The sequence below is a fragment of the Schistocerca americana genome, chromosome 1, assembly GCF_021461395.2.
Source record: "Schistocerca americana isolate TAMUIC-IGC-003095 chromosome 1, iqSchAmer2.1, whole genome shotgun sequence".
NCBI classification, from domain to species: domain Eukaryota; kingdom Metazoa; phylum Arthropoda; class Insecta; order Orthoptera; family Acrididae; genus Schistocerca; species Schistocerca americana.
In genome coordinates, this window is record NC_060119.1 from 1,143,768,160 (window position 1) to 1,143,838,911 (window position 70,752).

General features: G+C 43.2%; 1 protein-coding gene across 1 annotated transcript; it reads right to left on the reverse strand.

The window, feature by feature from the left end:
* Window positions 1–18,026: 18,026 nt before the first annotated feature.
* On the reverse strand, window positions 18,027–48,692 carry LOC124551355 (prostaglandin reductase 1-like). Its single transcript, XM_047126393.1, has 3 exons — window positions 48,403–48,692; window positions 30,052–30,399; window positions 18,027–18,588 (listed from the first exon to the last, which is right to left on the reverse strand). The coding sequence occupies exons 1-3, from the start codon at window positions 48,601–48,603 to the stop codon at window positions 18,136–18,138; spliced, it is 1,002 nt and encodes a 333-aa protein (XP_046982349.1). The 5' UTR covers window positions 48,604–48,692; the 3' UTR covers window positions 18,027–18,135.
* Window positions 48,693–70,752: the final 22,060 nt, after the last annotated feature.

Genomic DNA, 70,752 nt, shown 5'->3' on the forward strand with positions numbered 1-70,752 from the left:
TCCCTGAAGAATTGATATAGTGTTGGAGTTAGAAGATAGTGCTATCAAAGAGCCGCCATAGGAATAACTGTTTACTCCAAGACCACCAGCCAGGACACGCACTTCTCAGAACAGTAAAGTCGTTGCGAGTGTAATTTGTGTCTATTCTCATGTGAAATGGGTGTATTGGATTATGATTCGATCAATAAGTGACCTGGAATAGCTAGGTTCAAATGGCACTGAGAACTATGGGACGTAACTCCTGAGATCATCAGTCCCCTAGGACTTAGAACCACTTAAACCTAAATAACCTAAGGACATCACACACATCCGTGCCCGAGGCAGGATTCGAACCTGCGACCGTAGTGGTCGCGCGGGTCCAGACTGTAGCGCCTTGAACCGCTCGGCCATCCCGGCCAGCGGAATAGCTAGGGTCTCTGGTTGATCTTACTGAAAATGGGTTTTCCTTGTTTCGCGTATACATGCTTCCATTGCCTACGAGACATTTATGATTAAGAGTATCCAGTCACTTTGTTATCGTCATGTATGTAGTGGTATATTTTCCCACCACATCCTTTTAACGATTTATTCTTAGTTGTACTCTCTCTCAGTTTATGTTGCCCATTCCTTTGTATGTGTATCTGTCTCTTTATCTGTCACCTTTGTTTTCTCCCTTATGCCTCTAAAGTCGATTCCGTAAACGTGTATGTACCGTGTTTTTTCACTAACGTTCTTACAATTGAGTTTAGTCTTTAGTTGTAATCGTTTGGTATTCGACTTCACATGTAGTTAGACGCTGTTTGGTATTGTAAGTCCATGTTTTATTCAAGGTAACTTGTATCTGGTAATTTGTTTTGAACGTTTCACTGTTTTCATGATGATTGTCTACAACTGTTTTGATACAATTTACCTACACATTCATTAATGCAGCTCCTCACATTGAGCATAATATAGCTTTAATAATAATCTGCACTCTTTTAATTGCTGGATGTCACACTGTTTACACTTGTTATTCTTAATAAATGACTTATCTTAGCTTCATCTTTGTTGTCAGAGACACGTGATCTTTTGATATATCATTGATCGTGCGCTTTTTAAGAGTCATTATCTTTTGATATACACTCCTGGAAATTGAAATAAGAACACCGTGAATTCATTGTCCCAGGAAGGGGAAACTTTATTGACACATTCCTGGGGTCAGATACATCACATGATCACACTGACAGAACCACAGGCACATAGACACAGGCAACAGAGCATGCACAATGTCGGCACTAGTACAGTGTATATCCACCTTTCGCAGCAATGCAGGCTGCTATTCTCCCATGGAGACGATCGTAGAGATGCTGGATGTAGTCCTGTGGAACGGCTTGCCATGCCATTTTCACCTGGCGCCTCAGTTGGACCAGCGTTCGTTCTGGACGTGCAGACCGCGTGAGACGACGCTTTATCCAGTCCCAAACATGCTCAATGGGGGACAGATCCGGAAATCTTGCTGGCCGGGGTAGTTGACTTACACCTTCTAGAGCACGTTGGGTGGCACGGGATACATGCGGACGTGCATTGTCCTGTTGGAAGTTCCCTTGCCGGTCTAGGAATGGTAGAACGATGGGTTCGATGACGGTTTGGATGTACCGTGCACTATTCAGTGTCCCCTCGACGATCACCAGTGGTGTACGGCCAGTGTAGGAGATCGCTCCCCACACCATGATGCCGGGTGTTGGCCCTGTGTGCCTCGGTCGTATGCAGTCCTGATTGTGGCGCTCACCTGCACGGCGCCAAACACGCATACGACCATCATTGGCACCAAGGCAGAAGCGACTCTCATCGCTGAAGACGACACGTCTCCATTCGTCCCTCCATTCACGCCTGTCGCGACACCACTGGAGGCGGGCTGCACGATGTTGGGGCGTGAGCGGAAGACGGCCTAACGGTGTGCGGGACCGTAGCCCAGCTTCATGGAGACGGTTGCGAATGGTCCTCGCCGATACCCCAGGAGCAACAGTGTACCTAATTTGCTGGGAAGTGGCGGTGCGGTCCCCTACGGCACTGCGTAGGATCCTACGGTCTTGGCGTGCATCCGTGCGTCGATGCGGTCCGGTCCCAGGTCGACGAGCACGTGCACCTTCCGCCGACCACTGGCGACAACATCGATGTACTGTGGAGACCTCACGCCCCACGTGTTGAGCAATTCGGCGGTACGTCCACCCGGCCTCCCGCATGCCCACTATACGCCCTCGCTCAAAGTCCGTCAACTGCACATACGGTTCACGTCCACGTTGTCGCGGCATGCTACCAGTGTTAAAGACTGCGATGGAGCTCCGTATGCCACGGCAAACTGGCTGACACTGACGGCGGCGGTGCACAAATGCTGCGCAGCTAGCGCCATTCGACGGCCAACACCGCGGTTCCTGGTGTGTCCGCTGTGCCGTGCGTGTGATCATTGCTTGTACAGCCCTCTCGCAGTGTCCGGAGCAAGTATGGTGGGTCTGACACACCGGTGTCAATGTGTTCTTTTTTCCATTTCCAGGAGTGTATAATTGATCTCATGTGTCTAGTTTCTGCCTTTTGGTGCTTTTTAAGAGTCATTCGTTGCCTTTAGCAACTCTCGTGTGATATTAGTTATGGGAAAATTCCTTCAAATTGTTCAGTCTTAATAGCAGTAATTTGATAAATACAACAAATATACGGTCATAACTATTTTTCTCCAGATTCTTAGTAGGGTATAATTTGGATAACTTAGGTTATACAGAACTTTTGGCTTGGAGTCAGTCTCCCCTTCATTGTATTTAATATTGCTTTGTCTCTTGAGATATACTTTCCTACGTCCTCGTCCTTGCATGGAAAACATAATTTCCTGTAGAAATTTTCTCTGCGCAAAAGGTCTACGTAAGACATACGCTGTATTTTTGTACCTCTCTAATTCGATCGATTAATTTAGCTTCGGATCATATGTTTGCCCGTTTTCAATTTGGTTGTGTAATACCGATGCCAAGAGGAAGTGTTCACGTAACATGCATTTAATTTTAATTTTTATGTGACCTCTCAAATCAACAAATTCCAGCTCTGTTCCAGTTCACTGTAGTAAGTTTAGCGTGTTGCTCTGCCTTGGAGAAGGGGGCCAGAAATGTTCCTTCAGCTTTAGTGGCCCAATAGCGGGACGGACACGCTAAATGAAGCTGTTAGAGTGCCGAACGGCACATTCCAGTACGAATTACGTGACTCGGTCGGCATGCACCGATGCATAAACGGAGGTACCCGCCAAATTTTTAGCAGAGACGATTTAGATGCCTCGGGTAGGCCTCTAGAAGCATCTAGTAGCTTGTTCTCGACACAAAGGCGCCAATTAAGGTGTATTTCTAAGCACTCTTCTAGGAGTCTGATCGTTCTGTACCATTGCGTAGGAAAGCATGACAGTGAATTGGTCGGTGAGAACGGCGAAAAAAGGCAGGCAAGGTGTGGTCTTGGTCGATGGAGTGAGGGCATGTAGCTTTGGAGACGCGAGATGAACAGTCGTGTTAGCTTTTGGGGCGCGAAGGGTAGAGTCGGGACGGCTTTGGGGTTGCTGAAGATGCAGTCAGTTATTCGTGTCATTGTATAAAGTTAAATGAGATTGCGTTGGTAAGTTATAGAGAGTATGAAGAATAATCTCGATGCCAGGCATGGTCAGATAACAGATGGGAGCAACTGGGAGTAAATTTAAGGCTGAGGGTCTCAGATAAACTTCGATCGCTGCCCAAGTCAAAGTCTCGTCAGGTGGAAGTGATGGATGAATGCAGTAACTGCTCCCATACAGAACCGCTTCAGGCTGCACGCTGAAATGGTAAGAAACATGGAATTGTAAGCGAAGTTAGCGATGAGTTATTGACCCCGGAGTTATTGATAGCTTCATCAGTATTACATCTTGCCTCTTTCGATGAAATGTTAAATACTGAAACAATTTAGAACCATTGTTTCAGTTGGCGTGAATTTCCGGTACAATCTTTCAGAAAGACTTGGTTCCGCAGTGGTACATCCTGTTACAAAAAACTATCGTTGCTTTAATTAGTGGATCTCTAACTTGTCTCCCTCAGTTTGCGTCGTGCATGCTCTAGCATTCTTTGCTAAAGTGCCAGTGGTCGCTTCCGATTACCACAGTTCCTTCAATGGAGCCTGTCTCACGCTTGCGTGACTGTCGTCCCCTCCAACACAGTATTCGTTTTATCAGTGCATAGAGCACGCCCCACTCTGGTCTTTCTCCCATTTAGTTTTCATTCAGTTGTCAATGCGTACCGGACAATTAGACGAAGTAAGTACGTTAGTAAATGTTGTAGTTTGCAATGCATCTTTAAATTTAGCAATTCCCCTCCCCCCTCCCCTTCCCCCCTCCCCCATTCCCCTTCCCCCTCCTCCCCGGTGTAGCTATAATAGGTAGTAGAAATCAGGAAGGTACCAACTGAATGCAAAGATCTTGTAATCGTAATTGTAACACTGTACCCAACTAGCGTAGATCTTTCTTTTAAATTCAGGTTTTAATTGATTCATTTTTGTGCGGACGGAACCCAGAACGGCCATTGCAACAAACAATGCTATAAAAGTTCGATAAAATTTCGGGCGTGCAGCAGCATAAATTTCAATTCTTTTAATATATCAGCTGTTTACCGAGCCGAGGTAATTTACGCTCGTGCACTTACTCCTTTAAACCCGCGGACCGCGCCACTGCGCATGAAGCCACAGATACCCAAGGCGCCAGAGACGTTGATCGGCGGCGAACAGGTACAGCATATGCATGAAATTAGATGTATGGCTGCATGGTCGATCCACTCGGTGAAATCGATGTATCACTACGAGCTGAAACATGGCGAAGTCTGAGAGCTGGGTTCTCAGTATGGGGCAGGATAAGATTACGATTGTGGACGGGGCCGTAATCAGTTACTCCCGATTGCACAACAAATACGTAAACTTCATTTAAAGAAATTGAAATTTTAAAACAATCTCAGAAAAGAATGACAATCGACAGTGTGACGGCTGAAAGCCCTATCGCAGGGAAGAAAAAAATTCCATAATTTTGGGGTCGAAGGCCACGAACAATACCTTAAACAACAAACAGTTGAAACGCCTGAATTAGAAGTCAGAAGAACAATTGGAAATAGCACATATTAAGATAAATCGTTTTACAGCCAACTTGAACACTGCTGAAAGCCTCATTATAAAAGAAGTGAAATTATTACTCAGCTGAAGGCCACAAACAATTTCAAATAACAAACAGCTGGAGGCCTGAATTAGAAGTCAGGAAAACAATTCCAACTGCACCTTTTAAAATAATACCTTCCCTTTAAAACAAGTTTGCTTAAATAACTTACTGTAACACGGCTGAAGTCCTTATCATGAAAGAAGTGAAACTATTGCTCAGCTGAAGGCCACACCAACAATAATTAGAAAACTACAAATATCCCTAAAACATACATCGCAATCTAAGACATCCGGACAAGCGGTTCTCAGCAAATCTTCTAAGGATCGGCCTGGGAAGGTAACTCAAGCATAAGGTGAGGTGAGACAGGCAGCCAAGAGTTGTACTCACGTAACAGGATGGCGACTCAAACTAGGGGCCGCTTAAGCGCCGACCGACCTACTAACCAATGCGCCTAACGTCCTATCACCGGTACAACGATGGAATATTTTTAGGCAAGGGCGAAGAAACAGATAGCACTACGTCTTCAGAAAACACAAAGCCGAAAGAAACACTAGAACCAAGGTAGACCTCCCAAAATATGTGCACAGTACAATACAAGAGGCTGTCGAACTACACTCCTGGAAATGGAAAAAAGAACACATTGACACCGGTGTGTCAGACCCACCATACTTGCTCCGGACACTGCGAGAGGGCTGTACAAGCAATGATCACACGCACGGCACAGCGGACACACCAGGAACCGCGGTGTTGGCCGTCGAATGGCGCTAGCTGCGCAGCATTTGTGCACCGACGCCGTCAGTGTCAGCCAGTTTGCCGTGGCATACGGAGCTCCATCGCAGTCTTTAACACTGGTAGCATGCCGCGACAGCGTGGACGTGAACCGTATGTGCAGTTGACGGACTTTGAGCGAGGGTGTATAGTGGGCATGCGGGAGGCCGGGTGGACGTACCGCCGAATTGCTCAACACGTGGTGCGTGAGGTCTCCACAGTACATCGATGTTGTCGCCAGTGGTCGGCGGAAGGTGCACGTGCTCGTCGACCTGGGACCGGACCGCATCGACGCACGGATGCACGCCAAGACCGTAGGATCCTACGCAGTGCCGTAGGGGACCGCACCGCCACTTCCCAGCAAATTAGGAACACTGTTGCTCCTGGGGTATCGGCGAGGACCATTCGCAACCGTCTCCATGAAGCTGGGCTACGGTCCCACACACCGTTAGGCCGTCTTCCGCTCACGCCCCAACATCGTGCAGCCCGCCTCCAGTGGTGTCGCGACAGGCGTGAATGGAGGGACGAATGGAGACGTGTCGTCTTCAGCGATGAGAGTCGCTTCTGCCTTGGTGCCAATGATGGTCGTATGCGTGTTTGGCGCTGTGCAGGTGAGCGCCACAATCAGGACTGCATATGACCGAGGCACACAGGGCCAACACCCGGCATCATGGTGTGGGGAGCGATCTCCTACACTGGACGTACACCACTGGTGATCGTCGAGGGGACACTGAATAGTGCACGGTACATCCAAACCGTCATCGAACCCATCGTTCTACCATTCCTAGACCGGCAAGGGAACTTGCTGTTCCAACAGGACAATGCACGTCCGCATGTATCCCGTGCCACCCAACGTGCTCTAGAAGGTGTAAGTCAACTACCCTGGCCAGCAAGATCTCCGGATCTGTCCCCCATTGAGCATGTTTGGGACTGGATAAAGCGTCGTCTCACGCGGTCTGCACGTCCAGAACGAACGCTGGTCCAACTGAGGCGCCAGGTGGAAATGGCATGGCAAGCCGTTCCACAGGACTACATCCAGCATCTCTACGATCGTCTCCATGGGAGAATAGCAGCCTGCATTGCTGCGAAAGGTGGATATACACTGTACTAGTGCCGACATTGTGCATGCTCTGTTGCCTGTGTCTATGTGCCTGTGGTTCTGTCAGTGTGATCATGTGATGTATCTGACCCCAGGAATGTGTCAATAAAGTTTCCCCTTCCTGGGACAATGAATTCACGGTGTTCTTATTTCAATTTCCAGGAGTGTATATGCGCTGTCGGACAGCATCAACACGACAAGGAAAGGTACATGTTGGAAGAGTACGCTAACCTCCATGGCAGGTAACTTGGGCGTTAGTGGCCACAAAGCAGAAAATACCGCTGGTTTGCACTTCACTAATGAGAATAATACTAATTTCAACGATGAATAACATATAGAGAAACGGCTGCAATATTTCACCGCCTCGAAACACTTCACTCGTTGCTGCCAGGCTCAGCGGCCCTGGCAGCAACAACCCGCCGACCAAAGGCGAGATCTCAGAATAGTCGAGTTTGCATTAGCAGTTAACTCTTCACCCAGCTTAAACGTCTAGGATTCTGTGTGTAATGAAGTCGCCCTCGCAGATAGCTCTCTTCGATCCAGCAGTGGCAGCACTCCGCCAGTGGCCCCGGCTTGCCCGCGTGCTGCCGCGCGGGATTAGCCGAGAGGTCTTAGGCGCTGCAGTCATGGACTGTGCGGATGGTCCCGACGGAAGTTCGAGTCCTCCCTCGGTCATGAGTGTGCGTGTTTGTCCTTAGGATAATTTAGGTTAAGTAGTGTGTAAGCTTAGGGACTGACGACCTTAACAGTTAAGTCCCATAAGATTTCACACACATTTGATTTTTTGCCCTCGTGCTGCACTGACCTGCTCGCTGCTGGGCCCCAAGTCCGTTCGCAACTCCCTGCTCCACACAACGAGACCCAGAAATAATAGCGGTCGCTCCAAAGATAGTACAACAGTAACGTATCGATAAGCGCTGCTGCTGCCACTCGCAGGCAGGCAAGCCAGCAACTTAGTGACGCCAGTAAATCGAATAACAAACGAGATGCCGTAACCGCAATGACAAGATGCCAAGCAGTAAACGGCATTAACACGTGCCGTGCATGGCTCAACGTCTTTGTGACTTTATTACAGAATGTGCCGGATTCCATGATTTCCAAACTAAAGCGGCTGACTCTGTTAATTAAATTCGTCGCCAACCGAATTTCAGTTGCTTCTTTCACTACCGAGTCCCAGAAATATGAAGTCGAGGCTAAAATTCCGTGGTTATGACACACCATAGGGTGCCCAGTGTCAATATAGTGCTCTTCCACCGACGATTTATTAAGTTGTAAGAGCTGAGTGGGCATGTCGTTCTCTATGCATGTCATAGACTATAGGTGTCGTCTGTCCAATATTAGACGAATAAGTGAAATGTATGCTGCTACACGCCCGAAATTTTTTGGAACAATCATTGCTCTGCTAAAATATGAGGATGCACAGTAATATAAAAGTTTGGGTTGTCTGATGAGCGGAAATGCTGATATATAGGCCAGGAGCGACCAGCTGTTAACTATTCACAAGTCCGGTCAATTAGAACACCCAAACATCTTCAACGACTTGTACTCCGTCTACAGGCCTTGGCTGGACCATCGTTACTGACCGATCGGCGTCTCGCCCTCTGTCAATGGCGTCATCGGATACGGTACGGAGGGGTGTGGCGATAGCACACTCTTGTCCTGGCCGCTTCCGGCTTTCTGCTCGGTCGAGTAGATCCTCAGTTTCCATAACGGAGCTGAGTGTGCCCCGTTCCAGTCCTCCCACCAACGAAATACGCTGGACAGCTCCAGGAACCGAACCCGGGTCCTTCACATGGCAGTAAACCACACTGGCCACTTAGCTTTCTTATCCTCCCCCCTACCCTTGGAACTATCGTTTCACTCGATAAGATCAGCTTCTTTGCTGTGGTTTCTCCGTGATTGGTATGGAAAATGCTGGGTGCTTGTAATTAAATCACAGCTACTTACAGAGGTCCAGTGAGGGCTATATTTATCGCATCACAGCGCAACTTGGTAAAGATTCTAATGCGATAATGTGGAAGCGATTTACGCTGGAAAAATTTGTTCCAATTTTTGCCTCGAGGTGCCGATCTGACACTGTGAATGCAAGAAAGACGAATAGAAATATGTGTCCATATGCAATGTGTTAGGAGTATCTGGGAAGAAAAGATCAGACAAGTGAGAGAGGTGTAATGTTGATTTCATTCGTAACTACCGTTTGTTCAGTATGAGCATCGGATACATCGACGAGATACTGCATGAGTAAAGCGACGTGACGAACAGTTGCTGGCAGAAGTTCCGGTGGTAGCTGAGCAACGTGCTCCTGTATACTGGCCTTCAGATCACGTAGAGACCGAAACTGATCCTAGTAAATGCCTTCTGTTAGATATCCCCAAAGCCAGAGATCTTGCAGGCTATACATCTGGAAAACCTCTAGAGGTGACACGTTCGTGTAAGTTTACATTATGCAGATCTTTCACGGGTTATGCAGTGTCGCCCAATTTTGCATGAAAACAGTGCTCCCCACACAGTTGCCCTCTTCCAAAGTTGGAATCACGTTCTGTACAAGGAGGAATCGCTAAAGCGCAGGCATCACGGTACACCTGACACTGCCTATGTGTGTATTCTCTTCGAAGAATAACACACCAAGAATAAAAGTTCTTGTGAAACCACACATACAGCGAATACAGTGGCTCTTCGTGCACAAACGCGGTAGCAACACTCCAGATTCGGCAGTTCTGTGTATTCATTATGCACTGTAGTGTAAAATGTGAATAATCACATCATAGGATGCAAGGAGGGCCACAATTCATCATCTTCGATCAGTGCTAGAAAAAACAAGAAATTCAGAACGTCGCTGCGGATCATGTGTTTTCAGTCGCTGCACCATCTAGACCAACATGCCACTGTGCCAGGGTACCAGAGTAAAACGAACAGCAAAACTTTCCGTAATGTTGATCGTAGGTTAAATTCTCGTGACACTGCATGAGAACTAGCACTTCCCATCAACCTCCTCAGTAACGTGAACCGGATGGGACGCCTTCATATTCTAGGTGCCATACCAAGCTCAATTGTGTTTTCGAATTCATTATGATCTTCTTTAAACCATTTAATAACCTTGGACCTCTTTTCCGGCCTTTCAGTCACCTATACTCCATTGCTTCCAACGACATAAAACAGCGTAGGGTCTCTCTTCTCGATAGCCGTACTGTTCACTCTCGTTACAACGTGTCAAATGACAGCTCGAAAGTCACACAGCTATATAAAGAGTGTACAGCGCCAGATTTCATCCTGGTGACCAAAATTCGATCTAATTTTTTTCAGTATGAATCGGTTAAACTTTAACGCATAAGCGTATCTACCAATTTTCACAGTCACACTAAAATTATAGCCCACATTGGAACTCTACAAGTAGCTGCAGTTTAATTACGACCACCCAATTCTAGTCTTGTTATAAGCGTTGACAGCGAAACAAATCCTTATTTCTGCATAAAAATCCTTTGTCAAATAAAATCGTTCAACTTCTTATGAAGTCCCCTTCAGGACCAACTTAATGTTCAGAGCTAAATTATAGAGAAACAGTATTTTCCTGCAACTTAAAAAAAAGAAAAACTTTGGCACTCGCTGTTATTCAGGAAACTATAACAATTATCAGTTTTGTTGGAGAAAAACGAAAAAAAAAGAAACCAATCACACTGGGAACAAAGTGTCTTGTCATCAAAGTGACTAAAATAAAGCACACTTTTTAAGTAAATAAATAAAAAAAACTTCCTATTTTGCCCAGCATGAGAAAGATTCTCCTGAGAATGAGATTTGTTGAAATGCTGCAATTGAGTCCTCTTCCATTCCATGCTGGCCTCAGACGATTTAATGAGCAAGATCCAGCACATATTTAGCCTTAGCTCCTCCACTCTTAATTTGGCATGTTATACTCCGAAGTAGATTGTGTGGTATGACATAGAACCACCTTGCCACACTAAAGTTAACAATACGAATCAATACCACAAATATTACCGAGAGTTCAATGCAATCTACGATGACATGTGGGAGGGGATATTCCAAGACCACGCCACCCCTGTAAACTTTACAGCTCCCTCACACTGAGGTAAATATATTGTTGAGCACGTAAGAGCTCAGCCCCAGTTTGTGACGTCATCTAAAGGAGTCAGCATCATAGTACAAGATTAACGTGGTTGTTAAAGTTTTGAAGGACTTGTTTATTTAAATGTGGAACATTGTACTGCAGGAGAACAGTTTGTTAATCTGTCAATCAAGTGATTTTTTTTAATAACCAGTAACATGTGTAGCTTACCATGCAATGCACTGGAAAAGATCTGTGTCAAGGTAAGTAAATTTTTTATTCCGTTATGTAATAAAATGAACTAATATTTCACTTATTCTAGTTTCATGTGCCACCACACCAAGCAGTCGAAGAACTCACAGTTGTGGCGTGACTGTGGTAGTTTCGTCGGGACACATCAGATTGCGCGCTTCACGAAACTTTAATGACGGAGGTTTTTGCTGAGGCAATCCCGTATGCACTCTCTGCGTCTGGAATTTGATGTGGCTTCCAACATTCGGTGATTAAAAATTGCTTCTAGTTCAAGTAAGAGGGAGGTTTATTTTCTCGTATCTAAGGCACGAAGTGTCCTAGCAACCACGCCACTGGCCATTGAGCGCAGGTATGAGTCCGGTTTGGTGATATTATCTGTTGTAATTATAGAAAGATTCGTTCCGATGATGCTGGATAGCTTTTCTCTGATCCATTTTCATGATTAGAGTTGTTCCTTGCGTACAGATCTGTGGGATTCGGAGTCAATGATTTGGCATTCGTCGCATAAAGCTGTTTTCGAGAGGCCATGCGGGCTGACTGTGAATTGTAGCACAATATAAAAAGGTACCGGGTGAGCCGGCCGGTGTGGCCGTGCGGTTCTAGACGCTTCAGTCTGGAACCGCGTGACCGCTACGGTCGCAGGTTCGAATTCTGCCTCGGGCATGGATGTGTGTGATGTCTTTAGGTTAGTTAGGTTTAATTAGTTCTAAGTTCTAGGTGACTGATGACCTCAGAAGTTAAGTCGCATAGTGCTCAGAGCCATTGAACTATTGGTACAGAGTGGCGCACGGAAAACGGGCCCCGAGTACTTCACTGCTCGTTGTTGCCCACCTATTGTCATCTACTGTTTCAAAGCTATTGCGACTAAATTTGTATTGTCAACGCGAAAGCAGTTGCGACTGGGTTAAGGCGTTTGAAGAAAAATGTAATCTCTTCAACAATGAGTCTCAATAGTGGAGGCTTATGTGTCTACTGTTTCGTTTAAGGAAACTAGGGACATTTTTGCAAAGAAATTTCCTGGTGTTTCCATACCAAAAGAAAACAATACAATATACACGTTTTGGTGACAAAGTGGTGTTGGAGAACTACAGGGTCAGTTGGAAACGGCTCGAAAACGAAACGAAACCCGTCCATTCGTATACTTGCTGGAGTCGAGGATATTCGAGCTCGAATGATTCAGAGACGTAGATTGTCACAACAAGTGAACCTTTCGTGCAAGTCTTGTCAACCTGTATTACACCATACATGGATGAAACCGCTTTATGGAAAGGGAGAAAGGGATAATGCAGAAAATTTTGGACCTGTTTCTATGCCAACAGTTAGTTAAAGTTATTGAAAAGGCTCTGTATGTAAGTGCAATTGATCATTTTATATCACATAATTTGCTATCAAGTGTACAGTTCGGCCTAGGAAGTGATTTAAGTACTGAAAATGCTATATTCGATTTTCTCAGTGAGGTATGGATAGATTAAACAAAAGGTATCGAACGCTAGGCATCGTTTTTGATTTAACTATGGCGTTTGAGTGTGTTAATCACAAAATATCCAGAAGTTGGATCATTATGTAATACGGGGAGTACTTCACAATTGCTTCTCCTCTTACTTTAACAACAGACAGCAAAAGGTCATTATTCACAGCGTTAACAGTGGCTGTGAACGTGGGGCTGAGTGGGGAAAAATCAAATGGGTGGTACCCCAGGGTTCAGTGCTGGGGCCACATCTGTTACTTATGTATGTAAATGATATGTCCTCTAGCATTAGAGGTAATTCTAAAATATTTCTCTTTCCTGGTGACACTAGCATGGTAGTAAAGGATGTTGTGTACAACACTGGCTCTGCTTCACATAATGGTGTCCATGACATAAGCTCATGGCTTGTAGAAAATAAACTAACGCAAAATCACAGTAAGACTCGGTTTTTACACTTTCTAACACACAATTCAACAATTCCACATAACAGACACACGATTAATGAAACTGAACGGTTCAAATTTATGGGTGTTCAGACAGACAGTAAACTGTCATGGAAATCCCACGTTCAGGATCTTGTTCAAGAACTTAATGCTGCCATTTTTGCTGTTCGAACGGTATCTATTTCGCGTATTTTCATTCACTTATGTCCTATGGTATTATAATTTGGGGTAACCCTCCCCATTCTCAAAGGATATTTTTGGCTCAGAAATGGGGTGGTGTAATTTTGCGAACCTCTTGTCAACTGCTGTTTTCTAGTCTGGGTATTCTGACAATAGCCCCTCAATATATATATTCTTTACTGTCATTTCTTGTTAGAAATATGAGCTCATTCCCAAGAATTAGCAGCTTTCACTGAGTTAAAACTTGGCAGAACTCCAACCCGCATTTGGATCGCACTTCTTTGACTCTTGTGTAGATGGTGTGCAGTATACTGCTGTATCCATTTTCAGTGAGCTACCATAAGAATTCAAAAATCTTAACAGTAGTCCATGTGCTTTCAAAACTAAGCTGAAGAGTTTCCTCATGGATCACTCCTTGTATTCTGTGGAAGGAGTTCGTTGAAAAATTAAGTTGATTCCTGTGTTATATTGTTGACTGCGTTTACTTAAACTTATAGCTTGTCTCTTTTTGGGTTCATTAACATTTAATTATGTCAGTTGTTCGATTTATGCTGTAATTTCGTGTACTGACACGTTCCATGACCATGGAGATTTGCTCCTCAATTTGGTCCTACAGATCTAGACGTGTAAAATAAAACATGACATGTGTTCAAGAACTCAAAAGGGGGAGATAATTCTAGAAGTGTGAATTACTGAGTGTGGCTGTGTCAAACAGTTGAGAGTGGAATGTTGGATCCGCTCCCGTTTTTGATGAGTAATTAACCCGGAACACCCGTAGCAGGTCAAGAAAAAATTCGTTGAGGATTAATGGGGAACCTCTTCGCGGTTGACCGAGCGAGGTGGCGCACTGGTTAGCGCAATGGACTCGCGTTCTGGAGGACGATTTCCTTCCCCGTCCTTGGCACGGAGCTACTACTGCGTCTCGAACAACTTAGCTGCCAACGGGACGTTAAATCCGATCTTCCTTTCTTCTTTCCTTCACGGTGAAAAAATCACAGTGTGTTGTAGCGTCTCAGCAAGTCGGATTGTGGGTCCAATTATCTTTTAACACAACCGTAAATATTGCTACGTATATATGAATCTTTGATGAACTTTACCCGAACTTGACCATCCCCCCCCCCCCCTGCCCCCTCAATAACGTACGTATGCTGTCCTTCAACTGGTTGGGGCGACGTGCCATACTTCCTGCGGGACAGTCTCACGAATTCATGAAAAAATCACAGAAGAAAGGACTGTCAGGAAAAGACTGTGGCCGCCACGTTCGCGGGACCTATCACTTACGAGCTTTATGGGGGAGTGCGGATGGGGCGGAGAGTGGCACTCTAAAAGGAAAAGTGTACGCAGGTAACTCAATAATATTAGAAGACTCGAGGGGCAATATTCGCAACAAAATTTTGGCAGAGTTGCGCAAAGTATATATTGACATGTTTGGGAGCGTACAAAAGTGCATTGAAACACAAAGGTGTCTTTTTAGCAACAGGTGTAAAATAAAGGACGAGATGTATTCAGTAAATGTGGAATTTTGCATTGACTTACGTGTTATTTCTTTATTACCTAAATATTACATGTTTATCTATTTGTTGTCTTATCTGCTTGTGGCCGGCCACAATTCGTACTTAAATGGTTACTAACCAATACTCGAGTCGGGTTTCGTACACCCCCTGTATTGAAGTATTAGTTTCCTGAGAAGTTGGCTAAGACATTCACTGAAGAGCCAAAGAAACTGGTTCACCTGTATAATATCGTGTAGGGTCCCCGCGAGCAAGCAGAAGTGAAGCAAAGTGACGTGACGTGGACTCGACTGATGTCTGAAGTGGTGCTGGAGGGAACTGACACCCTGAATCCTTCAGAGTTGTCCATAAATCCGTAAAAGTACGAGAGGTGGAGATCTCTTCTGAACAGCACTTTGCAAGACATCCCAGATATGCTCATGTGTGGGGAATTTGGTGTTGAAAGTCAGAAGAATGTTTCTAGCGCCACTCTGTAGTAATTCTAGACATGTGAGGTGTCACATTATCCCAGATATGCTCATGTGTGGGGAATTTGGTGTTGAAAGTCAGAAGAATGTTTCTAGCGCCACTCTGTAGTAATTCTAGACATGTGAGGTGTCACATTATCCTGCTGAAATTGCCCAAGTCCGTCGGAATGCACAATGGACGTGAATGGATGCAGGTGATGAGACACGACGCTTAGGTACGTGTCACCTGTCAGAGTCGTATCTAGATGTATCGCGGGTTCTAGAGCATTCCAACTGCACACACACCATCACCATTACCAACTCTCCCACCAGCTTGCGCAGTCCCCTTCTGACACGCAGGGTCCACGGATTCCATACGCGTACACGTGTAGCCGCTCGATACGATTTGGAACGAGACTCGTCCGTAAAGGCAACATGTTTCCATTCATCAACAGTTCAATTTTGGTGTTGACTGGAACAGGCGAGGCGTAACGCTTTGTGTCGTGCAGTCATCAAAGGTACACGAGTGGGCCTATGGCTCCGAAAGCCCTAGCAATGATGTTCCACTGAATGCTTTGCGCGCTGACACTTGTTGATGGCCCAACATTGACATCTGCAGCAATTTGCGGAACCCTTCATTTCGGTCACGTTGAACGCTTGTCTTCAGTCGTCGTTGCTCCGGGTTGTCGTAGGATCTTTTTTTCTCGTAGAATCTTTTCCCAGCCGCGGTGATGTCGGAAATTTGATGTCTTACCGCATTCCTGATATTCACGGTACACTCATGAAATGGCTGTACGGGAAAATTCCCACTTCATCGTTACTTCGTAGATCCTGTGTCCCATCACTCGTACGCCTACTGTAACACTACGTTCAAACTCACTTAAATCTTTATAACCTGCCATTGTAGCAGCAGTAACCAATGTAACAACCGCGCCAGACACTTGTTGTTCTACATAGGCGTTGCCGACAATAGCGCCGTATTCTGACTGTTTACTTGTGTCTATGTTTGATTTCGCATGCCTCGTTCTTATATCTGCCCGTGGCGGCAACAATTCGCGGTAAGTTGGCGAGCATCCTGTAATCGAGCCGCTTTTTCGTGTGCCCCTGCATTAGATGATACTGTGAAGAAAGAGTTTCTGAGCGATTGGCTAGGACATAATTTGAAAATATACAGGAAAATTAGTACACTAGTGGCCATTAAAATTGCTACACCACGAAGATGACGTGCTACAGACGCGAAATTTAACCGACAGGAAGAAGATGCTGTGATATGCAAATGATTAGCTTTTCAGAGCATTCAAACAAAGTTGTCGCCGGTGGCGACATCTACGACGTGCTGACATGAGGAGAGTTTCCAACCGATTTCTCATACACAAACAGCAGTTGACCGACGTTGCCTGGAGAAACGTTGTTTTGATGCCTCGTGTGAGGAGGAGAAATGCGTACCATCACCTTTCCGACTTTGATAAAAGTCGGATTGTAGCATACCGCGATTGCGGTTTATCTTATCGCGACATTGCTGCTCGCGTTGGTCGAGATCCAATGACAGTTAGCAGAATATGGAATCGGTGGGTTCAGGAGGGTAATACGGAACGTCGTGCTGGATCCCAATGGTTTCGTATCACTAGCAGCCGACATGACAGGCATCTTATCCGCATGGCTGTAACCGATCGTGCAGCCACGTCTTGATCCCTGAGTCAACAGATTGGTGCGTTTGCAAGACAACAAACATCTGCACGAACAGTTCGACGACGTTTGCAGCAGCATGGACTCTCGGCTCGGAGACCATGGCTGCGGTTACCCTTGACGCTGCAGCACATACACGAGCGCCTGCGGTGGTGTACTCAACGACGAACCTGGGTGCACGAATGGCAAAACGTCATTTTTTCGGATGAATCCATGTTCTGTTAACAGCATCATGATGGTCGCATCCGCGTTTGGCGACATCGCGGTGAACGCACATTAGAAGCGTGTATTCGTCATCGCCATACTGGCGTACCACCCGGCGTGATGGTATGGGGTGCCACTGGTTACACGTCTCGGTTACCTCTTGTTCGCATTGGCGGCACTTTGAACAGTGGACGTTACATTTCAGATATGTTACGACCTGTGGCTCTACTCTTCATTCGATCCTCGCGAAACCCTACATTTCAACAGGATAATGCACGACCGCATGTTGCAGGTCCTGTACAGAAAATGTTGGACTGCTGCCCTAGCCCGCACATTCTCCAGATCTCTCACCAATTGAAAACGTCTGGTCAGTGGTGGCCGAGCAATTGCCTCGTCACAATACGCCAGTCACTACTCTTGATGAACTGTGGTATCGTGTTGAAGCTTCATGGGCAGCTGTACCTGTACACACCATCCAAGCTCTGTTTGACTCAATGTCAAGGCTGTTATTACGGTCAGAGGTGGTTGTTCTGGGTACTGATTTCTCAGGATCTAGGTACCCAAATTGTGTGAATATGTAATCACATGTCAGTTCTAGTATAATATATTTGTCCAATGACTACCCGATTATCATCTGCATTTCATCTTGGTGTAGCAATTTTAATGGCCAGTAGTGTAGTATTATTGTTGGTATGGTAAGTAACATGTTGAAGCAATATTATTTTATTGAAAGTATACAATAATTTTATGAGTAACTCTATTCTCTTGTACTGATGAATTGGCAGATATTAGATCACTTTGATGAACCATCAGCGTCCTTCTCATCTTCCTGGAAATAAGAGCATTTATCGTGGGTGGAAATCAACTCAGACCTTGACAACCGCCTTGCCTAGATTCTCCCCTCTGAGCATGCCAATGAAAGCTTGCGGCGTGTTCTGGAAGCCGTCAGTGACGGTCTCCTTGTACTTGAGTTTGCCCTCCCTGATCCACTGCGCCATCTCCGTGAAAGCTTCGTCCCAACGGCCCCACCAGCGCCCCACCATGAAGCCCTCCATCTTGAGTTCCTTGCCGACCATGTGCATCTGCAAGACGGGCGCCATCGGCACTTTGGTGGCGTTGTAGGTGGAGATGCAGCCGCAGACGGAGATACGGCCGCGGTGCCTCATGTTGGCGATCACTTGGCCGCTCTGCTCCCCACCCACGTTGTCGAAGTAGCAGTCGACACCCTGAGGAGCCGCTTCCTTCAGCGCCTTGTCCACGTTCACCGTCTTGTAGTTGAAGGCGTAGTCGAACCCTAACTCTTCCTTCAGCCACTTAACCTGTGAACACACAGAGATGAATTGACTATAGATATAACTGATGATGGTCGAAGTTGCTGTCCATGCATCAGCACAGGTTTAGAAAGCATCGCTCCTGCGAAACGCAACTCGCCCTTTTTTCACATGATATCTTGCGAACCATGCATGAAGGGTATCAGACGGATGTCATATTCCAGGACTTCCGGAAAGCGTTTGACTCGGTGCCCTACTGCAGACTCCTAACTAAGGTACGAGCATATTGGATTGGTTCCCAAATATGTGAGTGACTCAAAGACTTCTTAAGTAATAGAACCCAGTACGTTGTCCTCGATGGTGAGTGTTCATCGGAGGTGAGCGTATCATCTGGAGTGCCACAGCGAAGTGTCGTAGGTCCGCTGTTGTTTTCTATCTACATAAATGACGTTTTGGATAGGGTGGATAGCAATGTGCGGCTGTTTACTGATGATGCTGTGGTGTATGGAAAGGTGTCGTCGTTGAGTGACTGTAGGAGGATACAAGATGACTTGGACAGGATTTGTGATTGGTGGAAAGAATGGCAGCTAACTCCAAATACAGATAAAGGTAAATTAATGCATATGAATACGAAAAAGAATCCCTTAATGTTTGAATACTCCATTAGTAGTGTAGCGCTTGACACAGTCACGTCGATTAAATATTTGGGCGTAACACTGCAGAGCCATATGCAGTGGGACAAGTATGTAATGGAAGTTGTGGGGACGGCGGATAGTCGTCTTCGGTTCATTGGTAGAATTTTGGGAAGATGTGGTTCATCTGTAAAGGAGACCGCTTATAAAACACTAATACGACCTATTCTTGAGTACTGCTCGAACGTTTGGGATCCCTATCAGGTCGGATTGAGGGAGGACATAGAAGCAATTCAGATGCGGGCTGCTAGATTTGTTACTGGTAAATTTGATCATCACGCTAGTGTTACGGATATGCGTCAGGAACTCGGGTGGGAGTCTGTAGAGGAAAGGAGGCGTTCTTTTCGTGAATCGCTACTGAGGAAGTTTGGAGAACCAGAATTTGAGGCTGACTGCATTACTGTTTTACTGCCGCCAACTTATATTTCGCGGAAAGACCACAAAGATAAGATAAGAGAGATTAGGGCTCGTACAGAGGCATATAGGCAGTCATTTTTCCCTCGTTCTGTTTAGTAGTGGAACAGGGAGAGAAGATGCTAGTTGTGGTACAAGGTACCCTCCGCAACGCACCGTATGGTGGATCGCGGAGTATGTACGTAGATGTAGATGCAGAAGTAAGGAGGATATAAAATGTAGGCTGGCAAGGTCTGAAGAAGAGAAATGTGTTAACATCGAGTATAGATTTAAGTGTCAGGAAGTCCTTTCTGAAAGTATTTGTATGGAAGTGAAACATGAAAACCTTAGACAGGAATAGAGTAGAAGCTTTTGAGATGTACTGCTACAGAAGAATGCTGAAGATTAGACGGGTAGATCACATAACTAATGAGGAGGTACTGAATAGAACTGGGGACAAGAGAAATTTGTCGTTGAGCCTGACTAGAAGAAGGGATCGGTTGGTAGGACACATTCTGAGGCATCAAGGGATCACCAGTTTGGTACTGGAGGGCAGCATGGAGAGTAAAAATCGTAGAGGGAGACTAAGAGATGAGTACAGTAAGCAGATTCAGAAGTGTGCAGGTTGCAGTAGTTACTCGAAGATGACGAGTCTTGCACAAGATAGAGTAGCATGGAGAGCTGCATCAGACCAGTCTTTGGACTGAAGACCACAACAACATTCTCTGACACGTTCACCCACCAAATATTAAGAGCCTGAAATAATAGAAGATCACCAGTTAGTCTCTTTTGTGATCTTTCCAAGGCATTTGATTGTGTAGATCATGTTACGCTCTTGGGATAAAATAAAGTTTTATCTAATTGAAGGCTTTGCGAGAAAGTGGTTAGAGTCATACCTGACAAAAGAGATTGCAAAAATTTTTATGAATAAATCAGACAAAATTTGGAAGAAGTAGACAGATTTAAGATAAGTTTAGTGACTAAGTACAGATCACGAGGAGTGTTGTGTAGGGTTCAGTTTTGATTCCACTCTTGTTCCTTATACCTGAGGATGACCTTCCACTAAACATTCAAAAAACAGCATTGCACTTTCCTTCAGACGATACTATAGTATATCCCATTGCAAGAGGATGTTAACGACGTTTTACAAAGTATTATTAAGTGGTTCGCCGATAGTGGTCTATGTTTACATTATGATAAAACAAATTCTTTTGAATTCTCTTCAACAAATAGTGTCACACCAACAGCAGATGTAGCATGTCGGGAGGACTCAGTAAATAGGGTAGAATGCTGCAAATTTTTAAGTGTACACATTGATGAAAATTTGCACTGGTAAAATCATACTACTCAGTTCAGCTGCTTTTGCTCTTCGTATAACTGTTAGTCTTGGAACGAAATTAATAAGCATTCTGAAATATTTAGCAAATTTCCACTCAATAATGTCTTATGAAGTAATTTTCTGTCGTTACTCATCACTTAGAAATCCATTGCATAAAAGCAAGCAGACATAGTAATAAGTGGTGATCAACCACGATCATCACATGGGTTCCTCTTCGAGAAGTTAGGGTTTTTAGCTGCTTCATCTTAATATATTTTCGCTAGTGAGCTTCGTCATAATTAAACCATCACAATTTGTGTGAACTGTAATGTCTGTACTAGCAACGCTAGAAGAAAAAGGACCTTTGTTACTCATTATTAAATCTGTCAGTCGCTCAAAAAGGTATTCAAAGTGCAACAACAGAAATTTTACATCATTTGGCCAATGACATGATATGTCAGACAAGTTGCAAAGGTATTTTTAAATCTAAACTAAAATCATTCCTCCTGGAAAACTGCAGCTATTCCTTGAACGAGTTTCTATTTAAGTATTAATGTCAGTCCAGAGACTGGTTTGACGCAGCTCTCCACGGTGCTCTATCCTGTGCAAGCTTCTTCATCTCCCAGTACCTACTGCAGCATACATCCTTCTGAATCTGCTTAGTGTATTCATCTCTTGGTCTCCCCTCTACGATTTTACCCTCCACCAATATTACCGATATTGATTGTTTGTTAAAAAGAGAAAAATGGAGGTTTCATTTTTAGTGGAAGTAGGATTAAAAAACACTTTCGTACCACATGATTTTGATAAAAGTATCAATCAAATGATGTATGCAGTTTTGAACCAAGTAACTAATTAACCATCAATTAATCTATGTTGAACGCTGAGATCAGTGACAAGAGGGGACAACCTGCTTATGAGCAGAACTGTCCACTGGTTGTCTGCAGTGTATTGTGATTCACATCGATAAATGTGTGGTTCAGAAACCAATGTGGGATTAGGCGCAAAATAACAGTTCCAAACGAGGGAACACTTCAAAAAGGTGCAAGCAGATGGTACTCCTTATGGTTGTTAAAATAGTATCTAATATACCAAAACGAATTGTGTTTCTTTTATTCAAAAAACAAAATACGTTTGGTGAAATAAAATGCACATTTTCTTACACTTGCACACACGGATTTAAAAGACTCAATATAATCTTATCACAGAATAATGTAGTCAATGATAATGGACTGAACCATGCTGGCAACAGCTTACCGCCCTAACCATACTTTGCCCATACAGTTAGAAATTGAAAATATTGTTTAATGCAAATTCTTATTACAGCGAATTGGAGAGGGAATCATGAGATTGTACACAAAGGAATTGCATTTCACATGATCTCTGTTAACGCCCCAACGTCAATGACATCGGAACTTTGATCTGAAAAACAGAAACCTTTCTGAGCGGAGAAGCCAGACACAGAAACGGAAGCACAGAGAGTCAGACTAAGACAAATGTGAATGCCCAAAGGATGGATGCACTGAATAAAAGAGTGCACGTTATGCGGAGGGACCATGATCTGCGGTGTTAGGGTACATTTCTCATGGTCGATTTAGAATTCAGAGACGCTGTGTGGGCGAAATTTGACAATCTCCGTCTACCTTCTCTTCCGTTCGCTGCATTGTGAGGACAGTTATATGACAAGGGACAGCTATTTCGCTGGGACAGTACCAAATTTTAGTCAGTGGGAAGAAATCGCAATAGGAGTCCATAGGTTTAATTTGGAAATGGTGCTAATGTTATTATAAATCCCAGTACAGTGTAAACAACAATAGAGATAAAAGTCGTAGGAAGAACTGATGTAGTACAGGAACAGGAGTCAGTCATCAAATACTACTTAGCAATTTTAACGGTACAATCGCAATATGAAATGAGCGGCCGAGTTTAAACGTGGCCATGGAAGTGCCCAAGACGATCCATGCGAAGGACGTCGAGAAAGTACAAGCATGAGCGAAATTATCGTTGAAGTGCATGATATGATTTTGAAAGATCGATGTATACAGGTACGTGAAATTGCTAACACTCTAAGGCTATCAAAGGAACGCGTTTTTCACATCTTGGACCAGGAATTCAACATGAGAAAGTTTTGTGCAAGATGGGTGCCACACATGCTCACTGCGAACCTCAAACGCTTTCGCACGATACTTTCCGAAAAGTGCTTGATGCGTTTTAAGAAAAAAAAATAGAAAAAGAAGTGACTTCTTGCGTCGATATGTGACAGTTGATGAAACGTGGATTCCCAAAAACACACTTGAATCTAAAAAAACAGTCTACACAGAGGCTGTAAGTAAGCTGTTTAGGTTTTTATGTTGGTAACGCCACGTAGCGCTCTATATGAAAATCACTGTCTGTGCTGTGTGAAGGCTGTGGTTGGTTTTGCATTGTTGGAGTATATGCTATTATTGTAGTGTTGGGCAGTTGGTTGTTAACAGCGCATAGCGTTGCGCAGTTGGAGGTGAGCCGCAAGCAGTGGTGGATGTGGGGAGAGAAACGGAGGAGTTTTGAGAGCGGATGATCTGGACGTTTGTCCATCAGAGACAGTAAATTTGTAAGACTGGATGTCATGAAATGCTATATATATTATGACTTTTGAACACTATTAAGGTAAATACATTGTTTGTTCTCTATTAAAATCTTTCATTTGCTAACTATGCCTATCAGTAGTTAGTGCCTTCAGTAGTTTGAATCTTTTATTTAGCTGGCAGTAGTGGCGCTCGCTGTATTGCAGTAGTTCGAGTAACGAATATTTTTGTGAGGTAAGTGATTTGTGAAAGGTATAGGTTAATGTTAGTCAGGGCCATTCTTTTGTAGGGATTCTAGGAAGTCAGAGTGCGTTGCGCTAAAAATATTGTGTGTCAGTTTAGTGTTGATCAGAACAAGTAAAGAGCGAAATGTCTGAGTACGTTCAGTTTTGCTCAGCCGTTTGAAAATCAAATAATGTAAGAGGTTTATTAGCACAGTGGACGTTTCAAGGCGGGTTTCTCATCTCCAAAATATGGTGCCATTGGCGAGAAAGATCGTGTCGTCGGTGCTTTGGGGGTGCGAATGTAGTTTTGTTGACCGGCTACCTTGAAAAAGATACGCTGAAGAGCCAAATAAACTGGTACACCTGCCTCATATCGTGTAGGGTCCCAGCGAGCACGCAGAACTGCCGCAACACGACGCGGCATGGAACACGACGTGGCATGGGCTCGACTAACGCCTGAAGTAGGACTGGAACGAATTGACACCATGAATCCTGCGAGTCTGACCATAAATCCGTACGTGGGGGTGGAGATCACATCTGAACAGCACGTTGCAAGGCGTCCCAGACATGCTCAGTAATGATCATGTCTGGGGACTGTGCTGGCCAGCGGAAGTGTTTAAGCTCAGAAGAGTGTTTCCGGAGTCACTCTGTAGCAATTGTGGACGTGTTGGGTGTCTAATTGACGTGGTGAAATTGCCCAAATCCGTCGGAATGCACAATGGACATGAATGTATGCAGGGGATCAGACAGAATGCTTACATATGTATCACCTGTCAGAGTCGTATCATAACACTCCAATTACGGAGCCTCCACCAGCTTGAACAGTCCGCTGCTGATATGCATGGTCCATGGAATCATGAGATTGCCTCCATAACCGTACATATCCATCCGCTCGATACTGTAGTGGCGTGGCAAGACAGCCAAGCCACTCGGAGGTAGCCGAAAGGCACGCGTTTAGCTCACGCAGGCTGGCGTCAGGTCTGGAACATTAAAGGAAATGAGAACGTAGAAAACAGACGCAGTTGCTGTAATACTTAACTTTAATCCACAATTGGTGTCCACAATTGGTGAACATCTCTCGTTACTGTACAAGCTTCACAATATTATCAAATGCTATGGCGCCTTGCTAGGTTTTAGCAAATGACGTAGCTGAAGGCTATGCTAACTATCGTCTCGGCAAATGAGAGCGTAATTGTCAGTGTAGCATCGCTATGAACGTCGGCTGTACAACTGGGGCGAGTGCCAGGACGTCTCTCTAGACCTGCCGTGTGGTGGCGCTCGGTCTGCTATCACTGACAGTGGCGACACGCGGGTCCGACGTATACTACCGGACCGCGGCCGATTTAAAAGCTACCACCTAGCAAGTGTGGTGTCTGGCGGTGACACCACAAATACATTCTGAAACGAGACTCGTCCGACCAGGCAACATGTTTCCAGTCATCATCAATAAAATGTCAGTGTTGTCGGGCCCACGCGAGGCGTAAAGCTTCGTGTTGAATCATCAATGATACACGAGTGGGCCTTCGGGTCCGAAAACTCCTGTCGAGGATGTTTCATTAACTGGTTTGCGCGCTAACACTTGATGATGGCCCAGCATTGAAATCTGCAGCAGTTTGCGGAAAAGTTGCGCTTACGTCACGTTGAACGATTCTGTTCAGTCATCTTCGGTCCCCTTCTTGCAGGATTTTTTTCCGGCCGCAGTGATGTCATAGAGTTGATGTTTTACCGGGTTCTTGATATTCACATTAGACTCGTGAAATGGTCATATGGGAAAATCCCCACTTCATAGCTACCACGGAGATGCTGTGACCCATCGCACCTGCGCCGGCTATAACACCATGTTCAAACTCACTTAAATCTTGATAACCTGCCATTGTTGCCGCAGTAATCGATGTAACAACTGCGCCAGACACTTGTTGTCTTATGTAGGCGCTGCCGGCCGCTGCGTCGTATTCTACCTGTTTAGATATCTCTGCATGTGAAAACGCGTGCCTATGCAAGTTACTTTGGTGCGTGAGTGTATAACAATAACTGGAGATTTCTACTCTAATAAAACTGGACGAAAGTATTCGTGAATACAGACACGGCTAAGAAAAGAACAAAAATATCATTTTTCACAAGGACAAAGCATCTTCCCACAAAAAAGTCTTGACAGTGTGGAGATTGAAGGCTTTTCACTACGAAGTGCTGGAACATCCGCCCTATTCCGCTGATTTCCCTCCCATGGGCTTCAATTTGTTCTCAAAACTGAAGAAATTCCTCGCTGGTCAGCACTTTTCATTCAATCACGTAGCATTGCGGGTGTGGATGGGTACTTTGCAGCATAGTCGGAGGGACTCTGCAGAGTGGGGATAATGGCAATGGAACAGCGCTGGATGAAATGTACTGACGTTAAAGTTCATTGTGTTCAAAAATAAATCTTCTTTGAAAGCATAAATTGTTGGTTTCACTATCAGGCAGATAAGATTTAAGATCACCTTCGTACACCTAATCGCTAATGAAATTAGTGAAGAACAGTAATGTCTGTATCTACAACACTAAGGAATATATTACCTTTATTACCCCTTACTAATGCTGTCAGTGGGTCACAAAGCATTTCAGTACGCAGCAATAACAATTTTTATCATTTACCCAAAATCTAAAATATCTGAATAGTAGCAAAGCAATTTTTAAATCTAACTTAATATCATTTGTTCTGGACATCTGCCTCTATTCCACAGAGGAATTTCTACTTTTTCCTAAAAAAATTCCAAAAAACGCTGATTTAAGTGTTGTTGCATGAGCAGGGGTAAAAATCATGTGTTCACTAATATTAACAGTGAAAATGTATACAGACGCTGTAGACTCGTTCATTCTGCATCATTTCAATATAAGAATCGTTAGATGTTCTACAGAACGTGTAACTAAGTAATTAGTGTCTCCCAGTTTTGCTGTTATTATTCAGATTGGTAAGATACTGAAGTACTTCTAATATATAATTCAGTTTTCCTCGAGACGTCTCATATTTATTTACGGTAAGGATGAAAGCCAAGGAACTGAATTAAAGTTTTTGTGACAGACAGGACTCGAAACCAGGTCCCCTAATTTCCAAGACAGAGATACTGACTATTACACCACTGCTGCACTGACTGCACAATTCCACTGCCCTCCCCAACACAAAATTTAATTCATTTCCTCATTTTATTATCCCTATAATGACAATATAATGGAAAGTAAGCCGAAGATATGAACTAAAGTTGAGGAGTCCATGCAGCAATGTTACAGTAGTGCTTAGTGGTTTAATGTTTAGCATTATTGACTAAGCAATGAGACCCGGGTACCAATCCATGCCATGGCACAAATTTTAATTCATGTCTTCAGCTTTCATAATTATCGTAGATAAAGATGGCACTTACATGTCTCAGGTCTGCAAGATCACTTGAGATACAGGACTTCTCAATTACGTCCAATGCTGGGGTGCTATTCCAACGCCAGAGAGCCTCAGCAATAGGGACAAATAAATGAAGAAATGAACTGAAGTTTGTGTTTGGGAGGGTGTAACACTATTTGCTTATGGTTAGTCTAAATTTTTATAATTTTTTGCTTTAAAATTTTCGCATATTGGTACTATATTTTCTGTGTACCTAAAGTAAAGTGTGCTGTATTGGAGGTTAAAGTTCTTTGCATTGCAAGTGAATAATGTATGTAAAATGCTATGTAAATTGTTTATTACAATAAATAATTTTCTGACGACATTTTGTACTTAAAAATATTTGTGTGTATAAACTGTTGATGTTGATATAAATTTGACAACTGTAAGAAACGGTCACTCTTATGAACAATGTAAGAAATAGGTGTTACGTAACAGACAGTGTGCTTTTGTTTGAAACGAAAGTTGCTTTGGGGAGTCGAAAAAGGTGGCAAGGGCGAAATGGCGCGCTGCCTAGAGCAAGCGCAGGAAGTAAGTAAGTCACACAGTCTCTAGGCAGCAGTGACTGAGGCAACACCTTTGTGGAGCAGTTGAAGCTTTGCCTGAAAATTTGCACAAAATGGCCTCAGATGAAGATTGCAAATGGCTTATGGTATAACTGTGATTTGTTGGGCTGCTTTACGCAAAACGAAATTGAGCCAATACAGCAAGATACTTGCAGGCCGTACTGTGGGCAGTGTAGCCGTCACAACTGTTCGCCACACCCAAGCCTACAGCCACCAGATAAGCTGTTTTCTTTTTTTTTTTGTATTGACGTTGTAATTCTGTCAGAGACAGCAAAGGACTTGGAAGAGCAGTTGAACGGAATGGACAGTGTCTTGAAAGGAGGATATAAGATGAGCATCAACAAAAGCAAAATGAGGATAATGGAATGTAGTCAAATTAAGTCGGGTGATGCTGAGGGAATTAGATTAGGAAATGAGACACTTAAAGTAGTAAAGGTGTTTTGCTATTTGGGGAGCAAAATAACTGATGATGGTCGAAGTAGAGAGGATATAAAATGTAGACTGGCAATGGCAAGGAAAGCATTTGTGAAGAAGAGAAATTTGTTAACATCGAGTATTAATTTGTCAGGAAGTCGTTTCTGAAGGTATTTGTATGGAGTGTAGCCTTGTATGGAAGTGAGGACGTTAAATAGTTTAAACAAGAAGAGAATAGAAGCATTCGAAATGTGGTGCTACAGAAGAATGCTGAAGATTAGATGGGTATATAACATAACTAATGAGGAGCTATTGAATAGAATTGGAGAGAAGAGGAGTTCGTGGCACAACTTGACCAGAAGAAGGGATCGGTTGGTAGGACATGTTCTGAGGCATCAAGGGATCACCAATTTAGTACTGGAGGGCAGCGTGGAGGGTAAAAATCGTAGAGGGAGGCCAAGAGATGAATACACTAAGCAGATTCAGAAAGATGTAGGCTGCAGTAGGTACTGGGAGATGAAGAGGCTTGCACAGGATAGAGTAGAATGGAGACCTGTATCAAACCAGTCTCAGGGCTGAAGACCTCAACAACAAAAACTACACTTCTGTACAGTGTGAAACATTAATTTAAACTGTTTTTTTTAGTGGATAACCAGTCTTGAACTTTAAAGAAACTGTTTCACTCTGATATTTCATCCTATAATCCTGGTGTTTCGTTAATGTTAGTATCCAGTTTTACAGACTTATGAAGTGCCAAGCTAAAATAAAGAGGTACCATTTAAATTGTTCTTGTGTAAATAATATGAAAGTTTTCTTAAGTATTCCAAAGTGTTACAGTAAAGGTTTGCTTACATAAAATTCAGTCAGAGTGAAGCAAAGCTACTAGAATCTGTTACATGACTATACAAAATTAGTACAAAGAATAATAGCTTTTGAAAGTAAATTCCAGTTAGAAAGGTTTTCTTGAAGTCGAATGTTCAGTATAAAAAGTATGTGCTTGTAGTATTTAAGTATTTTAGTACTTAAGTTTGTTGATTATGGAATGTGCTTTTCTAAAAGTCTCCCATGGCCAAAGCTTTTTAGCTTCCTTGGTGTTATCTACTGGGCTTTCTCAGTTTTAAAAACTTAATATATATATGGGTGTAGTCCAACAATTTTTGCGTGGAGCAATATTTATTTGAAGGAGCACATTAAACAGTAGCAAGAACGTAGGCCAAAATCATACTTCTGCCTTTCCAGTACTTCACTGTTTCATTTCCTGGGTAGTTTGGGTATCGTTTGTACAAATTTTAAACCACCAAATCAACTTGGGACTGAGTTGTCCTAGCTTTAGTATAATACTATTCATACTGTGTCTCCTTTTAATCGCTGGTTAAGATCTTAGGAAAACAATTGAATAGTCTGATTTACTTATCCATTAGATACAACATACAGTGAAATCTTGTAAATAGGGTAACTCTATTGATTAGTTTTTTCTATAAACAGGACTATCCTCTCAGAGTCTAAATTAAATTTAGTAAGAAGGTTATATGTGGCAACACAGCGACAGTGTTTTCTGTTGTTTAGGTAAAAGCTTACTAAATTACAGTAGTAGTGGTAGGGCTATAAGGGCTATGGACTCGTGTAGTTGATGCAACACTTTTGACTATGGCACTGCAGCAGTGTAATCGACAGTATTTGTACCTAGTTGACAAGGAGACCCAGTTTCGAATTCCATCTGTGGTACAAATTTTAATTCATTTCTTCAGTTTTCATACTTTTAATATCTCATGATAAATAAATAATTATTGCAATTTATGTCAATAAACGTTTGTGTCCATTTGGAACGACTAAGTCACTCATGTAAATATAATTACAGACAAGAGGGTTATTGACAACACCAAGAGTTATTAGGAGGAGTGCTGGACTGATATGAAGTGTGTGGTAATTACCTTTAGGTCGGAGCCAGCTATGCCGATGACCTTGCAGCCCTTGATGCGGGCTATCTGCCCCACTATGGAACCCACGGCACCTGCTGCGCCACTGACGACCACCGTCTCCCCAGGCTTGGGGTCGCAGATGTCGAGCAGTCCGAAGTAGGCAGTGGCCCCCGGCATTCCTAGTACCCCCAGCGACAGCGACAGCGGCAGGTCTCCAAGGTCAGGCACCAGCATCGGGGGCAGTACTTCCTCACCTTTAGGTGCAGGGTCGACCACCGTGCGGTCGCTCCAGCCCCAGTAGCCGACCACGTGGCGCCCTATTGGGTAGTCTGGCGATCGACTTTCCACAATACGCGCCACCTGGAATGTCATACAACAACAGTGCCGCAAGACCTTTTCCCAGATACACCTCAAGAAGGATGTAAATGTATATTTAAGAACAGGATCGTATAATTCGAGATGTCATAAATTGCACCATATACACGTATGATACAGGTTGGGATTCTAAAGGAGTAGTTGATCGAAGTCTAAGGTAATTAAAGACAGCTGAGGTCGAGGAGGATCTCTGTTTAACTTCTGCCAGCTGTTGGCTGTGTTTGGTCACTGTTCAAATAAAACACTTTCACAATAAGAACAACTGTGTTCACATCCAACAGGTTATATTCGCTTTTGTGTGTTGTCTAACAATGGAAAAACGGTTGCACAATCAAGGGATTTTGGAATCTAAGCTATGTCAAGTAACATAACAACTGAATTGCTAGCTGCTAGGATTGCGGATAGCACTACCTCAATTGCGACATGTACATTTCCCTGAAACTCAGATAAAAAGCTTCAGTCAGCATCAGACTGTGGCTGTGGGATGAACACTGCTAGAACTTCCTTCTCTGCCCTCAACTCTCAACCTTCCACAAAGCTCCACATAAGAGGGGATGACACTATGAGATTGCACTCTGACAAACCAGAATACCACTTAAAAAAAAAAAAACAGTAGAACACGGCAGAAGCTTCCCGCTGTTGGAATACAAAACGCATATTTCTTAAAAAGAAAAAAACCCTCAACAGACTAGATCGAATAAAATATTTCATAACTTAAGACAATCCGTTTCGACAGATTTTGCTGTTATCTGCAGGCCTTAAATATTTTTTTCTTCTCAAACATGTTCATTTTACTTTGAACTTAGAAACAAGAATATTTTGTAAACAGAATTTTGAAAGTGTACCGAAGCAACTGGCTACAATTTCATTCGATTTACTTTATGTGAAATCATCTTTCGTATGTATACACTAACTGTTAGACAGTTGCGCGATTTCATCAAAACGCATGGTATTGGGTTGGCTTCGATTGGTTTGATGGTTTTGATGAAACCACATGAGCTATGTGACGATGAAAGTGCAATTTCGAAATAAGTAAAATAACTTTTTTCAATACTGTCAGTACAGGAAACCAACATTCTATGTATGTAGTACCATTAGGTCCCTAATATTTATTTGACCCACAGCATTCTGCAAATGATTCTAGGTACTGAAACGAATTTCCAGTGGTCTGCAGGCCAGTATAAAACTTTATATGGTGGTAAAACTTGCCTATTTGTTACCTTCATAGATGCTGCAACAAATACGACTTTTTCAGTGGACTTAATCCCTACTTCAAAAACTTTAGGAAGGAGTGCAGTGATATACCTCCTCCTTGGGTTTGTGGTGAAAATTTCCCAATTTATATTCTTTTGCCAATTGTCTGTAATGTAACTGGTTTAATGAGGCCCACCGCAAATTATTCTCTTTTGTCAACGATAATCGAGTAGCCCTTCACGCTGTGTTCTCTCTTACTTACTGGATGTTTTCCTATCTTCCCATACAGCTTTCACAGTCTACAGCTACCTCTGTTACAATCGAAGTAATTTGCTGATGTCCTAACAAATGTCCTATCATCCTGTCCCGTCTTCTTGTCCGTGTTTTCCATATTTTCCTTTTCCCACTGTTCCTGCGTAGAATCTCCTCATTCCTTATCTTGTCAGTCCACCTGGGTTTCAACATTCTTCTGTAGTACTACAACAGAAACGCTTCGATTCTCCTCACTTCCGGTTTCCCCACAATCCATGATTCACTACCAGGCAGTGCTGTGCTCTAACCATATATTCTGGGCAGTTTTTACCTAAACTGAGACCGATGTTATATTCCAGTAGACTTCTTCCGGCAAGAAATCTCCTCTTCGATTGTGCCAGTCTGCTCTCTATGTCCCCCTTGTTTCATCCTTCATGCGTTATTTTGTTTCCACGTAGCAGAAATCCTATAATTTTTTGTTCTTTGGTCTTCAGATTTAATGATGAACTTCTTACTAATCTCTTTTCCGTTACTCCTAATTACGTTTATTTTTCTTCCGTTTACTCTCAGTCCATATACTATGTTCAACACACTGTTCATTACTTGCAATGTGTACTGTGACTCTTCCTCGTAACTTTTCCTCGTGTTCGCTGACGGCAGCAAAATCAACAAATCTTACTATTGGTAGCCTTACGTCCTCAAATGTAATCCCGTCTATGAACCTCTCCTTCAGTTACATTATTGCTTCTACTATGTGGATACTAAAGCGTAGAGGAGAAAGACTGCATCCCTCCATTGCACCTTTATTAATACGAGCACTTCATTCTTTCTCTTCCATTCTCATTGCTCATTCCTTCCAAAAAATGGGTAGGTAATAATGTAAATCAGAATACCAAACGGGAGGCGGAACACCTCACCTCATCGTTCATACGTAGCTGGTCACAGCAATAGCAAATTTCCGTAACAGTTCGCACTAGACATTGTATCCTCCCTATTGGTTAGATGTTTGAGCGGAACAAAAATGAAGACTCCCTATAAATTGCACAACTAGTTCTTGTCCGAATTCTCGTAGCCACACGAGGAGTGGAAAATGGAGAAATGACATATCGAACTGAGCATCGTGATGCACAGCTTTGCGGAAAAAGGAAAAGGTTGCTAAGTTGCAAGTGATGAGGACAGTTAAGAAATAGAGGCTTGAGGAAAATGTTTGTCAGAATGCGCATAGCCAAAGAAAAGCTGCTAAATGGACAAATGGGGTACCAAATTCACCAGCGCTAGTTCTAGTTTCGCAGAAATATACAAGGAAAGTGGCAGGAAAGCCAAATAGGTTGTCAAAGTGTACACTGGAAGCAACCTAATCGGCAGCTCATATCACAACAGACAATAGCTAGAACTTGTGAGCCTTGTAGCGACTTTCTGTTGGTAGTAATGAATGACTTGTAAAAGGATCCAGTGCCAAAATTGCAAATAAAAGCGACAGACAATCATTTAAACGATTGTAGATGACCGCCATTTGTAATAAAAGCAAAATAATACTTGTAAAAAAACCTGTTTCAAAGAGTTAATTACCAGAACAAGCCTTGAATGAAACAAATACATGTGTGGAACGACGATATAATTTCTACTAGTAGACGTCTTTAAACATTGTACGTCATTAAACAATATAGGTCTTCAAATAGCCTCAAAATGCTCGATAGGTATTGGGGCTGAAATCAACGAATCGATCATTCTTCGAGTGTTTCTCCAACATATGTTTCATTCTTTACCAATGTAAATATCATGCTTTACAAATAAGTTATCACCAGTCGTTGATAGATGTAATAGTCGATAGATGTTCTACATCTACGTCTACATCCATACTCCGCAAGCCACCTGACGGTGTGTGGCGGAGGGTACCTTGAGTACCTCTATCGGTTCTACCCTCTATTCCAGTCTCGTATTGTTCGTGGAAAGAAGGATTGTCGGTATACTTCAATGAGGGCTCTAATCCTTCTGATTTTATCCTCATGGTCTCTTCGCGAGATATACGTAGGAGGGAGCAATATGCTGGTTGACTCTTCGGTGAAGGTATGTTCTCGAAACTTCAACAAAAGCCCGTACCGAGCTACTAAGCGTCTCTCCTGCAGAGTCTTCCACTGGAATTTCAAGAAGAATTCCTTCAAGATGTTGTTTGCTGACGAAGCAGTATTCAGGAAACATTTACGCTCTGCTTTGTATTGGATTGTAGCGTCTTCGCTGATAGTGAGAAATGGAATTTCGATGATAGTGAAACATTTATGAGTGGCGTGAAATTCTTGATGACTGTATCATTGGAGAACGTCTTACTGAAAATATACTACCCGTCCGCAGTTGCGCCATCTATATTTTTAAAAAATTTCGAGCATTTTTAGAACATGTAATACCACTCATGACATGAAAGGATGCGTTCTTTAAACCTGCCAGCACAATCAGACACAAACATTGAAATCGCTTCATTGCTCTCTGTCTACTCATTAATACATTTGTATGTACGTTGATGTAATCAAATGTTGCAATTAATATGGCAATAAGTTGCCACGTTTAAAATATGTTTTGTTAATTCATTTAGGTTGTTGTTCACCCACATTTTTATTTTGCTGCTACTGTCTGTACCTTGCAGTATCTTATTCCTGAAGTAAGTTCGAAATTAAAATATTGCACGACTTCTCTAAACGATAACTCTTATCAGCGTGATCATACTTGCTGACGGAAAATTGCCCATTACTTGGTTTTGTTAACGTACATTTTCTGCTGTGAAGCTATTTGCAAATGTACGCCAAAGTACAGTCCATCATAATGGCACTACGTGTGCCAGCGACCAAGAATTTAGATACCCGTAGATAGAAACGCGGTGTAAGTGTTTTATATCTCGCATCCACCTTCGACGTTCTTGTACATGCCTGAATGAAGAACAACGCATTCTAAAAACTGGCTCAAAATACGTTTCATCTTAACCGAAGTTTATTGCGAAGAGCCAATCACAGCTTAAAAATAGGAGCAATAACTGTATTTATAAATATAACACTAGTGGTCTAGAGAAATTGTCTTGTTTCCTTAATTGAACCTTAGTCTGTCACAGAAGTGAGAAAAATACTCCACCGCGGAAATATCTGATCGCCTCCGTTGTGAATTACACTGATTTTATGTGAAGAAAGAAAACTTTAAGAGGAATTGAAATCATTTCTTTTTGAGAGCTGCTACTCTGAAGCTGAAAATCTGAATATATTAAATTTTATTGAAAAATAAAATGAGTATAAATTTGATGCGGTTACTGGTCAGCATGTAGATATATTTTAATTGATTGTATGTATATTTGTGAACTTTCTGACAGGCTGCAGAAAATAGTTTGTTTCACAATTTTTGGCAATGGGACATAGAAACAACTAAGCTAAACAACAGTATAAACTAATAGGCGGAAAGTCTGATATCATTTACTCGGAGTTACTGTAGCCTCGAAAGAAATGTGTGTACCCGAAGTATGCTTGTGAGTAAAATCGTCCTCATAGTAGCTCCAAGCCCTTCTGTCGAGTTGCACTTTATCATGAGACCGTCTTATTGGATATTAAATAAGAGACGTTATCTGTGTCAGTTTATGAGTATCTTCGTCCGGCTTATGAAACAGAGGCCTCCTCTAGATGTTTTTTTCTCGAATCCTGTTATCGACGGTTGATTTTTCGAGTTCTTTATCTGTTCACTTAACTGGTGACATATTTCTGCTGTGTCACGTTTCAAATCCCTCTAGCTTTCTGTATCAGATTTTACGCTCCGCTTTGGAGTACAGTGCTTTGCTCTGGGAATCCAACTGAGTTGGGTCCTTGTTGTTAATGTTGTAGATGAATGATACTTGCTGACAATATTAACAGTAACGTCAGACTAACACTTTCATGCCGATGTTTTCTTTGACCATTTATAATTGTATATATACTTGATTCTCTATGTAAATCTTTATCTTTATGTAAATTTATATATACACGATATATGAATTAATTTGTTTATTTTGCTGTATAATCAATTATGTATATTATGTAAATATCGCTGAGTAATCGCTGAGGGAATGTTAGGGAAACGTTAGGTTTTTGTCAACGAATAAGTATCGTTGGAGTAGCGGCGTCTCTGGACGCAGCAGGATGTTACGTCAGAGCCCGCGCTACACAGAGAGAGAACTTGGTGAAGTGCGGACGCATGGATGGCGTGCACTGTACTGGAGAAGTGATTGTTTATCGGCACGTGGCAAGTGATGAGCGTGGGCGGTGGTAATATTGGATGCAGCAACATCAAGAACCCGACAAGCCAATATCATTGCCGATAATTCCCGTGTTCGATAATTATCATGGAAAGGAGCCAGCAGCAGTATCGTCAGCAACTTCGTCACGGCGAGAATGGACTGAAGTAAGATTGCTGCATCACTGCTTATTGTCAACTAGCTTTGCAACGGCGTTACTCAGCTTTGTGGTGTTTTGCGAGTGAATAATTACCATAGTTTAATCAAAACTGTTTACCCGTAATTCTCCTAAAATAATTCACGAAGTAGGTTCCTGTCCTGTCCTATTGTTACAATAATCCGAGTACCGTTTATGAAAAATGAAAATTGTAGTGCCAGTTAATTTTGCCTGTGAACTAAATGATTCAGTTAGATTAAAGATTTGAACTTAAAGCATTCAGTGATTTCAGTCTCACTAACTTTAAATTTGAACTTAAATTGAGGCGATCTAATTATTGCAAATAGTAAATCAACTAATCAAATTAAAATGATTCCTGGCAATATAAACAAAAGCACTAACTAGAATTAATTAGTGAGTGCAAATATCAGTGATTATTGTAATTTGTTGTTAGTAAAGTTCTGGTTCACATTTTGAGTTGCAGTCGTGCTAAAGTATAATGATTACGTTTTGATACGGTAGTTATCAATTTCTAGTTCCGTGTTCAGAAGTCAGTAGAGTTTCTTTTAATTATTTCCTGCCATTTTCCAAAATTCATATGAAAATAGTAGACGTTATTGTGAGGTAGCGCCATTGTCACTTACAACAGTAAGTAACCATTAATCTAAGTGTTATCTTGTATGTTTTCAAAATTTCAGCTCTATTAGTTAATGATATTTCGAGTGCTAACTATTTTCTTTCTCGGTTTATTACGTAAATGTTTCAATTGTTTTTGCTAACGTGCGTGCAGCTGTCTGCGGCCGCGCGTGTTCGAGTAATTCTTGACATTGCCTGTTCGGCTCATTAATTCACCTACAGAGCAGAAATTTTGCCCAATTGGGCTGGCGACCGTATTTCTTTTAGCCGTAATTATTTCAGTAACTCTTATTATTCTGTTCCGATCTACGTGGTACCCCTTCTCGTTGGCACAGTAAGTGAATGATAGCACAAACCTTTCGAAGAACCATACTAAATTTTAGAGTGATTAAGTAGGCGGATTAAGTTGTCGTAGAAGGCATCTTGTTGTTAACCTCCCCCTTATTTATCGACTTTATATTGAATCTTCGGAACGATAGGCTTTTCAAAAATTTATTCCAATTGTTTAGGCCCATGCTTACACGGTCATATATTTCTAACATTGTCGATAGAAGGGAAGGCGGACGTTACAAGACCTTTCGCAGATGTTAGAGTTATCAAAGGGTAGTATTCTCGGAAAACAGGTTCACATACACAATGGGAGTTCAATACGTAATCCTACACCTTTTTTTTTCTCGGCCAACGTCGGCTGAAAAAAAGGCATAATTTGTTTAGAGACGTTATGGAATGTTCCCGCTTCATCCTCTATAGTTACATGAAGTTCTGCTAGTTGGTGGCGCTATACGTAATCTTCATAATGGCGTCTGTAACAGATGTGCGTTCCAAGAGAACAGCTGTCACAGAGCAGAATTTGGCGGAATACCGGAGCATCGCGAAAATTCATAGGCACTTGCAGAATGTTTATGGAGACCTGGCAGTGAACAAAAACACGGTGAGTCGTTCGGCGAGAAGTCTGTCATCATCTCAACAAGAGTCGCGTAAACTGGTCCGACCTCCCGCGTACCGGCCGGGTGAACACAACTTGCAATGTTTGAACGTGCGGACACTCTCATGGGACATGACTGACGTATCAAAATCAAACACCTTGCAGCACAATTCTACTTCTCTCATAGCAGTACTGACACACTCGTCCATCAGTTGAGTTACCTCTCTGGATTACTTACCACCTGACAGAAGACCACAAAGAACAACGAAGGACCATCTGTGCGGAATTACTTGCGCTTTAGTAGGCTGATCATGACTATTTTTTTATCGAAAATCGTCACAGGTGATGAAACATGGATTACGAACTTCGAACCAGAAACATATCGACAATCCATGGAGTGACGTCACCCTGCTTCTCTTGCGAAGGAAAGTTCAAAGCCCCCCCTCTGTCGGTAAAGCCATGGCGAAGTTTTTCTGGGATTCTGAAGGGGTTTTTCTGTTTGATGCCCTCTCTCATGGTGCAACGATTAACTATGAAGTCTATTGTGCTGTCCTCAGAGAAATGAGGAAACGACTTCAGCGTGTTCGTCGCTACACAAATGCGCAATGAAGGATGCAATCTACGGGATCAGTAAATGGATTACTGGGTATTGAACCAGCGTGACGTGGGTTGTAACGTCAACCAGTAGTGGGGTAGTACTACGCAGGCATACTGGCCCTTCCAGTAAGGTGGAGTAAGGCAGTCGTATTGTACGGAGATCATGTCGAAAACAGGATTTTGTAGCCAAAATGGTGGAGAATGATATGGTGCATTGGAATCCTGAATAAAACAAACCTGCTTTCAGAAAATAAGGTTTTGTATTTTTTAGTGAACGACCCTCGTATTTACTCGGATCTTGTTAATATTTCAAAGTGGTGAAAGGAAATGTAATGCTGTGTACATCATAAAACGATAAAGAAACGTAGTGTTCTTTGATTATAACATCAATAAGCCACTGTTGGAATCGGTCAACTCGTGGAGTTACCTGGGTATGACAGTTTGTAGGGATGTGAAAAGGAGCGATCACATAGGCTCAGTCGGAAGTATAACAAATGCTGGTCTTCGGTTTGTCTGTAGAATACTAAGCAAATGCATTTAGTCTACGAAGGAGATGGCTGCAAAAATATTATTGTGACCCATCGTAGAATATTGTTCAAGTATAGGTGACTTGTACCAAGTAGGACCCACAATAACATCATCTACGGAGAAGGACAGCCCGAATGTGTTAGTTGTTTCGAATACAGAGAATGTCATGGAGATGCTGAAGAAATTGAAATGGGAAACGGTTCACGTTAGAAGTGAAAGCCTATTTCAGTAAGTTGCTTTAATTCATGGATCTTGGAATGTAGGACAAACCCCATCCTATCGCTCCCGTAAGGATAACGATAACAAGATTGAGGTAATGGCATTACGCGCGGTGTTGAAACGCTCATCATTCTCGCGGTACACACGTGAATGAAACAGGAAGAAACCCTAATAACTTGCAAAATGGGATTACCCTCTGCTAAGGACTTCTCATAGTTTTTCAAGGTATAGATGTAAATTTAAACGTAGATTTAAATTAGTTACGTTCACGGCAGGGGATTTCGTTTATTGAGAAGAGCCTGTTCCTATCCTCTCGCAATGGGCATAATTTCATAAAAGTTCCTTTCTATGTTACTTAATTTTTGGGCCACAAATTTCTCTCACGTCCATTTTCTGGTATTTTCGGACAAGTAAATTTAGCACACTTCGTTTCCATCCTTCTGTACCACAGCCATAGCTCTCTCGCTTTAGACAGTTACGTTGGAATACCGAATTAACCAGTCATTATAGACTGGAGGATGGTGTGCATTTTGTGTAACACCAGTTTATGGAAGCGATATTTTTCAACAAACCATAACTTCTGATTGATGTGTGAACAATACTGTTACTTCGTGCCGGTCATTGGAAGATCAGTCATTGGTAATGCGTCTCGTCGGTGTTACCACGTGGTTTAGAACTCGGAAGTCTCTTCTTCAGCGAGTTCACCCACGGCGATAAGCAAAATCATTCTTCATTATAAACAGCATTTCAGGATCATCATCTCACTGTACAAAATGGTGAAACGATTTTCTCAAATTTCGTTCTAGGGCGGTCTTACGTGAGCCAGTTTTTCTCGGCAGAAACCAGTATATCACCCGTCTTAATGAACGAGCGACAAGGTGGAGAGGGTATACCCATCAGAGCCCGCCTAGTGGTGGGCACAGATTTCTTCGACAGACCAATAGCGTTCTTATCGGTTATTCCGTTCGTATATACTTAAACAATTGATTCTGTCAAACTATCTGTTTTACTGCTTCACATTCTTCGTCAGAGGGTACTATGATCATTCGTTAGGTTTTTTTTTCGCTCGTTTCCTCATCAGCTGGAGGTGTGGCTTGGTAATCGTGTGCAGTTAGGTTTACTACTGAAATATTTTTATTTCCTGGAAGAAGGCTATTGTGTGTTGTTTAGCAATAAATCCCTGAGTGTTACACATTCGTTTCCTACTTATATGTATGTCTGAAACGGATGGCTAGTAGTTGTGCGCATTTAAAATAATGCAGTATGTGTTTTCAGGAGTTGATGTGAACTTCCTTAGGCGTTTTGTAACGGAAAGGACTTTCGCAGCTCCTGAAGAATACGTAGATGCGTACATTCCTGGAGCACCATTGTTTTCGAAATGGTCCGTGGTATTAATGCTGGTGACGTAAAAATGGTGAATTATTGCGGGAAGCTGGCGTTTTGCCATTGTGATGACGGCCTGAAGACTGAAAAACGCAAATATCGAAATACCTTTTGTTGGACGCCACCCTGTTGAATACCAGAGCACATTTCGAAATTCGCAGATGGTCTTATACCAGCACCGCAGTGATTAGTCTTCGTGCATTCAACAAATATCGACTGTGAGGTACAGTTGACAAGGCATGTAGCGAGCGATCTGTTAAAATCTCTGAACCGTGGAACAGCATTAGGGAATACATTCATACGGATCTCGCGGTATCCATGAGTAACCTCAGACGCATGTCAAGAAGGTTTATTCGAACAACGTCACAGTCAGATATCATCCTCATTCTTACGAATCTGTTCTTGTTCACTGTCCTTAATGATTTCGTCGCTGATCGGACAGTGTTGTTATTTTGGATATTTGTGATAAGATCTTATGGAACCAAACTGCTGAGGTCATCGGTCCCTAAGAATACACACTACTTAATCTAACTTAAACCATCTTACGCTATGGACAGCACACACACCTATGCCCGAGGGAGGACTCGAACCTTTGACATGGGTAGCCGCACGGACCGTGACAAGGCGCTTGAGACCAAGCTGCTAATAGTGTTCTTAGCTCTCATTTCCCATTAACGAACTTTTTCTGAACATCCAGTTAAGGAAAGGAGGAGCTATTATCGAGTCGGTAGGAAGTACCTCTTCAGCAAATACTGAAAGTGCTGAAACTCACATCCATTTTTTACATAAGAAAGCACGGTGAAGACTGCGTCAGAGTATCCTGTATTCCTCTCGTCATTACCAGGCAGTGAAAATTGACACTGGGACTTAAGTTGATGCCCAAGTTATCGTCACTGATTGCACACTGATAAAGCTGGTTTATCGAGTCTGTAAGAATGGGAGAAGACAAATTTCTACAGAGATAAGGCAATCACAATAGACGAAGCGGTGGTTGCCACTGTAAACAATACTACTATCCTAAAGGTATTAGAATACGTTTCCAGAGATACAAGACAACGCTATAAAATCCGTAGACGAAGTTATGGGACTATTTGAATTTTAGTGAAACTGTTGAGTTGACTTGTTTGGCTGCCCAGACCCACACAGTATTTTAGGGCGTTTATTTTATACATTATATGTAACGAATACAACTGGAGACAGGCAGATATGGGAATACGTGTTTAGCGGATATTTTAATACGCCATTAACCACACTACACGTTTGTGACCATCTGTTGACAATTTTCCTTCAATAAAAGGTGTCCCAAGTAACGTAATCTCCGGCAATATTTCATAAAGAGGTTAAGATACCAAAATATAGTGTTGAAAATTTCATACTATGCAGCAAGTCAGTGCCGTTACCTCACGTCTAATAAGTTCAACAACGTAACACAATGTTTCATTACTAGGTGTATTTTATTGCGTATGTACTACTGGTAATGTCAAGACAAATGAAATACCGACTATAAACGTCAATCCTAGGACGTCGTTTTTTGTGTGTTTACAAGTACCGTAATAAAGCTTTAACTAGCATTAACAAAAAAGAGTTGCGTAATGGGTTTTACGTTTACAGGTTTATTTCTGGAATTCTAGTAATCACTGAAACACCGACGAGAAAGTGCTGTAGATAGCTATAAAAATGGCGTAGCAAAATGATAAACAGGAGTCTCATGTCGTAACTGACTTTCTACATTTGAAGAAGAACGAAGTTACAAAATCCAGGCTAAACTGGTGGAGTATATGGCAACAATACACGATTAAATCTATGATGGAGAAAATGAAAATCAGTTATGAGTTAATTGTCAACACTCCGTACAACTTACTGAACCACAACTGTTGAATCCCATTCAAAAAGCTAACCGATCAAGCAGTAGAAACGTTGGAGGTATGTCAGGCCAATCCATGAGACCACTTTTGGCACCTAACACCCTTAGACGGGACTGAGTCTGTTACTATGACGCCGAGGCAAGAGAGAAACGAAGCAGTGGTAAGATGTGGATACAGCACCGCCGAGAATAACGAAGACACAATCGTCATCGGGGAAGGTAATGATGCGTGTGTTTCTTGGAACCTCCATGGTGTTACGGTAACAGGTTAGTCTTGTAAGGAATAAACCATCTAAGGAACATACCACCGAAATCTCTCGACGAGGTTATATGGAAGACTGTCAAAACAAGTCGAAGGAGCCGGCCGGTGTGGCCGAGCGGTTCTAGGCGCTTCAGTCTGGAACCGCGAGACCGATACGGTCGCAGGTTCGAATCCTGCCTCGGGCATGGATGTGTGTGACGTCCTTAGGTTAATTCTAGGGGACTGATGATCTCAGATGTTAAGTCCCATAGTGCACAGAGCCATTTGAACCAAGTCGAAGGAAGCTGTCCAAGAGAGCATATATGTTCCATGACAACGTCCCAGCTCATTCAGTACAGTCAGGACCCAGCCACACATGCCACATCTTTTGGCTGTCAAATTTTGACTCTCGATATGTATTTTACTTGCCTGGCAAGCAGTTAATGATTCCTCTGTCATCTAGGATGGAGAAACCCTGGCGTGGGGTACATTTACACGAAGACATGGGGGTAATTTACAAGGTGAAATAGTTCTAAGGCAGATTTCTACAACCAAGGACTGCGCCAAACCATGCATCATTCAGAAATGTATGTCACATTGAAATGGGTAATATGTAAAGGACTAAAACCATCATTATTTATCAGTGTCGTATCTTGATTTTCTTAGAGTTGATACAACTTTTTAGTACACCTTGTACGTCATGAACATGTAGATATGAAAACACCGGCAGGGGAGACAGGCGAAAGTTGATGAACTTAGCGGTTAGCTCCTATTCATAAACTCATTTTAAAGATAACTTATTTTGCTTTGCACCTATTAAAATGCGTTGTATCTAGTTGCATTAATTTTTATTTTAATCAACCCTCAATTTCTTAACCGATTTTACACATTAATGCGAAATCGTCATCTTAACGCAGAATTAAACCAAGATCAAAATACTTACAAAAGTACTGTTAAAAATCGAATGAATATGTTTTTATTCCTAGAACGTATGAGACAATATTACTTTTGCATTTCAGTGAAAGTATTATAGTGTTGAAATTTAATATATCACTAAAAGAGTTTTTCATCAACAACAATCAACCACAAATTATCGCATTTAAAATATGTCATCATCTCAGCAGGTGCAGCGTTTGCAACACACTGTCGAGGCTTCAGATGGGGGATCAGCATAGAACGCATTTCACATACAAGACATTGCACTATATTTTCATCAGAATATTATCTTTATTGTTTTAACCTGTTTTACTCCTCATTGTTTGCTTCCTTAACAATCAACACTATTTTATAGGTAATTTTATTGAAACAAATGGCAACGGCCTTGCCGCAGTGGATACACCGGTTCCCGTCAGATCACCGAAGTTATGCTCTTCCGGACGTGGCCGACACTTGGATGGGTGACCATCCGGGCCGCCATCCCCCATGCACTGTTGCCATTTGCCGGGGGGCACTCAGCCTCCTGATGCCAACTTAGGAGCTACTCGACCGCATAGTAGCGGCTCCGGTCAAGAAAAATCATCATAACGACCGGGAGAGCGGTATGTTGACCACACGCTCCTCCTATCCGCGTCCTCATATGAGGATGACACGGCGGTCGGATGGTCCCGATGGGCCACTTGTGCCTGAAGACGGAGTGCTTCTGTTAAAATAATTGCGCTTCCCAGTACGCATTTTTCTTTTTACTCATGCATGGCCTTCCTCTAGTCAATGGTTTAAAATCGAAAATAATATGGCAACGTTTCGGCTTTATAGAAACAGCATTTTTCGAAGGTTCTGGTTCTTTATTATGGCCTACTTGATGTTCACCGGACGTGTCTACAAGTTGGCACATACGTGCTGCAGCCTGATTAGCAGTATTTTATTTACAGTTTCAGCGTGTATAATGCGTTCTAGCAGTTCGATAGTAAAATTCTACTAACCTCTCAGGAAATCCTAAGAAGTTTCCGTCTTCTGTTAAAACAGCGGACGGGTTGAGGCCATCTGTTCAGACACTGAAACGGAGGATGAACTAGAAACTCCGAAATACTGAACGTCTTTTCCGAAAATAGTTTCACAAAGAAAACTCAAACTATAGTTCCTCCTTAAAATAATCGCGCGAACGACAATATGGCAGTTAGTGATCAGGAGACAGAAGAGTAAGTCAAATAGTGCATCAGAGGGAAGGCCTCTGGACCCGACGAGATAACAATACGATTCCACAGACAATATACGAAATAAGTCGCACTTCTTGTGACGAGAGTGTACGGTAGGTCTCTGGAGGAGGGAAGCGTTCATAATGATTGGAAAAAAGAACAGATCATTTTCGTTTTCAAGGAGGACCGTCGATTGGTTCAAAATGGCTCTGAGCACTATGGGACTTAACATCTCAGGTCATCAGTCCCCAAGAACTTAGAACTACTTAAACCTAACTAACCTAAGGACATCACACACATCCATGCCCGAGGCAGGATTCGAACCTGCGACCGTAGCGGTCACGCGGTTCCAGACTGAAGCGCCTAGAACCGCTCGGCGACCAGCGGCCGGCACCGTCGAATGGACACACAAAACTAAGGACAAGTGTGTCTGATGTTGATTTGTTGTAGGATTCTGAAACGCGTTTTGTGCTCCTGTATTATGAAATTTGTGGACGCCAGAAATATCATCTGTAGGAATCAACATAGCCCAGAAAACAATGCTTGTTTTACACCCAGATTGCTCTGTTCCTGCACGAATCGCAAAAAACAGAAGATGCATTCGCCCAGGTAGCTCGGGTGTTTCTTGACTACCTGTAGGCTTTCGATACATTTGCGCACTGCCACCTAGTGAATCAAATAAGACCTTAATACTACGCGAAACTGTGTAGTTACACGACTGCAGAATAATCACTTGATGAAGTTAATTCCATAAAATATCTAGGAGTGCGAATACGGAACGATTTAAAGGGCGGTGTCCACACAAAATTATTCGCGGGTAACGCTGATGCCAGACTGAGATTCAAGGGAAGAAGTGTCAGGAAATTTAGTCCGTCGACAAAGGAGGTAGCTTACAGAATCATCTTTTGACAAATTGTTGACTATTGTTTGGCGGCCTTGTATCTCTGTCGGATATGCTTGGCATATCAAACAGAGGAGATCCAAAAAAGATCCCCACATTTCATCATAGGTTCATTTAGTTCCCTCGGAGGTACTCAGCCAAATGCCAAGGAAGACGCTGTAAAAGAGGCGAACGCATCACAGGTGTGGTCTGCCGTTTAAGTTCCTAGAGCGTACGTTCCTAGACGAGTCAATCTATGCATTGCTTCCTCCTATATAGATCTCGCGAAAAGCGCATGACGATAAAACGGGAGAGACTGAAGCCCGCAGAGAAACTAACCAGCAATCATTCTTCCCGCGAGCCACTCGCCACTGGAACAGACGCTTGTGCTCAAAATACCCTCCGCCACGCACCATAAGAGGGCTTGTAGAGTATAGATGTACACTATGTCATCAAAAGCATCCGGACACGCCCAAAAACATACGTTTTTCATATTAGGTGTATTGTGCTGCCACCTAGTGCCAGGTACTCTATATCAACGACCCTGTCAGCCATTACACATAGTAAGAGAGCGGAATGGGGCGCTCCGTGGAACCCACGGACTTGGAACGTGGTCAGGTGATTAGATATCGCTTGTCATACGTCTGTACGTGAGATTTCCACACTCCTAAACGTCCCTATGTCCACTGTTTCAGAGGCGATAGTGAAGTGGAAATGTTAAGGGACACATACAGCAGAAAATAGAACAGGCCGATTTCGTCTGTTGAATGACAGAGACCGTCGGCAGTTGTAGAAGGTCGTAACGTGTAATAGGCAGACATCTATCCAGACCATTACATAGGAATTCCAAACGACATCAGAATATACTGCAAGTACTATGACAGTTAGGTGCCGGCCAGTGTGGCCGAGTGGTTCTAGGCGCTTCAGTCTGCAACCGCGGGACCACTACGGTCGCAGGTTCGAATCCTGTCTTGGGCATGGATGTGTGTGATGTCCTTAGGTTAGTTAGGTTTAAGTAGTTCTAAGTTCTAGGGGACTGATGACCTCAGATGTTATGTCCCATAGTGCTCAGAGCCAATTGAACCATTTGAACAGTTAGGTGGGTGGAGAGAAAACTTGGATTTCAAGGTCGAGTGGCTGCTCATAAACCAAACATCGAGCCAGTAAATGCCAAACGACGCTTCGCTTGGGGTAAAGAGCGTAAACATTGGACCATTGAACAGTGAAAAAACGTTGTGTGGAGTGACGAATCACAGTACACAATGTGGCGATCCGATGGCACGGTGTGTCAATTGCAAATGCCCGGTAAACGTCATCTGCCAGGGTGTGTATTGCCAACACTAAAATTCGGAGGCGGTGCAGTTATGGTGTGGTCCTGTTTTTCATGGAGGGGACTTGCACCATATGTTGTTTTGCGTGGCACTATTACAGCACAGGCCTACACTGATGTTTTAAGCGCCTTCTGGCTTTTCACTGATGAAAAGTAATTCGGGGATGGCATCTTTCAACATGATCGAGCACCTGTTCATAATGGACCTCCTGTGGGGGAGTGGTTACACGACAATAACGTCCTTGTAATGGACTGGCCTGCACAGAATCCTGACCTGAGTCCTATAGAACACCTTTGGGATGGTTTGGAACGCCGACTGGTGCCAGGCCTCACCGACCGACATCGATGCCTCTACTTAGTGAAGAACTCCGCGAAGAATGGGCTGCCATTGCCCGAGAAACCTTCAAGCACCTGACTGAACGCATCCCTGCAACAGTGGAAGCTGTCATCATGGCTAATGGTGGGCCAAAACAATATTGAATTCCAGCATTACCGATGGAGGGTGCCATGAACTTGTAAGTCGTTTTCAGCCAGGTGTCCGGACACTTCTGATCACATAGTGTAGATGCAGATGTAGATTTCCGTTACAAGAACACGACGTGTGGTTTTTGCAGCAGCAAGGTCATTTTAATTAAATATTCTTTGAACGAAGTAACGGCTTCATTAACTATAACTTCACTAAAATTAGCAGTGCTCAGTTTCTGAAGAAGGCATCTTTTCCTATACAACTTACCCACTCCTCTATGTTAAAAATGCATGTTTCTTCATTTAAGGATGACAAGAATAAACCATGCGCACATAGTGTCCGTGAAACGGATACTGCTTGCTTAGTCACACATAACAGACAATAACAAACTATGTTGCTAGATACTCCACAAGTGCTTATGTTGAATGTCTTTGAAAATCATAAAACGCGAAGCAGTGACACGACATTTACATTGCTCACACCGGACTGGTGACAGCGAATTCACTGTGTTCCACGTTGATATGTATTGGCAGTATTCGTCCTGTGTTGCTCCCTAAAAGTCTGAACTTAAACTACGTGTTTTGTCTTCTTAACTCTCTCGTTAACTTGTCATGGTTCCAATGAAACTCAGATTCCTACATTTCGACAGGTCTGATAAAGTCTCATGTGTATTTCTGCTATGACGGGTGCATTTAAGACCTTCAGAAGAAATGACTTTTTCATAAGTGAGAATATTTTACTCCTCTAAATAAATCTGACGGAAACATTAGTCTTTCAAATAACCAGCAACTGTTCTGTGCTTCTTGCCTGCTGTAACAATATTTGAAGATTACAGAGAAAGAAGGGGGAAGTACACAAGTACGATAAGAATTGGAAGCCTAATGCTTCTAGTCAGGACAATAAGAATGGACATCATTTAGTTTCATCTTCTTGATGAATCATACCTGTGATCCGATCATGGTGGCGCCGACCTTGTGCCTCTGTGAGTACGCCCTCTGGTACGGGTCCACGCTGATGTATTCTGCCTCGCACAGTATTTGGCCATCCTGTAGCGTCGGCAGTTCTTCGGTCTCGATTTTGAAGTCGGTGACTTTGGGCTCTCCCTTGAAGAGACTCGCGATGACGATTTTTCGTCCCTTCGGCATCACTGGTGGCTTCTGACCTGCGCGGTAGGAAAGACGACGAAGCTAAGCAGTTGTCAACCGACTATCGGTACGGTGTCGTGTTAAGATGACGCACTGGTTCGCTACCAGCGGCCGAGTTACTTTGCGTGAGGTTTTATGCCGGCGTTTAGTGAGATAAGGAGATAACGTAGAGCGCCCCATATTAGATAAGTCGACAGTCACGCATTCACCGGCTGCCCATATCAGTCCACTTCTCTGTAACAATAGCACGACAGGCAGAAGCGTGCGCGACATCCGTAAATGTATGCTCCAGATTGCTTGATGATCCTGTCGAGCGAATGAATGTCGCGGCTTTCATTTACGTAATTCTTGAGATCCGCCTACTTGCCCCTCGAATAAATTAAAATTGACAAAAAAATGGCAAATTTCTAACTAAAATATCATACATTTCAAAATTTACTAGTAACATGTAAAATTTTGAACAACGGTTTGGCACCACATGATTTATAAGGTAGGTTACCTTCTATTATAGAAGGGCCACAGCGAGCACGCAGAAGTACCACAACACGACGTATCCTTGACTCGACTATTGTCTGAAGTAGTGCTGGAGAGAACTGACACCATGAATCCAGCAGGGCTGTCTATAAATCCGTAACAGTACAATGGGGTAGAGGTCTCGTCTGAACAGCTCGTTGTAAAGTATCTCAGATATGCTCAATAATATTTATGATTGGTGGTTTGGTACCCAGTGGAAGTGTTTAAATTCAGAAGCGTGTTCCTGGAGTCACTCTGTAGCAGTTCTGGACATGTAGGGTGTCGCACTGTCCTGCTGGAACTTCCCAAGTCCGCCGGAATGCACAATGCGCATGAATGGATGCAGGTGATTAGACAGAATGCTCACGTACGTGTCACCTATCAGAGTCGTATCTAACAGTATGGGGGGTCTCATATTACTCCAACTGCACACACACCACACCATTACAGAGCCTCCACCAGCTTGAACAGTCCCTTGCTGACATGCAGCCTCCATCAATCCGTGAAGTTGTCCCCATACCCGAACACGTCCATCCGCTCTATACAATTTGAAACACGACTCGTCCGACAAGGCAACATGTTTCGAGTCATCAACAGTCCAATGTCGGTGTTGACGGACTGAGGGGACGAGTAAACCTTTGTGTCGTGCATTCACCAATGGAACTCGAGTGGGCCTTCAGTTCCGAAAGCCCATTTCGATGACGTTTCGTTGAATGGTTCGCATGCTGACAATTTTTGATGGCCCAGAATTGAAATCTGCAGCAACTGACTCAAGCGTTGCACTTCTGTCACGTTGAACGATTCTCTTCAGTCGTTGGCCCCGTTCTTGCAGGGTCTTTTTCCGGCCGCAGCAATGTCTGAGATTTGATGTTTTACGGAATTTACTGATATTCATGGTAAACACGTGGAATGGTCGTACGGGAGAATCCCCACTTCATTGCTACCTCGGAGATGCTGTGTGCCATCGATCGTGCGCCGACTGTAACACCACGTTCAGACTCACTTAAATCTTGATAACCTGCCAGTGTAGCAGCAGGAACCGAACTAACAACCGCGCCAGACATTTGTTGTCTTACGTAGGCATTGCCGACTAAAGCGCCGTATTTTACCTGTGTAAATATCTCTGTATCCGAATACGTACGCCTATGCGAGTTTCTTTGGTGCTTCAATGTATAATCAGCTTGTGATGCAATGAAGGAAAGTACATCCACTCCACCACGTGAATACTCGCTGATTTTAACATTGAGGTAGGTGAAACTGAAGTATTACAATTTTAATTCACGAAGTTATACGCAGTAACACAGCAAATTCGTGGTATATTAACCTTGTTTGCAATGGGGACTGAACCGAAAGTTTCGTTTTATCTGATTCACGTTGAATTGAAACGTAGTTATCACAGCAATAACGAGTCCTTCATGTATTACAAGCCTGCCTCATTTTACCAGTGGCTTTCCAAAGAGATCAGAGGTACCGACAGATTTTCCGGGCACCATCTTTCTCGTAGGTTGGAAAACTGCCCCTAATGGTGGAAGCACTATCGTTGATCCACAACATGAGGATAGAGATGTCAATGGAAATCACGCCATTTAACACATGTAATACGCATTCACGGCGAACGTGGATTTTTATTGAAACAGATCCGATAATATTGTCTCTATCGGCAAAAAATTTAAGGGGACTGGTCGAGGAGAGGTGACCACGACTTTGAACTTAAGTAATAGCAGGCTGCATCAAACCAAATCATGAAACGCGTTACATGGTAAGTAATGCATAGCTTTCTGGTTGGTTACGAATGTTGTATCCTATTTGGGGACAACTATGTATCAGAAATCATTTCAGGTTATTCACATTTAATTGTAGTATCTCGTTAGACGAGTAGTTTTCCATGAACATTGTACATGCACATACTTAAACAGCAAATTAACGTTGGTCTTACCAGCAAAAGATGAAAATATTAATAATTGTTTCGCAATCTGAAATCTCCCTCACTCTATGCTCAAAAACAAGCTAAATATTGAAAACTATTCAAAAGCTAAGATTCCACAAAAAGTTTTATTCAAGACAACCGGTTTCAACAGTCTTAGCTGTCATCCTCAAGTCTTAAAAATGTTTTGGTAGTAAGACATGTTCATTTTACGCTGAACGTCATGCACAATATGTCAAGTGGATAAAACTCAGCACTTCATAAGCGTTTGCCATTACTAAAAAGTTTATAATGTGCTGAAATTTATCCACTTGTCATCATGTGCATGAAGTTCAGCGTAAAATAAAAAAATGCTTAAAATCTGAGCATGACAGCTAAGACTGCTGCAACCAGTTGTCTTGAATAAAACATATTTTATGCGATCGTGGCTTTTGAGTGATTTTAAACAATTAGAAAAATCGCACTTAAATACTCTTATAATGAGAAAAGTCGAGTTAAATATTGGCAGGTTAATGTTTTAATCATAAGGCAAAAGATAAATCAACTTAAGGATTAGGCCGAAAAGGCGTTAACCTTCCAGGAATGTTATTACAACCTCCACTCGATGAGTGAAATAGCTAGCCAGCAAGATGGGAGGATTGTACTGAATAAATGTTCAGCTAAACTTCAGTTTCTAATTATATTAAGAGTTTGAATACGACTGAATGTAGAATTCGATACGTTCATGCACTTGAAGGTTTGATGTCTTCTAGAAATTATAACAGCTACTATTGGCTACTGAAACCGTATAGTCGTTTTAATCTGAAATCTGGCTACCAGCGTAATCACTAATAACTGCAGCAAATGAGAAATGGGGGACAGTTTACGCATAGTGGTGCAAGAGGTTCGCCCATTCAGGCGTGAAAGGCTCTCAAGACGAACTGGGATATTCCGAGGATCAAGTTCCAAAAACTCCTCTTCAGTCACGTTCTGATATTTCTGTTACACTTGTGTCAATGCAGGGCTTTCTGAGCGACGTGTCTGAATGGGCTCTCTCCTTATCGCTAGAAGGCATTACCGCGCTGTTGTCATTTCTGTCGCACGACATTCGTGAGACCTACTCGTATATAAATAGGAATCTGTGGAGCCACTACAGAGAGAAGACGCCGGTTTCTCACTCACAGTCGCAATGTTGCAGCAGACGAGGAAAATCTATTTCAATGAATCTTCACCAACATTCCGCCAGCTATCTTAGGGTGTGTAGCAGAGAATACTTTTGGTACCACTCGCATTTTCCATTTTTCTACACAATTTACGAATGGTGGGGTGTGCTCTAATTTTTCAGATTTCTTCGACGTGCTCATTTCGTGAGACGTAAGTGTGACGAATTAATTTGTTGCCAGACTCGAAGTTTCAGCAGTAACCTTTTCCGCCATACACGGTGCCCCTTTTGTTGGGGCTAGAATAGAATGTTGTTGGGCATCTTCGTAACGATACCACGCTTACTGACGCGACCATGACAAAATATGTTGCTCTTCATAGTGCTTTTCTACGTCTTCTGTTAATACGTCATACTAAGTACCAGACTGATGAACAGTGCTTAGGAATCTCTTGAAAAATATTTTGTGAGCCATATCTTTCGTGGATGTACTAAGTTTTCTTAAGATCCCTCCAATCAATTTCTGTCTGGAATTTTCTTATTGTGCGGTTTATTTCATGTTATTCAGCCTTACAGAGATTTTACGCCAATAGCGTAATCCTGCAGTAATGGATCTTCTCCCAAGTCTACGTGCAATACGTTACGTTTATTTACGTTTAGGGTCTACTGCCGGTCCGTCTACCTACCGTCAAATCTCCACAGATCTTCCTGCACTTCACTGCAACCCTCTGGTGTTGGAACCCTTCCTGTAGGGAACTTCCGTCTTCAATAAGCCTCAAACAGCTTCCCAACTTATGCATACGAGATCATTTATAGACTGATTACCCAGAACGTTATGACCACCTACCATAGCTGATATGTCGACCTTTGGAACGGATAACAGCGGCGACCGTCGTTGCGTGGAAGCAATGGGGCCTTCGTAGGTCGCTGGAGGGAGTTGGCACCACACCTGCACACACAAGTCAACTAAATACCACAAATTTCGTTGAGAGTGGGGGTGGGGGGGGGGGAGAGATGAGCTCTGACGTCATGTTCAATCACATTCCAGATATGCTGGATCGGGATCAGATTTGGTGAGTTCCATGGTCAGTGCACGAATTGAAACTTGCCAGTGTGTTGCTAGAACCACTCCACCATACACCTGCACATGTGACGTTTCGAACTATCTTGCTTAAAACTGCCACTGCCTTTGGAAACACCAGCATCATGAAGTGATGTACACGGTCTTCCAACAGCGTACGATACTGCCTGGCCACCACTGTGCCTTGTATCAACTTCGCTGGACTTATGGACTTCCCCAGAGCATAAAGGAGCCGCCGACAACTCATGTTCGTGTCGCAGTACAAGTGTCAAGGAGCTGTTCTCCTGGAAAAAGACCGAGTCACCCTCTCCCATCGGCATGATGAAGAAGATTTTGGCGTTCATCAGACGATGCAACGCTCTGCAACTTCATCAACTTCAAGTACCGATGGTTACGTGCCCATTTCAGCCGTACTAACCGATGTCGTGCATTTAACATTGGCACATGCATAGACCTTCGGCTGCGGAGGCGCATCATTAGGAGTGTTCGGTGCACTTTGCATACAGACACACTTGTACTCTGCCCAGAATTAATGTATGACGTTAGTTCAACAACAGGTAGCCATCTGTCCTGTTTCAGAAGTCTGCTCAGCCTACGACGTCAGAAGTCTGTAATGAGCGGTGGCCGTCCAACCCCACGAAGTATGGACGTGGTTTCACCTTTGTTTCGCCACGTGTTCAAGACACCCACCACAGCATCCGTCGAACACTCGACAGGTCGCGCAGTTTATGAAATGCTTGTGCCGAATCTCCAGGCCATCACCATCCGATCTCGGCCAGATTCAGATTTATCTCTCGCTTTCACCACACTACACATAGACAACACGCTCACTGACATTAAGTGCACCTTGCGTGTGCCTGACTAGCAGTCATTCCTCGCCTGGTGACACTGCTATCGGCTGGACGGGATTACATCGAATGTGGGTCAGTAGTCATAATGTCCTGGCTAATCAATGGGTATTTTGTTACGGAGTAACAAAAATCGAGTCCTAATCCGGACTCAGGATCGATTCATATGTCAATGTGAAGTAACGTAGCTGGATGAAACTGGGATAATGCATTTGAAGAATTGCTAAGGTTTAGTGCATAAAATAACTGAAAGAAATGTGCAACCAGACGATCAGATATGACATGTTAGTAACAAACAATAATTTCACTGAAGTCATTGTAATTTATGATGGTTTCTCGAAATAACGAACGGTGTAATACACTCCTGGAAATTGAAATAAGAACACCGTGAATTCATTGTCCCAGGAAGGGGAAACTTTATTGACACATTCCTGGGGTCAGATACATCACATGATCACACTGTCAGAACCACAGGCACATAGACACAGGCAACAGAGCATGCACAATGTCGGCACTAGTACAGTGTATATCCACCTTTCGCAGCAATGCAGGCTGCTATTCTCCCATGGAGACGATCGTAGAGATGCTGGATGTAGTCCTGTGGAACGGCTTGCCATGCCATTTCCACCTGGCGCCTCAGTTGGACCAGCGTTCGTGCTGGACGTGCAGACAGCGTGAGACGACGCTTCATCCAGTCCCAAACATGCTCAATGGGGGACAGATCCGGAGATCTTGCTGGCCAGGGTAGTTGACTTACACCTTCTAGAGCACGTTGGGTGGCACGGGATACATACGGACGTGCATTGTCCTGTTGGAACAGCAAGTTCCCTTGCCGGTCTAGGAATGGTAGAACGATGGGTTCGATGACGGTTTGGATGTACCGTGCACTATTCAGTGTCCCCTCGACGATCACCAGTGGTGTACGGCCAGTGTAGGAGATCGCTCCCCACACCATGATGCCGGGTGTTGGCCCTGTGTGCCTCGGTCGTATGCAGTCCTGATTGTGTCGCTCACCTGCACGGCGCCAAACACGCATACGACCATCATTGGCACCAAGGCAGAAGCGACTCTCATCGCTGAAGACGACACGTCTCCATTCGTCCCTCCATTCACGCCTGTCGCGACACCACTGGAAGCGGGCTGCACGATGTTAGGGCGTGAGCGGAAGACGGCCTAACGGTGTGCGGGACCGTAGCCCAGCTTCATGGAGACGGTTGCGAATGGTCCTCGCCGATACCCCAGGAGCAACAGTGTTCCTAATTTGCTGGGAAGTGGCGGTGCGGTCCCCTACGGCACTGCGTAGGATCCTACGGTCTTGGCGTGCATCCGTGCGTCGCTGCGGTCCGGTCCCAGGTCGACGGGCACGTGCACCTTCCGCCGACCACTGGCGACAACATCGATGTACTGTGGAGACCTCACGCCCCACGTGTTGAGCAATTCGGCGGTACGTCCACTCGGCCTCCCGCATGCCCACTATACGCCCTCGCTCAAAGTCCGTCAACTGCACATACGGTTCACGTCCACGCTGTCGCGGCATGTTACCAGTGTTAAAGACTGCGATGGAGCTCCGTATGCCACGGCAAACTGGCTGACACTGACGGCGGCGGTGCACAAATGCTGCACAGCGGTTCCTGGTGTGTCCGCTGTGCCGTGCGTGTGATCATTGCTTGTACAGCCCTCTCGCAGTGTCCGGAGCAAGTATGGTGGGTCTGACACACCGGTGTCAATGTGTTCTTTTTTCCATTTCCAGGAGTGTATATTCTTAATAGGGTGTGTGAAAAAATGGTTCAAACGGCTCTGAGCACTATGGGACTTAACTTCTAAGGTCATCAGTCCCCTAGAACTTAGAACTACTTAAACCTAACTAACCTAAGGACATCACAAACATCCATGCCCCAGGCAGGATTCGAACCTGTGACCGTAGCGGCCACGCGGTTCCAGACTGTAGCGCCTTTAACCGCTTGGCCACACCGGCCGGCTTAGGGTGTGTGATTAACATCGCAATGCATATTCTGTAAAGTGCTTCCACACTGACCACAAGGTAGGTAAGGCGTTCTTTTGGTTCTTGTTGTTGTGGTCTTCAGTCTAGAGACTGGTGTGATGCAGATCTCCATGCAGTTCTATCCTGTGCAAGCTTCTTCATCTCCAAGTACCTACTGCAACCTACATCCTTCTGAATATGCTTAGTGTATCCGTCTCTAGGTCTCCCTCTACGATTTTTACCCTCTTCGCTGCCCTCCAAAACTAGATTGGTGATCTCTTGATGCCTCAGAACATGACCTACCAACCGATCCCTTCTTCTAGTCAAGTTGTGCCACAAACTTCTCTTCTCCCCAATTCTATTCAATACTTCCTCATTAGTTATGTGATCTACCCATCTAATCTCCAGCATTCTTCTGTAGCACCACATTTCGAAAGCCTCTATTCCCTTCTTGTCCAAACTATTTATCGCCCATGTTTCACTTCCATACATGGCTACACTCCATACAAATACTTCCAGAAACGACTTCCTGACACTTAAATCTATGCTCGATGTTAACAAATTTCTCTTTTTCAGAAACGCTTTCCTTGTATTGCCAGTCTACATTTTATATCCTCTCTGCAACGACCATCATCAGTCATTTTGCTCCCCAAATAGCAAAACTCCTTTACTACTTTAGGTGTCTCATTTACTAATCTAATTCCCTCAGCATCCCCTGACTTGATTCGACTACATTCCATTATCCTCGTTTTACTTTGGTTGACGTTCATCTTACATCCTTCTTTCAAAACAGTGTCTATTCCGTTCAACCGCTCTTCCTAGTCCTTTGCTGTCTCAGACAGAATTACAATGTCTTCGGCGATCCTCAAAGTTTTTATTTCTTCTCCATGGATTTTAATATCTGCTCCGAATTTTTCTTTTCTTTGCTTTACTGCTTGCTCAATATACAGATTTAACAACATTGGGGAGAGGCTACAACCCTGTCTTACCCCTTCCCAACCACTGTTGCCCTTTCGTGCCCCTCAACTCTTATAACTGCCATCTGGTTTCCGTACAAATTGTATACAGGATTTCGCTCCCTGTATTTTACCTCTGCCACCTTCAGAATTTGAAGGAGAGTATTCCAGTCAACATTATCAAAAGCTTTCTCTTAGTTTACAAATTCTAGAAACGTAGGTTTGCCTTTCCTTAATCTTTCTTCTAAGAGAAGTCGTAGGGTCAGTATTGCCTCACGTGTTCCAATATTTCTACGGAATCCAAAGTGATCTTTCCAGAGGACGGCTTCTACCAGTTTTTCCATTCGTCTGTAAAGAACTTGTTTTAGTATTTTGCAGCTGTGACTTATTAAACTGATAGTTCGGTAAATTTCACACCTGTCAACACCTGCTTCTTTTGGAATCGGAATTATTATATTCTTCCTGAAGTCTGAGGGTATTTCGCCGGTCTCATACATCTTGCTCACCAGATGGTAGAGTTTTGTTATGGCTGACACTCCCAATGGAATGTTGTCTACTCCCGGGGTCTGGTTTCGACTAAGGGTCTTTCAGTGCTCTGTCAAACACTTCACGCAGTATCATATCTCCCATTTCATCTTCATCTACTTCCTCTTCCATTTGTTTAATAATGCCCTCAAGTACATCGCCCTTCTTCTACTGTATTTCTTTCCTCCGTTCTTCTCAATCGTTCCCTAATGCTCTCTCTGAAACTGTCTACAGCCTCTGGTTCTTTCAGTTTATCCAGGTCCGAGCTCCTTAAATACCCACCTTTTTGCTGTTTCTTCAGTTTTAATCTACAGTTTATAACCAATAGATTGTGGTTAGAGTCCACATCTGCCCCTGGACACGTCTTACAATTTAAAACCCGGTTCCCAAATCTCTGTCGTACCGTTATATAATCTATCTGAAACCTTCCAGTATGCCCAGGCCTCTTCATGCATACAACCTTCTTTCATGGTTCTTAAAGCAAGTGTTAGCTATGATTAAGTTATGCTCTGTGCAGAATTCTGCCAAGCGGCTTCCTCTTTTATTCATTACCCCCATTTCATATTCACCTACTACTTTTCCTTCTCTTCCTTCCTGTACTATCGAATTCCAGTCCCCCAGACTACTAACATTTCGTCTCCCTTCACTATTTGAATAATTTCTTTTGTCCCATCATATATTTCTTCAATTTCTTCGTCATCTGCGGAGCTAGCTGGCATATAAACTTGTACAACTGTGGTAGGCACAGGCTTCGTGTCTGTCTTGGCTACAATAATGTGGTCACTATGCTGTTAATAGTGTCGTAGCTTACCCGCACTCCCATTTTTTGTATTCAATATTCGATCCACACCTGCACTACCCCTATTTGATTTTGTCTTTATAACCCTGTATTCATCTGACCAGAAGTCTTGTTCCTCCTACCACCGAACTTCACTAATTCCCACTATATCTAACTTTAACCTATCTATTTCCCCTTTAAAATTTTCTAACCTACCTGCTCAATTAAGGGAGCTGATATACCACGCTCCGTTTCGTAGAACGCCAGTTTCCTTTCTCTTGATAACGTCATCCTCGTCAGTAGTCCGCGCCTGGAGATCCGAATGGGGGACTATTTTACCTCCGGAATATTTTACTCAAGTGGACGCCATCATCATTTAACCATACAGTAAAGCTGCATGCCCTCGGGAAAAATTACGGCTGTAACTTCCCCTTGCTTTCAGCCGTTCGCAGTACCAGCACAGCAAAGCTGTTTTGGTTACTGTTACGAGGCCAGATCAGTGAATCATCCAGATTGTTGGCCATGCAACCGCTGAAAACACTGCTGCCCCTCTTCAGGAATCATACCCCTTCGTTGTGACTGCTGCTACGGTATGGCTGAGGCACGCAAGCCTCCCCACTAACGGCAAGTCTATGGATGATAGGGGTGGGGGTCTTCTGGTATGGCGTTGTACTCCCCTATCAGCGCGGTTGACAGGTGATGGACGGTCGTTGGTGTGTATGGACGGGTCACAATACGTCTCCCCATCGCATCTCTCACATGGTCGATATGATTTAAGTAGAAGGTACGGGCAGACCAGTAAATTCGCCGAATATTGTCTTATTCTAAGACGTCCTGCGCTTGTCCAGTACGATGCGGTCGCGCATTGTCATCCATAAAAGTGAAGTCAGGGCCGAAAGCCATTATGAAGAGACACACATGGGGAAGGAATTCAGCGTCACAGTAACGTTGATCGGTGAGTGTGCTGTGTTCAAAGACTTGGAAATCCTTATTCCCATGGAACGTTACACTTCCCCACACCGTAACGCCAGGGTCACCACAATCATGTTCAGCAAAGCTGAACGTACCCTCATACGGAAAGGAGTAATTCACCCAGAAACATTGTCAAAGATGGTATGGTGGTCTGGGTGTTACGGTATTGGCGTGGCAGTACTAAGCTCAAAATTTCTGAACATGGTTCTTTCATCAGAAAACGTCAGATACTGTGCTAACACCAACATTAAGACAGAACAGAAAATTTGCTTCCTGAGCGGAAGGTGCTATTGTTTGTACAGACTTCGACTATTCAGAATGAGCTAACTTTACAAGCACTAAAAAATTCGAAAAGTTTCTATAAATGACAAATACACACTCACCGTACAGTGCTGCTCTCTCTCCTGGAAAAACTGCATCCCGTTGATTCAACGGTTATCAGTGGAGGCGACCAGAAGGTCGTAGATCAAGATCCCGTCATTGGTCCTCTGTACCGCAGGAATGGGGGATCATCACTTTCTGGTCATGTTTTAAAATCTCCTTCAGTATGATGAGTTTCTAAGATAGCCTTGACGTCGAAGTCTAGCGATCATCTAAGACTTTACTGGGACTTCATACAGAGGACATGGACGACGTCTCTTCTTCATGATCATAAAAGAAGTGATAGTAGATAGTGTCGGAAGTTCCATGCGGCTTTTCGCGGATGATGCTGTAGTATACAGAGAAGTTGCAGCATTAGAAAATTGTAGCGAAATGCAGGAAGATCTGCAGCGGATAGGCACTTGGTGCAGGGAGTGGCAACTGTCCCTTAACATAGACAAATGTAATGTATTGCGAATACATAGAAAGAAGGATCCTTTATTGTATGATTATATGATAGCGGAACAAACATTGGTAGCAGTTACTTCTGTAAAATATCTGGGAGTATGCGTGCAGAACGATTTGAAGGGGAATGATCATATAAAATTAATTGTTGGCAAGGCGGGTACCAGGTTGAGATTCATTGGGAGAGTGCTTAGAAAATGTAGTCCATCAACAAAGGAGGTGGCTTACAAAACTCTCGTTCGACCTATACTTGAGTATTGCTCATCAGTGTGGGATCCGTACCAGATCGGTTTGACGGAGGAGATAGAGAAGATCCAAAGAAGAGCGGCGCGTTTCGTGACAGGGTTATTTGGTAACCGTGATAGCGTTACGGAGATGTTTAGCAAACTCAAGTGGCAGACTCTGCAAGAGAGGCGCTCTGCATCGCGGTGTAGATTGCTCGCCAGGTTTCGAGAGGGTGCGTTTCTGCATGAGGTATCGAATATATTGCTTCTCCCTACTTATTCCTTCCGAGGAGATCACGAATGTAAAATTAGAGAGATTCGAGCGCGCACGGAGGCTTTCAGACGGTCGTTCTTCCCGCGAACCATACGCGACTGGAACAAAAAAGGGAGGTAATGACAGTAGCACGTAAAGTGCCCTTCTCCACACACCGTTGGGTGGCTCGCGGAGTATAAATGTAAATGTAAATGTAAATGTAAATGTAAATCCTTCATTTCGTATGTGACGTCCGACAGCGAAGAAGGATACGATACGGCGTTTTAGTAACATTTTATATAGATCCATTTTCTTTAGTCCAGTGATAAGGTGTTTCAAGCAGTCATCCTGAGTATCGACCGGTTGAAACGGGAACAATGTTTGCTGTGGCGTTTCGGCATCACGACTGTTGTGCAGGAACAATGGTGTAAGGTCAGTTGTGTCTTGCATCGTTGAGTTGTATTGTTTACGAATGTCACGATGGATAGTGTTGCATCGCAGTCCCTCTACTTGACATCACCATACAGCGAAATATATCCTCTAGGTCCTGTTAAAGCGTTCTGTGAGGCTTGTAGACCGGAAGAGAGATCATCACTTCCTGCTTCAACATTAACTATTCTAGAAGGAATTTCGTAGAGCTTCAGCAATCGGCACGGTTGTGGCTGCAGGGTAGAAGGTGAAGTAGTCAGTACAATTATACATCGATTCCCATTTGTCGACTCTGGGAACTACCCGAAGAGGTTGATTGTAATTCGGTGGATGACACTCCTGCAGGCGGGAATGTTACCAGATGTCCTGGATGTAATTGCAGCAGATGCTTCCACATCTGGCATTCGTAGCAGTTTCTCACATAGTTTTTAAGGGAATGGTACAACCTGGCCAGTGATATCTAAGTCTCATTCTGCAAAAATTCCAGCTGACTAATCGTTGAAGCACCGCGGAGATACTGCAGGACAGCTGTCCGTAGATGAGCTGGGATGACGAGCAACTACTTCCTCTCCATTGGCTCCTTCTTATACAATACTCGGTTTATTAAGTGGATTACCAAGAACGAAGTGCTCGGATTAAAAAAGGTGTAAGACAGGGATATAGTCTTTCACCGCTACTGTTCAGTATGTACTTCGAAGGAGCAATGATGGAAATTATAGAAAGGTTCAGGAGTGGAATTAATATTCGAGGTGGAAGGAAATGTGATACGAGTCGCTGATGAATTTGCTATTCTGAGTGAAAGTGTAGAAGAATCACATGATCCGCTAAATGGAATGAACAGTGTGATGAATATAGAATACGGATTGAGAGTAAATCGAGGAAAGACGAAAGTAATTAGAAATAGCAGAAATGAGAACAGCGAGAAACATAAAATCAGAATTTATTATCACGAAGTAGATGAAGTTAGGGAATTCTCCTACCTAGGCAGTAAAATAACCAATGACGTAAGGAGCAAGAAGGACACCAAAAGTAGAGTAGCACTCGCAAAAAGGGCGTTCTTGGCCAATAAATGTCTACTAGTACCAAACAAAGGCCTTAATTTGAGAAAGAAATTTCTGAGAATGTACGTTTGGAGCACAGAAACTATGGTAAAACCGGTTCAAAAATGGCTCCGAGCGCTATGGGACTTAACATCTAAGGTCATCAGTCCCCTAGAACTTAGAACTACTTAAACCTAACTAACCTAAGGACATCACACACATCCATGTCCGAGGCACAATTCGAACCTGCGACCGTAGCAGTCGCGCGGTTTCGGACTGAAGCGCCTAGAACCGCTCGGCCACCGCGGCCAGCGGTAAAACCGGGAAACACTGACAAGGAGAAGGGACAGGATGATAGGACATCTCTTAAGACCTCAGGGAACGACTTCCACGGTACTAGAGGGAGTTGGAATGGGTAAAGAGTGTAGAGGAAGAAGAGATTGGAATATGTCCAGCAAATAATTGAGGACATAGGTTGTAAGAGCAATGAAAAGGTTGGCACAGGAGAGAAATTTGTGACGCGCCGCATTAAACCAGTCAGAAGGCTAGTGACTGAAAAGAAAAAGAGAGAGAAAGAGAAGTGTAGAGCTCTCCATTGGTCCTTTCTCCCTTCTTCGAGGCTTCTATGGTTTTCAGCAGCGCTGGATCTACCACCTATTCAGCAGAAATATTATTTAATGCAGCAGTTGTTTGAAATTTCACCCACACTGTTGAGTTCCGCAACATATTTCTCTGATATGAAGTCGATGTCCTTATGCTTGCGTCAACTTCGTGTTCCACTGCGACGTAGTACTCACGAAGCCTCAGTGTTCATCTCGCCAGTCGAACACATGGATCCATCAGGCTAGTTAGCCAACCTAGAAAATGGCGATCCGTCATAACTGTGGATGATTTACTAAAAAAAAAAAAAAACAGCAGGAAATTGTTAATGGGCCAAACAACTGCATGGAACTGGTGTTAAGTAATTCGTCGCGGACTTAGGAAGTACTTGGAAAACGTAAGTTATCACCTTTCCACTATCTCTCTGGATATTCACTAGAGTTGCCCCTACCCCATAACTGCTTCTGTTACTGTGCAATTCAGTCTTGGCATTCTCTTTGTATACATGTTAGCTCCTCCTTAAGGACAGGAAAAGATATTTCATTCACACAACTCGTTCGAGGAAACATGGCATCTTCCTGCTGAATTTCCTGCAAAAATCTTACTTGGTACAGAAGGATTTTATGAATCGCCAATAGTACAAGCACATTCCCAGAAAACTTGTATCACGAATATGGCGAGGAGTGGGAAACTTTGTAACCACTTTTATCTTTTCTATTTGGGGACGGAATCCAACGCCATGAACTAGGTTGAAACGGGACCAGTTATTCAGTCTCATTACATGACGAGGGCTTAACAATTTTATGGCCTCAAAGGCGTAAATAGTTACTCTCTTTTATTTCATATTATTCTGTGAACCTCTGGTGAAGGAATGCACGTCACTGTATATCCTTATCGTAATTCACAGTGTACACATCCTACACTTTTCCCTCTATGTTGCTATGTATTATTAAATGTTGATTTGTCTTGTGTCGTCTGCTGGGTGATAGAGTATCAAAGATGAGTAGTGATGTGACTTCAGTCAAAGAGGCACCTATTTCTTTCTAGACTTCAGGGGTTGGTAGCAGCTCTCCTTCCTCTTCAGGCAAATCAGAGCGACCGCTGGGGATGGTAGCCATCCTTTGGTCACTTTTGCGGCAAATGATGAACATGGATCCAGTGATGGTATCCGCAGTACGAAGTTTCGTGGTCAAGAGGGATGAGGTGTTATACCATTTCTGTGTCTAATCCATTCTTTACTGGAGACTGACGTTTAAATTTTTGTTACCACCAGCGTATGTAGTATTTTTTAGTGTTAATGTCAGCTATTAGGATTTTCGGTTTCAGGTGCAAGTCAGTCTTTTGATGCCTTAAGCACAATTGATCTTAGTACTTAATGTTCGCAGTTTTGATAAAGATCTGAGTTTCTTGTTAGTAAATTTGGCGTCACCCGTTGTCTGAACTAACCATGTAGTCGTAATTTCAATTCCTTAGATGATTCACAGCATGTGTGCAACTATTTAGGGAAACAGTGTTATCTACGTGAAATATTTAAGAAATAACAGCGTTTGAATGAAGCTGCTACTTATTGGGCTTTTCTACAGTTGGTCATTGTCTCCTATCTGTCAACGTGGGCAACCACAGAAGGAGATATGACCGCCAACATCATAATTTTAGTAAGAATAGGTAAATCTTGTGAAATCTTGCATTTAATTTAGGCCAAGAAAGATAAGTGCGGGTGAGTAAAGCATGGAACATGCGGATCGTTCTTGAGGAATTTCAGATGAGTTAAATGCGAGGGACGATTTTTAATAGTCCAAGAGCGTGTCGTTTCATCAAAACATAAGAGGTATTGCAGATAAAGTTAGAGGACTGCTTACAGATGTTGACTCTGAAATTATTGGTATATCGGAGCACCACTTAAATAATTTGACAATACGGAGGCTTCCTTTGCCAGGATACAGATAAGCTATCTGTTTTTCAAGGAGTCCTTTGCGGGGCGAGGGAGTGGCCATATGCATAAGAAACAGTATTCCGTTTGAGGTCATAGACATATCACGGCACTGCACTGAACAGATATTCGAATATTGTGAAGGGCAGTTGAATTTAGCGAAACTTCAGAGCATTTATGCTAAAGGTAGAGAGGGTTCTTGATTCACTTTACAGGAAGTACCAGAGTTTAGTTGTATGTGGTGACTTCAATATAAATTTTGTATATGATGGTGCAAGAATAAGGATGTTGGTAGATCTCCTAAATTCATATGATCTGATACATGCTGTGTTTTTTTCCAACTAGGGTGCAGGGGAACAGCAGCACAGCCATAGACAATATTTTCATTCATTTATTCATTCTCCATTACTAGATGAGCAACCGGCCGGAGTGGCCGAGCGGTTCTAGGCGCTACAGTCAGGAACCGCGCGACCGCTACGGTCGTTGGTTCGAATCCTGCTTCGGCCATGGATTTGTGTGATGTTCTTAGGTTCGTTAGGTTTAAGTAGTTCTTAGTTCTAGGGGACTGATGATCTCAGAAATTAAGTCCCATAGCGCTCAGAGCCATTTGAACCATTTAGATGAGCATTCTGTTAGTAAAAGGGTGAATGGCCTTTCAGACCGTGATGCACAAATTATAAAACTAAAAGGCTTTTGTACTCAACCAAATGTCACACATAATTACAAACTTTGTAGGAAAGTTAATCCAATGGCAACAGAGAGTTTTTAAACCTCGTCAAGGAACAAGAGTGGTAGGAAGTTTACAGTGCCGATAACATAGATTTTGAGAGTTGCTTTCCATTAGGGCGTTGTGAACGGGGTAGCAGTAAAAGGCAGCCTGGTTGGTTGACTAGTGGTATAAGGATATCGTGTAGAACAAAGCGGTAATTATATCAAAATGTTAGAAGTAGTCACATTCAAGCTACAGTAGCCCGTTACAAACAGTACCGTAAGGTGCTTAAAAATGTTGTTACGGATTCAATGAGTATGTGGTATGCAAATAGAATAGCTAATTCACGGGATAAGGTTAAAACCATATGGTCAGTTGCGAAGGAAGTGTCTCGTCAGCAGCACAAGTTCGACGATGTAAAGTCAGTTCGTAGTAAAAATATTTCTATTACTGATAAATCAGATATATGTACAGTATTTAACAATCATTTTCTGAGCATTTCTGGTGAATTAAATAAAAATTTAGTTTCTAAAGAGAATCCTATAACTCTCTTGGCAAATGCCTTTCCGAGAGTGACGTCTGAAATTCTCCTCTGTGATGCCGACAACGGGGAGATTGAGTCAATAATTAAATCACTGAAGATTAAGGTGTCTTATGCATATGATGGTGTGCCTAGCAGGATGTTAAAGTACTGTGCTGCACATGTTAGCCCTGTATTTAGCCATATTTGTAATTTTTCCTTTAGGAATGGTCAGTTTCGTGAACGATTAAAGTACTCAGTAGTATAACCGCTTCACAAAAAGGGAAAAAGGAACAATGTAGACAATTTTAGAGCTATTTCTGTGCTATCAGTCTTAGCTAAAGTTATTGAAAAGGCTGTTTATATAAGGATAATTGATCCCTTTATATCACACGATTTGCTATAAGATGCACAGTTTGGTCCGAAAAGTCGTTTAACAACAGAAAATGCTACATTCCCTGTTCGCTGTGGCATAATAGGTGGGTTGAACTAAAGGTTTCGAACACTACGCATGTTTTTTGATTTACCTACGGCATTTGATTGTGTTGATCACAAAATATTGCTCCAGTAGTTGGACCACTGCAGAATACAGGGAGTAGCTCTCAATTGGTTCACCTCTTACTTCAGCAACACACAGCAAAAGGTCATTATTCACAGTGTTTAGAATGGCTATGATGTGGGTCTGAGTGGGGTAAGGTACAGAGAGGGATGGCCCAGGGTTCAGTGTTGGGACCACTCCTGTTCCTTATTTATATAAATGATATGCCCTCTAGTATTACGGGTAACTCTAAAATATTTCTCTTTGCTGATGACATTGGCTTGGTACTAACGGATTTTGTGCGTAAAGTTGGCTCGGTTTCCAACAGTGCGGCTAGTGACTTAAGTTCATAGCTTGTAGAAAATAAACTAACGCTAAATCACAGTAAGTCTCAGTTTTTGTAATTTCTAACACACAATTCAACAAAACCTCTCGTTTAAGTTTCATAGAATGGGCATATGATTAGTGAAACTTAACAGTTAAAATTTCTAGGTGTTCAGATAGACAGTAAATTATCGTGGAAAGTCCACGTTCAGGATTTTGATCAAAGTCTTAATGTTGCCATTGTTATTATTCTGACGGGATCTGAAGTGAGTGATGGTTCGATACGAAAATTAGTCTACTTTGCTTATTTTCATTCGCTTAAATCATATGGGATTACATTTTGGGGTAACTCTTCCCATTCTAAAAGAATATTTTTGACTCAAAAACGGGCGGTTCGGACAATAAGTGGTGTAAGTTCACGAACCTCTTGTCAACCCTTGTTCACGAGTCTGGGTATTTTAACACTGGCCTCTCGTTGCATATATTCCTTACCGTCATTTCTTGTTAACAATATTAGCTCATTCCCAAGAATAAGGAGCTTTCACTCAGTTAATACTCGGCCTAAATCAAACCTGCATTTGGATAGGACTTACTAAACTCTTGTGCGGAAAGATATGCAGTGTACTGCTGCATCCATTTTCAATACGTTACCACTCCATTTCAAAATTGTTAACAGTAATCCACGCGCGTTCGAATGGACAATGAAGAGTTTCCTCATGGGTCACTCCTTGTATTCTGTCGGGGAGTTCCTTTGAAAATTAAGCTGATTCTTGTTGTATTGTTGACTGCGTTTACTTAAAATTATGACCTGACTTTTTTGAGGTTCATAAACATTTTATTTTTATCTCTTAATACTTTTACGTTGTAATTTCATGTACTGACACGTTCGATGACTATGGAGATTTGCTTCTTATTTTGGTCCTACGGAACTTGACATATAAATAAAACAAATAAAATAAAAAGGTACGTGATGTTGATTAAAATTATTGCCATTTATTAAAGTGGCGATGGCCGCACGAAAGTGCAAGACGTTACACGGTCTTGTCGAAATTCAGACTAGGAATGAACGTGTGCGCGTGTGAAGCAGTCAATAGGATGTATCACCGTGTAACGTGTCTGTGCTACTGTTAACGTTAACTTCGCGTTTACATGGCCATTCTCGTGGGCTGACGGGGGATTAGATATTCGTGCTTGAATTTCGCACCGCAATCCCAGTATAGCAACATAGATACCACCGATATCCAAGTGCATATCGTATTTAAGAGACCATAAGGTTAGGACGTTCGCGCCATTAGCGCATCATGGATATTGTTGACGCTTACATTTCCGTGCTTCATTGGTTTGATGCTGCCCGACACGAATTCCTTTCTTCTCAGAGTTGCACCTGCGACCTACGACCTCAACTATTTGCTGGACGTATTTCAACCTCTGTCTTCCTCTACACTCTTTACCCTACACAGCTCCCTCTAGTAGCATGGAAGTCATTCCCTGATGTCTTAACAAATATCCTATCATCGCGTTCCTTCTCATTGTCAGTGTTTCCCACTTATTCCTTTCCTCTCCGATTCTGCGCGGAACCTCCTCATTCCTTCCCGTATCAATCCACTTAATTTTCAACATTCGTCTGTAACACGGCATCTCAAATGCTTCACTACCATATATTCTCAGAAATTTCTTCCTCAAATTACGGCCTATGTTTGAAAATAGTAGATTTATCTTAACCGGAATTCTCCTTTTCCTAGTGCTAGCCTGCATTTGATGTCCACCTTGCTCGATCCGTCATTATTTATTTTGCTGCCTATGTAGTAGAATTCCTTAACTTCATCTACTTCGTGAGCATCAATCCTGAGGTTAAGTTTCTCGCTGTTGTCATATCTACTACTTCTCATTACTTTCATTTTTCTTCAGTTTACACTCAGTCCATATTCTGTAGTCATTAGACTGTTCATTCCATTCAGCATGTATGCAGTTCCTGCTCACTTTCATGTGTATGGAATTTGTAATAAAAATTTTGCCCTAACAGGGAAACCTGTGGTTTAAAACGCTAGATTCCTCCTTTCCGTTATGGGTTGTACTAATATAAATTTTCTCTGATAAATAATTAATTGTTTCACGCTATCCAATTATTTTATTTTCCCGTCGCAGAATCGACGAAGGTAGCGATAAAAGAGCAGGGATCTTACTACAGCCTGTCCATGATCTGCAAGGAAGTTAAGTTACGCAAACCAAGCTTACCTGATTTAACAGAAAGGCAAAATAATAAGAAAATAAGATTTTTAATTCTTCTGTAAGGTGCAGGCACTTCTTCAGATTTCAGAAGAGGACTGCAGTCTGAACAAGATATAGACGGTTTAAAGGCAGGTTAGTTCTTCCAACTTCCTTAAAAAGCCATTTGATCCACACAGCATCCATTTAAGGTGCAGAAACAGGTAGGCAGGTAGTCCAGCACACACAGTGTACCATACCGCGAGTGCAGTGAGCACTACACAGGGGTGAGTAATTCGTTCTTGTAGTTTTCAGAATGGCATTCAGCTCTCCATCCTGGGGCTTGTGAGTTCAGTAGCTTGGCGAGGGCTACGGGAGCCTGTCAGAGTCGATGGTGGCTGCACCGAGACAGATGGGGTGCATGAGAAATTTTCGCTGTTCTAATAAGCTACATCAGTACCAACGGCTCGCCTTTATGTGACGTTGCCCCACGGCGTCCATGTACCATAGTTATGGTGAGGCATCTCTCTCAGGCACACATGACGTCCGCTGACCTGGGGGCCCTTGTCCAGGCGGCAGCGTGGCGGCACGACAGTCTGAGATGGCAGCCGGCGGTCTAGGCCCTCGCGTCCCAGATAGTACTGGTAAGTGAAGCATGCAGCACAGGGCGGCTGCAGCCAGTGCGTTATATCTCCCTAAACTCAGGACCTCAGCCTACAAAAAGTTAAGAGGGTTGAAGACAACAACGGCTATCCAACGGAGGTGGAGTGTCTGCTGGTTACGGTAGATGATTTCATTCCCCTGAAGGGGCTCGAAAGGCGGGTATAAACGACGGCCAAGTGACTGTTTGGCTGACTGGTTACGAAGGGTGGACCACTGGTTGGCGTAATACTGCGTTGTTGGGTCATTTTGAGAATCTCGCCACACGTAGACATGGCATGTGCACCATTCTGCAGGTTGTCAGCTCTATGCCTTCAGAAAGTTAATTGAACCACTGCGTTCTAAATTTCGCTGCCGTCACAGTGACACACAACAGTTCAAAGGGGGGCAGAACGTTACTGTACGGCATTGTCCCCTTACCTAATCTGTAGTTATCGTGAATCTCTTGCCCAGCAGAAACTCACAACCCGCAGGAAAAAAAAGTGGCAGTATATACGAAGGGTAAAAGGATGGATCAGCAAAATTAGAGACCAATATCCCTAACTTGGGTTTGCTGCAGAATCCTTGAATATATTCTCAGTTCTAATATAACTTTTCCGCCCTATTCTGTTGCTGTGCGGTGTGAGATCCGCATCAAGTGGGACTGACGGATGACATCGAAAAAATTCAAAGAAGGGCGGCTCGTTTTGTTTTATTGCGAAATAGGGGAGATAGTGCCACAGACATGATGCAGTGGCAATCATTAAAACAAACACGTTTTTCGTTGCGATGTGACCTCCTCATTAAATTTCAAATCATCAGTTTTCTCCTCCGATTGCGAAAACATTCTGTTGGCACCCACCTACATAGGGTGAAATGATCATCACGATAAAATAAGAGAAATCAGGGCCCTCACAGAAAAATTTAAGTGCTCGTTTTCCCCGAGCGCCGTTCGAGAGTGGAACGCTAGAGAGACAGCTCGAGGGTGGTTCATTGAACCCTCTGCTAGGAACTTAATTGTGAATAACAGAGTACTCACGTAGATGTACAATAAACTTCCTTGACACTGAGAAGCTTATGTCCTCGATTCAACATGGTTTTCGAAACCATCGCTCTTGTGAAACTCAGCTTGCCCTTTTCTCACGTGACATACTGAGAACTATGGATGAAGGGCTACAGGCAGATTCCATATTCCTA

Coding starts and splice junctions, on each gene's coding strand:
- LOC124551355 (XM_047126393.1), bottom strand. CDS start 48,603: ATGCCGAAGGGACGAAAAATCGTCATCGCGAGTCTCTTCAAGGGAGAG. Junction 30,400..48,402: donor CCACCATGATCGGATCACAG/GTATGATTCATC, acceptor ATGACATTCCAG/GTGGCGCGTATTGTGGAAAG. Junction 18,589..30,051: donor TAGCTGGCTCCGACCTAAAG/GTAATTACCACA, acceptor GTGTGTTCACAG/GTTAAGTGGCTGAAGGAAGA.